General features: G+C 49.6%; 1 protein-coding gene across 1 annotated transcript; it reads left to right on the top strand.

Annotated features, from left to right (window-relative positions):
• The first annotated feature begins 271 nt into the window (after positions 1 to 271).
• Positions 272 to 43,738, top strand: SLC7A5 (solute carrier family 7 member 5). Its single transcript, XM_063334795.1, has 10 exons — positions 272 to 988; positions 14,732 to 14,857; positions 28,320 to 28,425; positions 29,180 to 29,224; positions 30,605 to 30,728; positions 31,809 to 31,912; positions 32,698 to 32,794; positions 33,151 to 33,300; positions 35,366 to 35,543; positions 37,329 to 43,738. Exons 1-10 carry the CDS (start codon positions 385 to 387, stop codon positions 37,382 to 37,384), a joined length of 1,590 nt encoding a protein of 529 aa, XP_063190865.1. The 5' UTR covers positions 272 to 384; the 3' UTR covers positions 37,385 to 43,738.
• Positions 43,739 to 54,013: the final 10,275 nt, after the last annotated feature.

Below are 54,013 nucleotides of genomic sequence, written 5' to 3'. Positions count from 1 at the left end.
CCGGGAGCCCCCCGGGAGCCGTTGGGGGCCGCTTCGGTGCCTTTGCGCCCCCTCTCCCTTGGGGCGCGGGGGGGTGTGTGTGTGTTTGTGTGTCGTGCGAGCCGCCCGCGCCCCGAAAGAGACCGGCCTGTTCCCGGGGGGCTGCCGGCTCAAACCGGGAGCATTGCAACACCCCCCAACCTTCCTCCTCCTCCTCCTCCTCCTCCTCCTCCTCCTCCTCCCGGAAAGGCGGCCGGGCCCGCGCTCCCCGCCTAAGCGGGAGGCGCTCAGCGCACGCCGCCCACCGCCGCCGTAACAAAAGGGGCGGCTGCATGGTGGTGGCGGCGGAGCGCCCGGCCGCCCCCGCCCCGCTCCGCTCCGCGACCCGCTCCGCTCCGCGCCACCATGTCGGGCAGCGGCGGCGGCAGCAGCAGCAGCACGGCGGTGAAGAAGAGGAGCCCGGCGGGCTCGGCCTCCTCGCTGGCGCAGGAGGAGGAGAAGCAGGCGATGGAGAAGATGCTGGAGGCGGCGGGCGGCGGGGCGCAGGAGAACGGCTGTGCCCGCTCGCCCTCACCCTGCGCCTCCGCCGAGGGCGAGGGGGTGACCCTGCAGCGCTCCATCACGCTGCTCAACGGCGTGGCCATCATCGTGGGCACCATCATCGGCTCCGGCATCTTCGTCACCCCCACCGGCGTGCTGCGGGAGGCCGGCTCGCCGGGGCTGTCGCTGGTGGTGTGGGCCGTCTGCGGGGCCTTCTCCATCGTGGGTGCCCTCTGCTACGCTGAGCTGGGCACCACCATCACCAAGTCTGGCGGGGACTACGCCTACATGCTGGAGGTCTACGGTTCCCTGCCCGCCTTCCTCAAGCTCTGGATAGAGCTGCTCATCATCCGGCCCTCCTCGCAGTACATCGTGGCTCTGGTCTTTGCCACCTACCTTCTCAAGCCCATCTTCCCCACCTGCCCGGTGCCTGATGAGGCTGCCAAGCTGGTGGCCTGTCTCTGTGTCCGTAAGTACCCGCACACCCTCTTCCAGCTGCCCACGTGGCTCCCCGCTCGCCATTGCCTTCCCCTAAAAGTCAGCCCAAACAGCCAGCTGCCCATTGCTTTGTAAGAGGTGCACCATCCTGTGCTAACCTGGCTGCACATTGGGGTTTCCAGGGGCTGTTTTGAATAGCGTGAGTAGCAAATGTGGCCCCATCCCAAATAAATTGAGCACAAAATTTCCAAACTGCCGGTTACGGGCTGGCGAGTCGCTCTTGTTTTCTGGCCATGCGGGGAGCAGCGTGCGATAAACACAGCATGCATTTTGCCTGTGCGCTGGAATGGGATTTCTCGTGCCCTGCGGCAGGAGCGTGTTCAGGCAGGGTAAAATCCCCCCGGAGCCCTGCAGTGCTGGGGGGCCGCGGTGGCTGGGACGGGGGTTTGTGTGCAGACACAGGGGAGGATAACGGGGTAACGTGCGGCTGGGAAATTACCTGTCATGAGCAACTGGTGCTGAACGTGGCCTGTGCCGCAGTCAGCGCCTGGCTGTTTTCAGCACCAGTTCTGAGATGAGACGTTTCTCGTGTGTATGTGCACCGATGATATGCTGGAAACCTGTTTGGGGGTTTTTTTGCTAGCAAACATCGTATCTCGTGAGATGTGCGTCGCCTTGCAGAGCAGTTCAGTCATGCTGTGATGAATTTAGGGCCACTGATGCCTGCCACGGCACACGCATGCAACTCTCCTGATGCAGTTTTTATCGTCTCTCTGGTATTTTGAAGTCTGCGGTTCTGCTAGTGAAGCCCCATTTTCCATTCCTCCGGTGATAGTAAAGTAACCCCATCCAAATTCCTCATTCTTTAAATATAGGACCATTTTCTGCCTTTCTCCCCTAATTTCATAGTCCGTCTGTGTTCCACTCCGATAGTAGTCCTGTCATTATGAAGGTGTATATTGTGAGAGGATCCAATTTTTTTGTCAGGACTTTGTAAAGCATTTGTTTGCTATACAAAGTTGCAGTCAGATGATCTGGTTTTATTTTTTTCCGTTTTGAGGTTGTGAAGAGAAGTCTGCTTGTTCGTGCTCTCCAAAGGGAGATAGTGTTAGATTCCTTCACCCTCTGAGGATCGCAGGCATTCAAAAGTTGCGGCACACGGTCGTTATGGGAAGATAGATTGGCTGTAAATGTCTTCATACACAAACTGACCCAGTACATCACATGGCTAGCTAGCAGATATAAGATAAACGACAGGGCAGCAAAGCGTACTTTCTTTGGGCAAGATCTAAACTTACTCCCCAGATAAATTTTTAGGAACCTCGGGGCATGTATACTGGTGTGTGGACTTCCCATCCAAGTTTTTAACAAAGTGGAGTGCATATATTAAGGAAATACAGTTGCCCAACTAAGAATGCTGTAGCGGGGTTACAGGTAGTTCTGCTGATGGGTTTCTTGCATCAAGTGGGGCCTTGTGAAAAATCTAGTTTTAGTGCTTTCCTGCCAGTCTGCAATATGGTTTCTCTTCTTTCAGAGAAAAGGGGCATGTATGCATGTGGTGTTCGTGTTATTTGCTGAGAAGCTAACAGAGAGTTGATTAGATGGACTTTCTTACTAGTTTATGTGAAAATTTTGCTGTGCAAGAACATGCTGTAGTTGCCAAAACCTTCGAGAATGTGTTTCTGATAATAAGTAACTTTTCACCTGCAGGAACTTTCCCAAAATACGTGAGACGAGGTGTCTCTCTTCCCATTTTACTGATCAGAAAACAAATAGAGGGGTAAAGTAGACTTGCCCATGGCGAGATCTGTTCCGTTGCAGAGTGGATTGCAGCATGAAATTTCTTGATGCCAGGTCTCATTCCCACCTAGGCTTCTCCAATAAGTAATGTAAGCGTCTCCAACTTTCTTTTGCTAGCAATTAGCAGTTTTCCTGAAGCAGAATTTGTTCTTGAACCTTTATCTGGAAATGCCAAGGAAAAAGTTGCTGGTTCTACAAATCTGCGTCATTTCCATGTGTTTCTTCTTTAAACTTTACTCCCGCTGGCTACTATTTTGTTTATGCTTTGAGTTAAATTTTTGTTTGTCTCCTTTGGTACAAAAGGTTAGTTCATCATGCATTGCCTTCAGCAAGTTAGTTTTCTGTAACTTTGATTTTTGGAGTTAGCTTTTCTACTGTTTGGTGCCAAAACCACATCACGAACGAGGAACAATAAATGAAGTAAATCTGGTCCAAGGACTTAGCGAGTCACAGAAAGCTTCTATGGACCAACAGGCGGCTTTGTTACAGGGTTCTTCCAGACATACTCCTACCCAGTGAGATACTAATTTTTTCCAAGAGCCCTAGGGTAGGAAAAATGGCCTGTTTAATTGTGCATACGCTCGAGAGCATACCTTAACGAGTTATCTCAAAGAGGGGAAGAACAGTTCAGGAAGGAATAGGGAAATCTGGGGCCCCGAGCTGGAATACAGTTGACTTATTATGTAGTCAAAATCCAGCCGTCTGGAACAGTACCGGCTGTATTCTTTGCAAAGTTTGTATCTCAACATAAAATTCAATTGACTGCATGGTTTCTAGTAAGAGGAGAAAGAAGAAAAGTTATTTGTTTCCACTTTGAGTGTTACTGTTGTTGAACAGTTGAATGAATAATGTGTTGTTCCATGTTTGCTGCCGTGAAGTATAGAAATTGAATTCTTAGGCATTAAGATAAACTAAATAAATCACAGCCTTGAAAGAAAAAGTAGTTGGAAGAGGGGGATTTTGTTCCCCTGAAGGTGCTGAAGAAAACAAGGTGGGTGGTAAGTAGAATTTAACCACAAATAGGTATTTTCTGCTATCAAGATTGTAATCTACAGGTAGTTGGTATGCAAGACTACCTCTTCCATAAGACAACATGAATGCTTAGCATGGTTGCCAAGTGTAAAAATGTGGGAATTCAATACGGGGAAGTCTTCCTGTAGCAAGATGGGTGAAGCTTTTCATCATTAGTGTGGTTTATTTGATGTTCGCTGCGAAACAGCCAGTGCTCCCTAGTTGTAAGAATTGGCAGGTAGTTTGGCTCCATGCTTTTCAGGCTGCAGGTTACTTAGGTAACTCATAAACGGCATGTTGTTTTATCTGTAAGACTGGGTGGCTGATGCTTTTAGGACTGATGACTCGTAAAAGCAAATGCTAAGGGGTAAAAAACATAAGGTCCATCTGGTATCCGAGCATTTTTTGAACAGAAAAAGTTAATGAAGCTGAGAATTTGTGCATGTGCATGAAAACCCGACGGTTATTTGAATTCCCCCAAATAGGATCTCATCTAAACCCATTTTACCTGTTCTATAGAGGCTGGAGGGACAGTTACTAGGTCCTGACTTTTCATATTTGGTGACATCTGCATTACAGTATCAGTATTGTATGTGGCAAAGAATTAAACTACTAAGGATTCTGTACTCTTATGTTTCAGGTGCACATTTGAGGCTATGTAGACAAATCTGTTACATTTGTTGTTGTTTTCTCTTTTTTTTTCTCTTGAGAAAGCATGAGAGTGGAACACACATTTGCACTGCACTTCTAACATACTTGTATCTTTTTCTGCAGTTTTCTCCATTTTTTTTTTTCATTTTGAATTAAAAAAACCCAACACTTTAACAGAATATTTAGGTAGCAAGTGCAGTTTTGAGATAACTTGTTGTTCATATATGCTGCAGGACCATCTTCATGTAGCAGAAGCAGGATCATGTAAAACTGTTTAATCCTGTCTCTTTTTTTTTTTTTTCTTCCCCCCTCCCCCATTGAAGAGGTGGCATCCAGGTAACGGCCTGAACAGTGACGTGGAACAAAAGTCCGGTTGAAAGTGGATCTTTGACGTGCTAGCGGGTCAGATTCTCTTTTACAGCTGGCTGCCACTTGTGCTGCACCTCTTTAAGTCTGAACGGATAAATCTCAACAAAGATCGGTTAAAATTCACAGAGCACAATATAATACACAGTATGTGTTCTAGAAATAGCTCACAGATGGAAAATGTCAAGTTATCCAGTTAAAGATAACAGGCATATTCCTTACGTTTCCACCTGCGAATTTGCAGATTTTCTACATGTGAGAGCTCTTTGAATTGTGGTACAGTAAATTTCCTGGTGGATAAAGGGGACAAGGGACGATGCTGCTTCCAGACCTGAGCTGGTTCTTGCTTGGTGTGTCACAAGTGCCTGGACTGTTCTTTGTACACACACTCTTAGCTGCAGCCTGCCACACACCCCATGTGCTACATAGCAGGTTATTCTATAGTTTACTTATTTCTTGACAACATCATCTGCTCCACAGAAGCTTGAGGAGCTCTGCTAGTTGCGTATAATTTTGCTCTTGATCTTCAGTGTCAAATCGGTGATTTGATTGTTAGCTTCTGAAGCCTTTTATCGCGTGTTAATTATATAGGCTAATCTGGCACTAATAACCCCAATATTGCTGCATCAGTATCGGCTACCTCCAAAGATACAGTATTTTAATCTTCTTTAAGATTCCTTTAGACTTCCTTTGCTGCCCCTGAAGTATTATTTTGGGCACTCCTCCTGCAAGCGTGGAATTCCATTAAAATGATCACATATTTCTCATTCCTCTCTTTTGTTATGAACAGCCTAATAGTGGAAGAATTAGTAGCAGTCAGTACGGAGTTGAGCCATATCTAATAGCACATGTCATACGGAAGCCGAAGTGCCTGACACCCCCCTGAGTGAGTTACAGGAGGAGAAAGGTATCGAGTCCGGGATTTGGCAAGTGCATAAACACATGTCTTGAATGCTTGCCAAGTTACAGCCGTAGTCCATAAGTGAATATTCGGTGTCAGCATTTCAGCTAGAAATCGCGTATGTTGAAAGCAGGAACGTATTAAGGTTTTACTTTAAATCTTGACAGTTCGGCTGTTTGACCAGCTGTTTAAAGTGAAGTTGTGGGCAGATCTTGAGCTCATCAGGTATTAGATGGTGAGCAAGGCAAGCACAAAATACATCTTAACGCTTGTCTAAGATGGGTTTATTCTGCAGCATTGCTACTTGGAATTAATCTGCCAGGACAAGCAGGGTGTGAAGCTTTGAAGACTTTTTTTTTTTTTTTCTCCACCTCTAGAAAGGTGGATTAAATTACTAAGGTGTATCAGTAAATATGCATTTGTTTGATCAGAGTGGAAGGAAGGGGTCTTTGTAGAATCCCTGCTGTATGGCTAATGTTGCAAGACTGAAGTTGCTTTTTTAAATCCGCGCTTAATTAGAGAGGGTAGCATTAATGAAAATAGCCTCTGACACTAGCAGGACTCTCTTGAAACGGATGAAGGTTTGGAGAACTCTTGTAACACAGAAAGCAACTATTGCATTTCTTGGCACCTCTCTCTTGGCTTTCATAACAAACGTCCCATTAAACGTTATTGTGTTTGAATGATTTACGCTACCACTGAGATCCTTCAGAGTCTTTCTTTTCTGACATGGACAAATGGGGAAAACTTTTTCAGAGAAACTCAGCATGGTCAGTCTAATTCAAAGCAACATCCCTGGGTATTTCAAGTATTCCAATAGTCTCATAGTCCTGGTGTCGGCTGAGGCCAATAGATCAAACGCAATGGATGAGAAAGCAGTTTCTTGCCAGCCAGCGTGCAGAGCTGAATTCTGACCCTCTGCGTGGCATAGGTGGCATGATTCAGGCTAAAACCTGCCTGGAGTTTTTCCTGAAGCTCATGACCCAGGATTTAGCACTCGATGTTGAAGTTCCGCCACCTTCCTGTGGATTTGTGGAACCTAATTCAGTACAACTACGGGAAGGTGCTTCTGTATAAGTGAATGTCATTGAGGGCCAGGTAAGATGCCGCGTTTTGCAAGTCCATCAGCTGACCAGCTGGCAAGGACAGTGATACGTCTGTGGGGCTTAATCTGTACAAAAAATATTAGTTAGTATTGTTTGCTGTTAGTTCATATGAGGTGGGCATGGTGGAAAAGTTGTTTAGCTCACGATAGCTATGGGGTGGTCATTTTAATTTGCTGGGAATGGAATATACCTCTTTCTCCCATTTCAAAGTCTATATTTTGTTTGTCTTCCTGTGCTGAAATGACCTGGTTTGTGGAATTGCTGTATCATGTCATCTAGAAACTTCGACAGTAAAGACACAAGCTTCTTTCTAAGGAGATAAAATAACTTCTACCACTGTCTAGGAGTTACCTCCCTTAGCATTGATAAATTCTTTGTAATTTTTCATGTACCACACAATTTGAATAGTGTAAATTCCATCACTGTTATTATGGTACCTTGGTACCAAAGCGATAGGTGCATTTGTATAGGCTTGAGATCCAGCCTCTGCAGTATCTGCAAACCGTGACGTTCTTCACTGAGCTCTTCTCCGGGCCATCCTGGTGCTGCCTTCTGGCCCTGACTCTGCTGCGCTGCTTGGCAGAGCTCTTGAGAGAGAGGTGGCAAGCAAGTGCTTGTTAATTTATTCTTGCAGAATTCTGGAAATTTGAGGGTGTGGATGGCTTCTGGGAGCTGTGCTACATCACGAACTGCTGGCATCTTCCCGCTTTGCGCTAACTTCTCTGGCTCCCAGCCCGTTTCAGCACCAGGGGCTTGCTGGAATTGAAAGCCAGCGGAGAGGTGGAGCTGTGATACGTTCCGGGTGTCTGCGGCCGCTTCTTGGAGACATCCAGAGTTCATGGTCTCAGTTAGGCGGTGGGTCTGGAGATGGTCCCTCCTCTTAAACTCTGGTGGTACGGCAGCCTGTGCCTTCTCCTTTCACCTTTTGTTTGTGGCTGCGCCCATTCCCTGACTCCTCAGCATTGATGTTTTGGGAAGAAAAATAAAAAGGAAGCTGTAAATTGTTGCCAGGTATGTTTATTATTATAAGTTGATTTTAATATAGACATTTATAACACTTGCTCTGGGGGCAAGCGCTCCTTTCCAACAGCCTCATGTGCCACCAAGTGTTTCCCTTCTACAGACCCATTGCCCTGGCTCTTAAGTTTCTCCAGGGACTCGTCCTTGAAGAAATACCTGCTTTCCTTCTGCTTTTTCTCTTTACCATCTTGCAGGGCACAAGCCTTCACTCATTATCTATGGAGCTGAAATTTCCCTAACCATTTTCTGTGTACGTACTTGTATGTATTTCTCACATTAGATTGTGCTATTGGAAATAGACACCTGAGACTGTTGGAAGGCCCTGTGGCATCACAGCTACCTGAATGTAGCTCTGGGTGTACTTTGACCTTAGTGAATAGCTAAGGCATTAATGTCCCCAGGGTTTAAACCACTGTAGTCAGTATAGCATAATTCCTTGTTTGTACTGTGTGGAGGAACTCTCTATTTTCGTTGTGTCTAACCTCTTGCGTGCTTAGGCAGCAGTGCTCTTTAAAGCATGTGGACCACTTTGTGCCCGTGCCACGTGCTGCTGTCATCTCTGCGGTTTGTTTCTTTGTGGCCACGGGCTCAACTTGTCTTGACTCTGTTTGAAACCTGGTTGCACTGTCTTTAGTAGAAGAGAAAACTGCTCGTCCGTCATGTGCACTTTATGAAGAGTGAAAAGACCAGCCTTTCCTGTGGGATGGGGCAACGGAAAGGAGACGAAAACTGTTCTGTAATTAATTGTGAGGAGAAAATCAACATCATCCAGTGGCAGGTGGTAAATGGAAGCATCGTCTTACAATTGTAAGGGCTAAGCGCTTTGGGAACGTGAGAGTTACAAACAAGAATCATCGGATGATTCATCCTCTGTTTATGGACAGCATTACAGTCCCTGTTTTCCTGGTGGGGAAACTGAGGTGGAGGATTTCCCTTCATTCTTCCCCTTCCTTTCCACAAGCTCCCTACCCTGCTAAGCATTTTCGTTCTGGTCCCGTAATACCACAAATAGGAATCCGTAGATAACTTGCAGCAAGCTGAGTTTATTTCTTTGAAGCAAGATACTTACACACATTTGTCCTTGTTATAGAGCTGTATACTGAATTCTGTAGGAAGCACTACAGGTCAAGCCCAGGGAAACCTATAGGAGATGAAACAAAGGACAAAAGTGACATTGTGCAAGGCTGTCAAGGTATGTAACCTCACCTGAAGCATGAATGCAGCTGTGCCAGTACCTGAAGAATTCCTACATCCATTTTAGAAACGTTTCACCTGAAAAGCTGCTAAAGATCTTGGGCTGAGCAAACTCCCTTCACCCCATCAGCAGGTTACATCTGCTGCTAGAATTGGATCCCTTTTTCCCCTGTGAGTGAGGACAAGTGCGTAGAGCTGTGGATCAGCTTCTTTGCCTTTTTTCCCAAATGGAGCCTCCCTGAGCGCTGTCTTTACTCCGTCTCTGATCCATGGCCACGTTCCATTACCTGGGAAAACTGCAGCCCTTTTGCTGTAGGATGGTTGCCAAGACTGTTGCATCATAAATGCCAAGCCCCAGTTTACCTGTACTAGGGCTCCATTCACATACTGTTTGCTTTAGGCAGAACCACGTGCCCACAGGGCAGCTTTACTACATCCTGCCTTTCCTTTGTAGACACAGGAGCTGTTGTTGTTACATATAGTGTGTTCGTCATGGCCTGGTTCTATGCGGGGATTGGCGTGATCCCTTTCTATGTCTGCTTTGTAAGGATTTATTCCTACCGTCATCTAGAAGTCATGTTTGGGAGGGATCTCGGAACTTGGGACCGGGAGATCAAAGGAATATGTCCACAAAATGTGAAGGGGGGGGATGGGACGGACAAGGTTCTAGGTCCTATGTTGTTTTAGTCGGTTTATCCTTGGTTCCTATCAGTAATGGGGAAATTGCCTGACGGTGCAGGTGAGTGCCAGCGGAGCAGGTTCAGTGACATGCCTGAAGCCCGTTGGGACTACTAGGACAGAGCAAATAACTGAAGCTGGACCCGCTGTTGCCTTTACAAAGCAAAACTTCTCTTTGAAAGCCTCTGGCTTCCCTCTGTGGCTTGAGTCTTTTGAGATGAAGCTCACCTTCTCACCAGAAGAGATGAAGGGGTGAACAGCACCTTGTGTGAGCGTGCTCTCTCTACAGCAGTCAAAACCCGGTATCTTTCCTACTTCTGCCAGAAGTAATAAGTAAATAAATAAAAGTACTCCCTCTTATATCTGCAATCACTGCAGCTTTCTAGCTCCTATTATCCCAATTATGTAAAGCCTTTGGAGAGGGGCTGCTGGATCAGACAGGCTGTGTCGCGTCAGGTCGTGCTGAAGTCCATATTCCTAGAATGACTTCTGAGAACAGCCCCGATGGGTTGCGCTAAAGGTCTGCCTCGCTGTATAGCTGGCCGCTGAAAATGGCCAGCGGCTGTAGCCTTAGGAAAGATGCTGGAGAAATCAGGGCAGCGCTGTCCGATCTTTCCCTGCACTGTATCATTTCCCTGGTTTATAGTAAAGCTGTGGCTGTGCAGCTTTCCCCCGTTGTTCGTGTGGAGCGGTTCATCCGAGGTGAACAGAGCGGTGCCAGGAGTCATCCCTCAGCCCCTGCTTTGCAGGGTAGCGTCTCGGATCAAAGGAATAAAACTTTCTGCTTTAAGAAACCCTGGCCCTCTGGTCTCCTGAGACACTGAGCGGCCACTGGAATTTGTCCTGGAGTTTTACTGAAAAAGTACTTGGTCTGTTTTTTCATCTCGGTGTCTGTAGGATTCTTTCTGGTGGGTGAGACTGGGTGGGGTTTTTTAGCTATGTTGAAAGCATTTACGCGTAGTAACTCCACCACCCTCCTTTGGGAAAGACAAATAGTATTACACAGTGGGAAAGGCGAAGCAGAGAGATTGTGACTTGAAGGGCCCTGAATGACGACTGGCGTGGAAGAAGCTCTCGGCCCTTTTCAGAGTCTCTGGCCCTAAGTGTTTTCTTATTTTTCTGGAGCCTGTTTATCTGGCACCGATATGTTTTTAAGGGCTGAATACAGAAGCTTCCATTGCTTTTCAGCTTTGGACTGTGTACAAAGCTTTTGCCTTTTATGTACACCACTGCCGTCCCACGGTCCGTCCAGCAAACTGTGCAGAACCAGAACGTGAAAAACGGCCGTGAGTAACTCAGTATTTAATGTGGAGGCTGAAGCAGCTATTGTCAAAGAAACAGAATGCCTAAATGGGGAAGGGAATGTCACTGTCACACCTCTAAGGGCTGTCTTCACTACCGGGAAAAGTGTGCTTTTAGATGCGTTAGCTCATCCTTTAAATATCCCTCTGTAAACAAGGAGAGTTTTATTTTTAGCGTAATCACTGGTCGAAGTGAATCCTGGATCCTCTATTCCCTCCCCATCCACCCCGTTAGGATTCACTAGAGGTGCTTTTAGTAGATGGAATTGTGATCTGTGCTTAGTGATATTTCCCTGCGTTTTCTTCTCTCCCCCTCACCACCCCCTGTGCCACAGACATACTGTAAGTTGACCTTGCCAACCTTTATTTTCTCCTCCCCTGTATATGTGGACAATGCCCCTTTTAGCATACTGGTTGGAGCAGATATATCGCAATCTTGCTTGCAAGATGACAGAGCCGTGACCCTGCAAATCGCTGATAGTGCTGGCCCGCTGCTTGATGCTGAAAAGCCTCCAAGCCCGGGGACGCTGGGTCTTTTGAATTAGATGTACCGTATCTGCCCCGAACAGCACGGAGCGGGGGGACCCTGGGACACAGGGGGTTACGCTTGGGGGAGGTGGTGCGGCAGGTTTGTCAGCACGGTTCCTCACCACTTGCTTTTGGCTGCGTGCTGGAGCAGGTCGGCCAAAGCTCAGCAGCTCACGCTGTCCTGTGACCTGCGCCAGAGCCCGCAGGGGTGTCCTTCCCAGTGAAGGACAGCTCTGGGTCATTTCGGTCTCACCCATCCCAAGTGCCCAGACACCCCCGAAGCGCCAAAGGGGCTTGAAAGGCATGATACAAAAAAAAAAGTGAATCTGAAATTCCTTATTTACTTCTGGCTTTCATTCTTGTAGGATGATACGGGCTTTTGTTTGCGAAGGTGTCCAGCTCTTTCATTTCTCCGACTTTAAATGCTCTTGTATTGCGATGACACTCGTTCCTAGGGGGTCGGGGCCGTGGGGAGCCAATGATGCTGAAAGGAGGCATCGTATTCTGGGATGCTGCGCTGGGACTGGCTTTGCTCTTGCCTGCCTAAAGATCCCCTACAAGCAGCCTTTAGCTGAGCGATATGTGGGCACTTAAATCCTCTCAGCCTGTTGCTGTTGTGCTGTGGCCGTAGCGGGCTCTCCGACCCCTGTGAATGAATGATGCAACTCGTGTCCCTTTTTGCCTGCGTGTGCTCTGACTCACCGGGAAGTCCAGTCGCTCTCGGGGCTCGCTTGAGCGGGAAGGCGAAGTCTAATCGTTACTGTCAGACCCAGATACAGCGGTCCCTGAAGACCGAGCTCTCTGAAGCCAGCCCGTGGGTATGTCTGAGCCTGTCCGTACCCACATGTTCCAGGAAGGCTGTTCCCAGCTCCGGCGTGGGCTCTGTGCATTTCCCTGATCTCTTACAATACAGTTCCTTCTCACAAGCAGGGCAAGATGCAGGGTGGCAGTGAGCCAATTAAGACCCTTTAAGTGCCCAAATAAATACTCCTTCCTCCTCCCATGGGTTTATTTCTCAGTTTGCAGTTTATTGTGCTCTCGCTGGCAGGCTGCGGGAACCTGCCTTTGCTCCGAGCTGATGAGATGTGAGCAGCTCTGCTGCGTGGTCCTGCCACAAGCCGGGGAGCAAAGGCAGGCGCTGCTGATCCCGTGTGACCGTCTCGTGTTGGAGGTGGGCTGGTGAGTCCACGGTGTGCTGGAGCTTGCGTCCTTTGCGTGCACGTGTGCGCTGGGTACTGGTCTGGAGCTGGGAGGTGACCTTGCTTCAGAGTAGGGGTGTGTTGTTGTTTTCCCTGTGATGCTCAGCACGTGTTGACGGTCTTAAAGTACTGGGTGCTCTTGGTGGGCAGTAGCCAAGCCATCCAGGTACTGCTATTTCTGCCTCCCACCTTTATCCATCGCCTTCCTCCCTGTTCTGAATCACCCTGTGTGTCTCAGCCCCATGGACAGGCTCGTGGCCAGAGTCTCCCCTGGCAGTCTCCTGGAGAGACTGGTGACCTGATGAAGGTGCTGCTGATCCCCACTCGTATCTCGGGGGGTTGGATTAAGGCTGAAATACCTGCATCAAATTCTCTGGGCTTTAAACTGCATAGGTCTAGCCCGTAACCTCAGGAGAGGATGATCTGCATCCGAGCTGAATGTTTTGAGGAGCAGCTGTTTGGCTGTGGTTGAGGCAGTGGGGTCCTGTGAAAATGAGCTGCAGGATGTAGGAAAGAGCCTTTCCACAAGGGCAGAGGCCAGCCCGGAAAGGAAATGGGCAGACGGAGGAACGCAGTGGGCAGGTTTTATTCTAGCACGTCCCCTAACAGCAGCAGTGGTTACCTAACGCTGCCCTGTGCCGGCTTTAGAAAAACTTGCCTGGCTCCTGCAGAGTAAAAATACAAGCTGCAACCTGAGTGGGAAAGGATCCCGCAGGGGAAAAGCCTCCAGCTCGCGAGGAGAGGTTGAGATCCGCTCCCCCCCGAGCCGCTCGGTGACTGGTCGGCTCTGGGGGCTGGTGACAAGCTGGCACAGGGGCACAAGCGGTGGCTCAGTGCAAGGGAGATGAGGAGGAGGGGAGGGCATCCAGCACACGGGACACTGTCATTCTCTGCGTGACATTTGCCTGTCTCTGTAACAAACAACAGGCTCTGGGGAGCAGGCAGTGAGCAGGGCATGAAAATAGTAAGCGATTTGGAAGAGCAGTAAAGGTTTTAGCCATTATTTTCTCTGAAGCAGGTGACACTTGGCCGGACAGTCGGCAGCTTCGTGGCTTTAGACAAGCCCTAGTTGATGCTGTCCCTCGCCTGGTGGGAGTGCCACGGTGAATTAGTGGCGGGAGCGGGCGATACAGAGGAGGTGATGGGGAAACAGGGCAAAAAAAGTAGGAAGTTAGGCCTCATTAGTTGCATCAACCACAGAGCAACTTGCAGGTGGTGGGAACTTCTGGGCAAGCAAAATGCTGCGTGAGGAGGCAGGGTCATCGAGTACAAGGGCAGCCACGGCAGATCTGAGCCGTTGTGCTGGACCGTTCTTGCTTCCATCGCCGCTGTGCAGCCCTGGTGAGCATCTCTGGCGGTCTGCAGGACCGTCCCTGGCACCACTGGTCGAGAAGGTCAAGCAGAGGATGAGGGTTTCCTTCCATCTGGCTTCTCTTCCCGTCTGTGCCGCTGACCTGCAGGCGTTATTTATCTCATAGCTTGCCAAATGGGTCAGGACAGGGACATTTCTTCCTTTACGTTTACACGGTGGACAGTATGGTATGACCTCGACAGCCTTTTAGGTGCTGCTGTTATACAAATAACTATATATCAGCTCTGGAAATTTGTCCTGACATTTCTATGGTGTTTTCACACAACTGCAGCATTACATTGGATCGACTTAACAGGGATTGCAGCTGATGCTAGTGGTTGCGGTAACCACTTTTGTTTATGTGCCCTCAGAAGTGTCCTTTCCAATACAGCGGGGCAGTTCCTTGTCCCAAGGAGAGTGTGCACTATTCAAACCACCTGTTGCCAGAACGAAAGACGGAACAGGGAAGTGTCTGGCTGCAGAGCCTTGCTTTTCAAACGTTTCTATTTTAGGAAGAGACTCTTTGTGTTTGCTTAAGTTTTAGCAAAAAAAAAAAAAAAAAAAAAAAAAAAGCAAATAAGCAAATGCCGATTTGTCATCATTTTGTTTTGCGTTTTAAGTGTCTCAGTGAAAAACTGATGTGGTCTCCTCTTGTCCCTTTCCCTTAGTGCTCCTCACGGCAGTGAACTGTTACAGCGTGAAAGCTGCTACCCGTGTCCAGGATGCCTTTGCTGCGGCAAAACTGCTGGCACTGGCCCTCATCATCATTCTTGGCTTCGTGCAGCTTGCGAAGGGTGAGTATGTTTCCTTTTTCTTTTGAAGGTGGTGTGCAGTTAAAGCAGAAGCTGGGAATTAGGGATAAAGCCCAAGAGTCCTAACCCAGGCATTTCGGAGCTTGCAGAAATGCTTCACAAGCATATTTTCTTCTCGTGCGTGCTTGGGTGATGTTTCCAGCTCGTGCTTTGCAAAGGGCTGAGTGCTTTGAGATTGCAGAGCTGACAAGTCTACAGGGAGTGGGAGTGAAAATTCTGGTGCTATGGCTCTCAGAAGCCTTTTCTGTAACTGGTGGCTGGTCCCGGCCATTTGCTAGTAGAGAATTACCTGTATGTGCAAACCAGCCCCCAGTAATTTTCATTCTTTCACAAACTTCCCCTGCACGTTTCCCGTCTTCCTGACGCAGGTATGGAATAGCTTGGTCGAGTCCACGGGGTCAGAGAGGGATGCCTGGGTCAGGCGAGGCTGCAGAAACCGCGTGATGGGCAGTGATATTAGGGTTCTCAGCTGACGCTAGCGTGCATGTCTGTCAACTTGTATCTAAAAAAGAAGATAACAATGGGAAGATAAGGCAAATTTTCTGATGGTTCTGCTTGTTTTCTTCGCGCACGCTTTAAATCCTCTCAAACTTGGGGAGATACTTTGTTCCAAACCCATCTGATTAACTAATCCACACAGCTAAGATTTACTGTGTGCTTTTTTTATGCAAGTTCTGTGAAAATAAACTTTGCTTAGGAAACAATACGGGCCCTATTTGTTAAATGTGGATAAAAGTCTATAGATAGTCCCTCCTATCTCTGTACGGGCAAGTGTGTGTGTATGTTTGTGTGTGCACGTGGGTCTTTTTAATTCCTGTCTCAGCGATGGGAGCCAGTGCTGTCTTTGCAGAATTTCTTGCTTTATCGGGAGTTTTATTTTATTCCAGCTCGGTGCCTACGCTCAACAGGAACATTGTGTGAGGCTTATCACAAAATACACCTCCTTCCTCTTTATGTCTCCCCAGGCTGCTTTGCTGAACATTTTTTCCTCTCTAAGAAGAAAAAGGATAAGTAAACATAAATCTCTGTTAGTTCTTTAACATTTTACTGGTAAAAGGTCATTACAATTGTTTTTCGCTTGCAGGTAATAATCTTAATTTACTTCTTCAGAGTCACCTTCCCTCCCTCTGTACTGATCTTTTGTCCTTCTGTGGAGGGTGAATCACTTTCTGCCCAGGTTCCTCAGGTATAAATACGTGATATTTCCGTCGACTTATATCTGTAACCAATAAGAGATTTCAGTTTTGTGTACCAAAACCCCATGCTGTACTCTTCTGTCTCAGAAGCTTTTTACCTCCTTTGAAGCACGGTTTCGAGTTTTTGTAGGTCTGGAGAGGTACGACTATGACCCGTGTGCATCTTGCGGTATAGCTCATTCCATGTGGCGTTCAGTTCCCTGCTAAACCACCTGGCCACTGCAGACAGAGTGAAAGGTAACGAGGTGAAAAGCAGTAGTTAGTTAACATCCGAAGGCAAAGACCTTTTCTCCCTGCCGGCGCTCAGAACACTCAGCGTAAAGCAAGCTGGTTCCGAGTGGGAACCCTGGGTTCTACAGAGGATGCTCCTCACAAAGCCCATGTTTACGCCTTGTCCTAAGTGTCACACTACTGCTTGTCTGAGTTCCTCTTTTACAACGTACCGCCTGGGATTCTGCCTGTGGTCTAACATGGATTTTCTTAATCTCCTTATGGAAGTTGCAAGCTTTCTGGTAAGTCCTTAAGAATGTGCAAGCTCCTTTCGTATGCCCTTGCTTAGCTTCCACATACATGTTGCAAATTTCTCAGCTTTTCCTTAAATCATGCCAGGTAACTTGGTGCTTTTATGTAGCAGGGATACATCAAGAAACTGTCTTTTTTTTCTTCTTTTTTTCTTCAAGGAAAGCATAATAGTATCCCTCAAAGCACACTGAAAGTGGGGAAGCACTGCACTCTTCTCTGTCTTCATTGGGACAAGAAATGATGGGTGCAGGCTGTGAGACAAGGGAAGTTTAAATTAGCCATCAGAAAAACACTTTTAACTGTAAGGCAGAGCCCAAGTAGGTTGTCTAGGAAGGCTGTCTCACTGGAGATTCACAAGAACAGTTTAATAAATGCCTCTCTGGAAGGGGTTGAGTGAGTCAAACCTGCCATGGAGCAGGGGAATAAACCTGGTACACGTGGAAGCCGCCGTGTCGGTGCTCTCTGGGGCTGCGCCGTGTGTTAGTAGGACAGTACAGCATTGCTGGATCTTATCCAGGCGAAATACTACAGACCCAGTCTTTTAAAGTGCTGACTGACGCTTTTGAATGGGTAACTTTTTTCCAAAAGCCTGTTTAACCTCTGAGTAGGCGGGTGATCCCGCATCCCATACGTAACCACAGTCCCGTGCCTTTAGGGCTCCTCTCTGCGCCCTTGTTTTCTTTTATACCAGTTCCAGTGCTCTCTGGACAAAGAGGACTCGTACCACCACCAGCTCAGTACATTGAGTCTTTATTGGGGTGAAATACACGCCAAGTTGATTTGTCTGGGGCTGCAGTTTCAGCGGTGAAGGGATTGTGTGTTCCACGGCGCTCGGGATAGTGCCTGAGCAGTGCTGATTAACTTGCTTTAACGGTTACTGTCCCGTCGCTGGTTTATGTTTACAGTATCCATAAACAGAGAAGAGGAGCAATACCACAGTTTCTTGCTCAAATGGGGGAACTTCTGAGACTTCACAGAAATATGGCTTTCTCTATTGACCTCCTGCCTTCAGCATTTGGCTTTTTTTCTTTTTATCCTTTCATTGGGCGTTTCCATTATTTTCAGAAAAGCAGTAACGTCTCGAGACAAAGAAATATGTGGCAATATTACCGCACAGAAAGTAGCGTTTCCTTGTGATCTTTCTGCGGACAGCTGCTTTACATCACTTCTTTCATGAAACTTCAAAGGGAGGGTAGAAGCTGGTTTCCTACTTAGACAGCCCTTCAGCTGCTTGAAAGTTGTCTGAGTCTAGCTGACCCGCTTGGGGTGCAATTATTTCACTCGTACAAAAGTTACACTTTCAAAAGCCTTTGTGTGGGGCTAGAGTTGTGTTGCTTTAAAAGCTCAGTGCCCTGGACTTAGTATATTACCGTGTAAAACCTTATATATGGACCCTCAACAGCACAGCCCACCAGTCTGTAGGACTTAAGTAGTGTAAATAACTTACAGCGTAGACAGGATCAGGATTTTTTCACTCCACTCTTATAAAATCTAGGTTTAACTTTGGTTCTGCTGTTTTACCAGCTCTCACAAAACGCCCTCTGTCCAGCCGAAAATGGGTATTTTTTGGCCGTGTTCTTGACCTGGTGAGCGGGATGCCTGGGGCTAGAGCGTGCGGGTTTGGACAGTGGCTGGGTGGGTTTGAGGGGTGTTTTCTGCACGGGGTGTGACACGGAGGTCTGTAGCTGTGCCCTTCGTACCCGGCCACCCGGCACCTCACACTGCCTTTAAAAATAACCTGGGCGTGAAGTGGTGAAAAAAAAAACAAAACGTGCAGATCTTTAAGGACTCACTCTTGCTTTTTACATGCGAGGAAATTCAGGAAGGGTTTTGATGTCAAAAAACTAATAAAAAAAATAATATATTACAGACATGTTTCAGATATATTCTTTTCTGTTGCTGATGTCCTAGGGTTGCTCTAAACGTTTATCTGCCCGTGGGCGGCTCGAGCAGCGAGGTGCCGTTCCTGGCTGCTGGGCGTTCGGGGGGTGCTGCCGCGCCGGGCTCCAGCCCTCCCTGCCGCTCCGCGCCAGCGCTTCTGCTTAAAAAAATAACATTAAATTGGGCACTTGGGACTTAGGGAAATAGAATTTAACGCTCGTTTTATTGAATTATTTTTATTGAACTTATTGTCCCTTTCCCCCCTCTTAATGCCTGATTTCTAATCTTTAATTTCTCATCTGCGGTGCCTCGAGTGCGTGTTTGATGGCAGCAGCATTATTCTAAATCCCTTCGTTGGGCTTGTCAGAGACCAGCAGAGTTACATCTGCTGAACAAGCACGGGGTGAATTAAGGACAAAATAAGCAGGTTTAACTCCAGACATTTGCCACGGAGAACTTAGATTAGGCAGAGAGTTTTGGTTTTAATCTTGTTTGGGTTTTTTTTTTTCTTTAAATAGATGCCTACAGTATCAGCCAGTGCTGGCACCCCCCACCCCAATATCATTTGCTCTTTGTAAAAAGGTATTTAGAGGTGGTGTTGTGGCTGGCAAATTCTGAACCCCACACGGGAGGGTTTCTGAAAGTGAAGATTGAAACCTTCGGTTGTAAACGTGTGCTTAGCATGTCTGTGAAGCCTCCTAAAAATACTACCTAAATACTCCAGGTGCGAGGCAACCCCTTGGCGGCGTGGGTGTGTGTGCACATCTGGGTACTACTTTCAGTTATCGAATCCCTTCGTCTTTTGCTACAAAACTACCGTTTGGTCTCTGGGAGGGTTATTTCGCGAGTTCCCTGACAGAACTTTTTTCTTTGCCTTGTTTTCTGAAAAATCTTGTGATTAAGAAAGACCTGAGGGCGGGAAAGTTTACTCGCTCTTCCTTTCCTCCCAGACTTTCTCCTCTGCTGCCAGTGGCAGCATGAGTTGAGTGTCCCAAAAAGCCCCTTGAGCCAGATGTGGAGTGAGAGCCGGGATGAGCTGCGCAGGCAGCAGAGGAGCGGATGCAGTTGTTAGCCTGGGGAGGGCAGGGCTGCTCCGGAGGGGTGGTCCTGACAGGGCAGGAAAAATTAATTTTCCGGCTGGTGATTACAGTCTCAGGCTCCCTCAGGTCTCAGAGCACAATGGCACATGGATACTAAGAGAAAACAAGAGTGGCCGTTGTCTGAATTACCTTGGGGTTGTACCTACACTTGATCACGCTTGGCCATCCAGAGGTGGATAAGCGCTTGCCATAGCTAAAGAAATCTGCCACCAATTTTCCTTTGACCTGGTCTCGTAACCTCTTGTGTCCATAGGGTGAACCTGAGAGTGGACTTGATTAGCAGCTCGATGTTTAGGAGTTTGTTTTCAATTGATTTCTTTTTTATGTATTTATTTATTTTTATTTCCTGCCACATCAGCTGTGAGCTGCTGACCGAGGGTGGCTGCAGCAATGTCTTTGTGCACACCATGGGTCGTCATACGCAGCAGGGTGGCCATTGCACTGGGGCTCACCCAAGGGACTGGCTGAAGGACACGACCTGGGACACGAGAATCTACTGATGGTGGAGCTGTTGGTGCCTGAGATGAGTTTGGAGCCCAAAGCCAAACCAGATGGGCGTTCACCCTCCCAGCCCATGACTAACTTGCACGGTAGATCCCTCTTTGGCAGGCAGGAGGCAAAGCCTATGGATAATAAACGTCCTTCAAGCTTTTCAGTGTGTCCCTGCAAGTTGGGGCTGAGGCTTGTGCACAAAAGATTGCAAGAAAAGCATGCCCTGCAGCTGCCCGTGCTGTTTCTTGTTACACTGGCATTCAGAAATGCCACTATAACATGATTTTCCAGCCGTAAGCTTTGAAGGAAAGCTATTGTGCTTCCCTTACTCACCCTCTTGCTGGCGGAGCACATGGAGAGTGGAAGACTGTACCGACGGAGAGCACGAACAAGGAAGCTGGGAAAGCTGCCAGCATCCTGCACCTCTAAATCATATCAACCACATGTTGGAGATTAATCAGGCATCTTAACGCTGGAGAGTTGATACAACACAATTATGTTTTATGGGCCTCTCACCCTCTAATCTTTGATTTCTTCTCCTGCCAAAGGTGAATGCAAATGGTGGAGCCTGGTGGGCACGGCAGGTTAGCGTGCTGCGCAGCTTGCCTGCTCTGGTTTGGAGTCAGCAGTGGTTCATTTCTGCTCAGACAATTTTTTTTTTCCTGCCCTCTCTGCCCAGAAGACTTTTGGCAATTACAGATTCAAGGATAGAGTTCAGCGTGGTAGGACTTCTGCATTTTACAAGTGCAAAGTTGCCTGTCCAAAAGTAAATAAAATGCATTTAATTACAGCAACAACCACCACCAAAAAAAACCCACACAAAAAACCAAAACCGAAATAGAGAAGCAGGCAGTCAGTGACCTGTGCCTCTTGTTATGATGACTGTGAGTTTTTGGGCAGCTCTGTATGCACAGGCTGGAAGTTTGGCCTGTAATGATGATGTGAGCTGTTGTTTGTTTAACGTTGCGTATGGAGGCTCGTAGCTGCATTAACTGTTCAGGGTGGAAATGTGCCTTGACATCTTGAAAACCTGCTTTATCCAAGGATTTGCGGATTGTAGCGTGTAGCTACCAAAATGTAGCTCATTTTTGGTATCCTGAATTAAACCTCCAAATGCCAGGCTGGCTCAAGGCAGGCGCCTGGCGTTGGAGGCTGAGGAGCACATCTCGGACTTGCCACAGGGGACCCTGCTCACACTGCTGTGGGCTGAGTGGGTTTTAAGGCAGCTGACATGAAAGCCTCTGTTGGCATCTCATTTTTCCAAGTGCAGCTATGCCAGCGATGCAGACGTATTTAACTAGAGAGCAGCTAATACTTTGGTATTTGCTTCTTTGCATTTCTGTCTGGGTCGCCTCTGTCTGTCTCTCTAAAGTCTTTGGTTGCAGCAGCAGCAGTTGCTCGTGCCTAAGGTGTATCAGAGCAGTCGATAGCTCTCTGTGTGTGTCCACACGCGTGCCATTGCTTGCATCTTATATCGATCCTTTCCCACGGCCTTCAGCTGGTGGGCTGAAATGAATGGCCTTGCCTGTGGTGCTAGAGGCGATGGTGACGGGCAGGAGGATCTGCCCTCCCCAAATGTTCTTTCTTGGCTCTCCTGCACGTACGTCAAGCTGGTTGGCTCTGGTTAGCCCCTCCAGAGCCTGGTCAGGTGGCACATTCTTGTTTGTCATTCTCGATCACACGTTTCTATGGATGCGGACTGAACCTGTTGTGCAGATATGAAAAGGGAAAAAACCAAGCTTATGGAAGTGGCTGGAAACCCACTGGGTGGTTTGTTTACGGTTTGCACCTTGCTGTTAATCTGCCCTGACATGGGCGCATTTAGGAGACGGTTTTCCACGCTGTCCGAAGGATCAAAGGGACCCTGTTCATCCAGGGTCTCTGTGCTGCCTCGGTGCTTTCCAGCTCCCGGAGGAGGCACGGCGTTTTGTGTGCCGTGCATCACTCCAGGGCTCGTGCCGCTGCTGCTGGGTCGGCTTCTTTATTTCTCATCAGCTAACACCATGCCGGCAGACATGAAGGTTGCAAAAATCGGGAGGTGTTTGCTTAAGAGGAGGGTGAAAAGTTTTTTTGTTGTTTTTTTTTTGGCGATATCTGCAGGATGCAGAGGAGGTGGGAAAGGTAACGAAACGCACTCTGGCCCGAGTAGCGTCCTGGTGGACCATTGCAAAAGGAGGAGTTGGGAAGCTTGAGTAGTGTGTGGGGTGGAGTGAATCCAGGAGCCCAGACCCCTCGGCTTCACCCTGGGGGGAGAAATAATATTGCCAAAGGTTCCCAGCACTGGGGGGAGAGAGGAACTTTTCCATAAAACAGAGGAAAGTTGTTGAAATGAGGGGAGGTGTCAGAGCCTGGCCACAGCTGGTGGTGAGAACCGAGGACGAACTCAGGAGCTCTGGCTCCTCCATGGATGCCCTCTCTGCTGGTCCAAGGTTTCTGGTGGTGTCTTTCAGACCCATAAACTCATCTGCTATGGGACCCAAGTTTGACAGCTACTGTTCAAAACTGCTTAACGCAAAGCTGTCTGCAGAGCGGCAGCGATCAGAGAGGAGCAAACACCTCATGTGGCTATCGAGCGTGCGTTTCGTGGGGATCCATAAGCTGCCAAAGAGATGCTCTCCTAGCCCTGGCCCCTGTGTGTTTCTTGCCGTCTTGTTTTTCTGACTCAGTCGATTGAATTATTGCTGCTTTTCTCAGGAAACGGCTCAACAGCCGAGTGGATCCTCTGGGGTTTTTCATATATACAACGTATTTCTCCCTGGCTTGGCTTCCTCCATGAGCGAGACGCACTGAGAGCACCCCCCTTCTCTCGCTGAGCTCTCTAGATGGCCGTGTTCCCTCTCCTCGCTGTTTAGGCAAGTTAAAAATATTTCATTATCATTAAATGCTTTCTGCAAGAGAAGATTTGCTGTGCTATTAAAACCGGAACGGACATGACTGGGGAGCAAATGAACATTTTCAAAGAAAGGGTCTGAACATGCAGCGCATGGACCCGAAATAGGTCCCTCCCGCAGAAAGGCCCCAGGTGACCCATCGCCGCGCAATTACCAGAGTCTTGGCAGCTGGCAAGATCAGCAAATGGGGTTTATGTCAGAGCTTGTTACCTTAATTTGGTTAATTGTAGAGCAGAGTGCAGTTGAACAGCCAGTTCAAACCAGGTTTCAGACCGCCGGGGTGCCGGGCACGGGCAGGGCATTGCCTAGAGAGCAGCCGGGGCTGCGTGGGCTGGGGAGGACGGGCAGCCGGGAGAGCGGGCAGAGCACGCTTTTGCCTGGGATGCTCTTGCTAACGGACCTCTCGCTCCGTGGGAGCAGCGGAGGCCACGCTTGGCAGCCTCACCTGCAGGTGTGTAACCCTTCATTTGATCCAAGGTCTGCGATTCAAAGCTCCGGCGTCCGGAGGCTTGAACTGCGCGCTTCAGGATTGAGAGATGGAGAGTGTCTGGAACTGAGGTTCATAGGTTCATACCTCCCTTTTGAACAGCAGGTCCTTGTGAGCCTTTGTATTAGAGGAAGGAGGCAAGAGTGAGGGTGCCGGGCCATCTACCCGGTGTCCCCAGTCTCCCGCTGGGGCCAATAGCAAGCACCAGTGGGTACGTGTAAGAACAAGGCAGGCACGTGGTGGTACTCGGATGCTTTCTCAGCCTCCGGGGCACCTCTGGGGCCTCTGCACCAGAGGAGGTATCTTTGTGCGATGGATTTCTGTTCCGAGGATTTGCGGGTACAGTCAGAGCTCACCCACTGTATTTTACAGCTTGGCCCATGTGGGAGGACATCTGGGATGCCTTTCCAGCATCGCTGCTGGAGCTTGGCTTTTTCGGCCGCAAGACATATAGTGTGGTGCCCGTTATGTCTGTAAAGGCATTGCTGGTGGACACAAATTATCTTTCTGGTGATCTGCTGGTCGGTGGGGTGGGACAGAGCCTTGTTGTGGTGACGGTGGGAGAGGACATTGCTCCGCTGGGGTACGGTCTTTGGGGCACGTTTGTTAAGGAGCCTGGGCTCCTCTCCTGCAACCAGGAAGCGATAAAGCGTGAAAGAAGCAAACATTGTGGCAAAGGTGCGTCAGGCAGACACCTGAGAATACGAGCTTGTCCCCTTGGAGTGGGGAAGAGCTGGATCTCAGCTCCTCTGGGTATTTAATTGCATTCTGACATGTTGCGAAATCCGTTTTACGATGGGAGCATAGAGACGTGCAGTTCAGAAACTCACCGCAAGCTTTTGGAGAGGTACAACTCTTGCTGGGTGAGGCAGGGAGAGTGCAGCGGGGTGTCAGCTCCTTCGAGTGTTGAGGAGGAGCAAAAAGCCCTATTCTCCCTACCTGGTCTCCTCTCCTGGCTGCCTCCACGCCGACTTGCCACTCCTTGGCCGGTAGCTGCGTTTTGGTGCTTCAAAGAGGTGGGTTATGTGCGTGCCGCGGCGGGTGCAAGGAAGAGGCTTGTGAGTAATTAGTCGTGTCCCACCCATCCATCACTCCGACCATCACCCCCGCCCACCCACAGAGTAAAGAAATGCCAGGCTTTGTCTTCCTTTCCTTGCTTCAGTGCCGCTCCCCTGCTGCCTTTCCCTCCTCTTGGCTGGTGTGTCCTGGAGGGCAGGCGGTCCTCCTGACACACAGCCAACGTGTCTCTACGGCCCGGCAGGCCACCGAGTTGGTGTTGGGTGAAAAGGGGCCATCAGCTGAATAGCAGATATGGGGACGAGACGGTACTACGGAACTGATAAGCGGCCTACACACTACCCGAGCCAACGTTTCGTCCAATGTTGGTGAAATGCTGTCCTTGGTGCGAACTTTGCTCACTACAATGTACCAAAACACACCTCCATCCCGGAGACCATCCGCCCCCGAGGTGCGAACACTCCTCCTTGAGTACATTAATCATGATAAAAGTACGTATGACTAAAGTCACTCAAACTCCACTTTGAAGATAAAAAGTAGTATAAAAAATAGCCCAAGAGAGAGGGGATGCCGGGGAAGAAGAATTCCATCGCTGATTTCCGGGATCAGTCGATGGGCTGAGCCTTTCTTCCCCCCCATAGGGACGCCTTTGGGTAAGACTGCGATTATACCGAGCGCTTTCTCAGGGACTTAGAAATTTCTCTAGAGAATCTCTACCCTACATTTATAGCCAGGCTGTATCAGTTATAATTTTGTTGCGTGTTTCTTATACTTAAAAATATCTTTATTTGCACGTGCTTTGCAGACAGTGTATTTATCACCGGCAATCCTAAGAACCTGTATATCCGTTGTTTAAATAAATTGCACTGTTTTAAGTAGATAGCCATTTCAGTTTCTCACTGAACGCAACCAAAGACTCAAGAGAGGCCGTGCTAGTTCAGGAGCACGACTAGACTGAAGGTGCAGCCCACTATTAGTGTATCCAAATCGTGATAGTTTAATACATATTAAAGGCGATTGGACTGATAGTGCTGAATTGGGCATCACTCAGAACTTAAATCCAGCTGCACCTGGCCTCCCACCTCGGCGAGGAGTGTTAGAATGCCAGGGGGTTTATCTTCTGCCAAAACCGCTTGGCCCCTTTTCACGCAACAATTGGGCTCGGACCCTGCCTTGCCCAGAGGCTGAAGATGCCCGCGGTTCCCAAGCGGGTGGTGCATCCTGAATCCAGGCATGTGGTTTCGGTCTGGGGACCACTGATGCTCTCCTCCCCTCCTGGCCAGCTGGGCAAGGGCAGCAGCTCAGCAATTCCTTGGCAGCACCAGCACGCGGTTTCTCTGTGAGGTTTGGGATGGCAGAGAGCGAAACCTGCAGACGCCTTCAGAAAAATGAACATTTGGCCTGAGGGCTTTTTCCCTGTGACAGACAGAAAGAGGCTTTCGGTGGAAGCTGGTGTCCAGTTGTGGATAAGAAGTGGAGGTGTGAGCCCACAGCGCGATACTGCTTGTGCCCCTGGGTCCTCCCAGATCTGAGCACCCTCCTGACCTGGTAAAGGTGGTGGTCCCTTGGGCTGGGTGGGAGCGGAGCTACTGGCAGAGCTTGAGCAGACCTTTGAGAAGAGATCTCCCAACGGATGTTTGAAACCCCTGGAGAGCTCTCCTGGTCTCCTAGCCCATCCGTGTGCTGTTCCAGTAGCTAATTACAGTCACTGTTAACAAAAAGTGTATCTTATTCCCATAACAAAAGGCCTGGAAAGAACTAGAATGGTAATTATTCGGGGGGGCAGAAAATAAACTCAGGAAAGCTGAGCCTGAGGGATCCAGCAGAATGTGATACTGTGCACACCCACCTCCTGCTCAGCCTTTTTATTCACAGCCAGGCCAGGGCATTAATGCTAAATTAAGACTATATGACTGAACCTATCAACCAGGAATTAAGGTTAAACTTCATATCAGTCTCTTTGCGTTCCCTTGCTTTCCTGTTACACTCTGATGTACATGTTCTAACCTCACTTTTTAAAAACGATTGCTGCATTTTGCTAAGGAGATTCACTGGCTGAAGGGGCATTAAACGCAACCAGCGTGTCCCAAGGTAGATTCAGAAGAGACCTTCCTGGTGCAAGCAGGTGCTGGGAGACAGGGACGAGGTGACACCCGTGGAGAACTGGAATCTGCAGTGGGATCAGGACAAGTAGAGCCTTGCAAACCTGCTGGACATAACTGCTCTGGGTTTCCCGGACCTGAGTGCCCGGTGCATGAGGTGCTGCTGCGGTCCTGGCTCTTCGGTAGCTCACACCCACAGCATCCCCTCGCAAATGGGATAGGAACCGGCTGGGAGGGCAGAGGGACGCTACTTTCCTTGGTAGCTTTGTGAGCAGAGAGCACTTTGCACGTTGTGCTAGGGAATGTCTTTTTTTCCCTGGTTAGGACTCAGCAGGAGCAGGGGGGAGAAAGGAGGCGGAGGGAGCAATGGGGATGGAAAGGTTGGGGATAGAGCTGGAGGGTCAGGTAGAGAGGGGGCAAGACAAGGCGTAGCTTTCCCACGTGCACAGAGCTCTGTGTCACTGTCACAGATTCGGAGCAGTCCCTTGCAGAGCCCGATAAATGAAAGGCGCACCGTCAGACCAATAGTGCCGCTGGGAAAAGTCCCCATTTCCCACCTCGAGAAAGAGGGAGCGAGGCACTGAAAGGTCCTTTCATCCGTATTTGTTACCCAGCCTCTGCAAAAGTGGCTTTTGGTGGCATAGGGGAGTGAAAGTTTCCAGCGTGCGATGGGAAGAGAGGCCACCCAGAGGAAAAATGCCTGGAATGTTAGCATCCCTCTGCTTTCCCTGCATGCACGACCTGGGTACCTTGTGCTAAGAGATGAAGGGTTAAGCTCCAGGCCCTGCTGACTGCCATGTGATGCCGTCTCCTGGGCGATTAGTAAAGATCTATGCCCTAAGAGGAATCACATGGGCTTCGACGGGGCGCCCGGGATGCAAATGTGCCCTGCCGAATCCTCCCTCGCTCCCCGCTTCTGTCCTCACCAAGGGGAGCGCTGGGGAGGGGAGCGTGGCTTCGCCGTCCCAGGCCTGCACCCGGGCTCCACATCAAAAGGCAGGGAACAAAACAACTGCAGAGCATTTTAAAGCAAAATAAATAAACCCTTGACTGCTCCAGGAGAGTTCTTACCAAAGGTACAATCGAGTTGTCTATTTATGGCTTATTATTTCAAAAGCAGATACATAACAGGAACTTTTGATATTCATGTCCTAAAGAAGCTCACTTCTGATATTCAAGCCCAAAGAACCTGACTTCCCACAATCAAAGGGATTGCCATGACCCTCTGCTTTATCAGGTGGCTGGTGGGACGAGAGGAAATCCTGGGTTTCTGCTTTATTGGGTGGCTGGTGGAAGCGGAGGAAATCCTGGGGTTTTTATCGAATGAAAGCAGCTCTCAGTTGAGAGGACAATGTGACAATATCTGTTTGCATAGCATCTTCCAGCAGGAAGGTCCCCAGAATGTTTTCTTCGCGGGGAGAAGATATCTGAGAGATTACCTCGCCGATAGCACGTTGCAGTGTGAGAAAGTTTTGAGGACTCGGTAATAATGGCCGGTTGATTGAGACAAGTATATTTGGGGCTGATCGTTTGGTGTGTTACTCCCTGTGAATTGAGCGCTGTAAAACCGGAGGAATCAGCCCAATAGAAATAAGTGCACGTGTTCTCTAGCATAACCTGAAATGCATCATCAGCGTGGTAATTAAGTATCCCAAGAGCCGCTTTTGCCTCCAGGTTTCTGTTTCAACACCCACCAAAGGCGCTTGGGGTTCACAGTCCCTCTGCATCGATCCTTTTTTGTTTTTGTTTTCTGCAGGTGACGTGACAAACCTGACGCCTGAGCACTCCTTCGAAGGCACAAAAGTAGGCGTGGGGAACATCGTGTTAGCTTTGTACAGCGGTCTCTTTGCCTATGGAGGATGGTAAGACGCAGCCCCCCTCTCCTTTTTTTCAGTGCTAAATACTGTAGTGCATTCCTTTTGTCCCCAGGTTGTGTTTGCAGGAAGAGCGTGGTCCAGGGCTTCCCATCTTTCTTGCGACCAGGGCGAGGAGGCGGATGCTTTGGGTTTGCCTAGTAATGTTAATAGCCATACTTCACACCCCACTTCCAGCCAGGACTTAAGCACAAAGAAGCGGAGGGGATCGTGGGATTTAGAAGAGGCAGCAGATGACGGGTGATGATGCGCCGTGATGCTCGGTGCAGCTCCTAGGGGGTGTTAAGAGAAAGGGGCACGGTGGATTTGGGTAGCGGAAGAGAGGTGTGCCACGTGCCAACAGATTACTTCGAGCACCAGACTGGGGCTCCTGGAGGGCTTCTTTATCACTCCCCTTGAGCACTTGCAAGCACAAGGAGCCTGCTCAATTTGCTGTGAAAACAGGCCAGATGCAGCCATCCTTATCGCTTGGAGGGTGGCCCTGTGCCTCGTGGGTCCAGCTCTTCACCCTGCGATCACCCCTCCTCCGGCAAGGAAGCCGGCAGTATGGTGTGCTAGATCCACTGGCATCAGCCGGGGCTTGCACTTGGAAGGTTTTGGACTAGGCAACAGCCTTCATAAGTTTTATCGTGGCGTCAGGCTCTCTGCCCCTCCTGAAATTCCCTTGCAGATGAGTAAGATGAAGGGCTTCATTTCTTCCATGGACTAACCAGAATTAACCACCGTTCTTTTTAAATTACAGGAATTACTTGAATTTTGTTACAGAAGAGATGATAAATCCCTACAGGTAGGTGGGTGTCCTGTGATGACTTCCCCAGGAGGAAAAGCTAATGTTCTTGGGAAGCCCCTTCCTCGTGTGTGTGAAAGGGGCTGTTAATCAGCCCAGAAGCCAAGGAATTTTTCTTGGGAAATAGAAAACAAGCTAAATTAATAGCATTGTTCCTCCCTGGAATAGAGGAAGGGGAATAATAACCTCTGTATGAGAAGGGCTGTTGCTTACACTGCTTTCCTGTACTATGTTATCGGTGTTGTCGCAAAGTCTGGCTTCCTTGGCAGGACACCTCTCTGAATTATGGGCGAGGAAGAAGCACTCATGGCTTATTGCTGTCCTGTATGAACTTCCACGGGAGTGTTTGTTCGTACATATGTTTGTCACGTGGTCTTCCTGTTCTCTTGAGCAATAGCTGCTTTCTGTGCTGCCGGTGCCTTTCGGGGTTATGCAGGGGACCTGGTGAGATCGGGGGGGCCACACCAAAGCAGGACATCACCGAGAAGTCATTTTTCTCATAGGGAAGGTGCCTGTGAGGCACCATCAATATGAGCTTCAGGGTCACTTGTGCAAGAACTCATTCCTGGCTGACCCTGGCAGTGATTAGCGCCTGCTGGGAAGCATCAGATTTGGTACGCCCCTTCCTTGACAAACAGAGTTATAAGAAGGTTTCTGCAGTTTGCAATTATTTTCTTGTCCTCTGAATGCAGTCATGGTATTTGACTCTCTCCTCCTGTGGCTTTGAGCTCCACCAGACCAATTATACGTGGCATCAAGCAGGGTTTCCTTTTTCAGTTTCCGTTCGCAAATGAAGTTAGACTATTTGGAAAGGCAAATTCGTACCAACGCAGCCTCATCTTTACAGACCCACTCAGACTGTGTCTGAACTTGTTTTCTTTGAGTGTCAGCAGTCCAGCCAGCTGCACAGAGTTAGAGCCTAAAACCTGCCCACTAAATCCCCGATCTTTCCGTCTCCCACAAGAAACCCACCGGCACAAACGCTTCTCCTTTGCCCCGAAGAGAACGCATGCGGTAGTGCTGCTGGCTAGCAAGAGACACGGGGGGTTATTTTTAATTAATTGCCTTTGCGGTGATCTTAAATTACTGCTTGCCCAGACAGACAGAGTCTCTCCATGCAAAAAGTCCCTTCAGCCATAATCCTTCCTTCTACATCTGTCAGCCTCCAGGCTGGTCCTGTGCGGGCATCCTCTCCTCTCCTAGGGGGGCAGCCCGTGGCTGGGAAACTGGACGCGCGGAAGAGCCAAAAAAGAGCAGAACGGCTTGAGCCAACTTTAAGCGAGCGCAGGAGGGGCTGCAGCACGAGCCACCGATCCCTGGCATCAACAGCTCTCTTCTCTGAACTGCAGCGCTCCATTGCAATCTATGCTTTCTTCCTAGAAACCTGCCTCTGGCTATCATCATCTCGCTACCTGTAGTCACTTTGGTTTATGTGCTGACAAACTTGGCTTACTTCACGACGCTGTCGACGGAGCAGATGCTGACGTCCGAAGCCGTGGCTGTGGTAAGATAGGTGCATTTTTGATGTGACTCATCTGTTGTCCAGGGCTGGTTAAATCAGACTTAACGATCTCCGCATACAGTCTCCTAGTTTGTTCCATGCTGATCGTGGCTGCTTACAAAAAAAGTGGTGTTTGACAGGAGATAAAGAGCAACTGTGACGGGAGCAGGGAAGAACAGTGTGATACCAAGTGGGATTAATCACGGACAATAGTAAGGGTGGGCAGACAGTTAACGCTGCTCTTAATTCGTAAATATGCAAGGTTGCTGCTGGCCTCATGACTTATCATCAGTTACCAGAGCGTGGTATTTATGGGAAAAGGTCATTCAGTCAATACTGAACTAGATTGTTCTCTCTCTGTATCTTCCTTGTTTTAATTAAGACAGAAAAAATAATACTTCTATTAATTAAAATGCCATTGGGGTCAGAATCCTGATTGCTTCCGAAGTGAGCAGCGTGGTATGATCTCACAAACTGAGCGTGACCAGGATTGTTCGGTGCCTGAAGGGGCATCTCCCGGTCCAGGATGAGCTGGTCTGGGCCATTCGGGTGGCAGCTCTCCGTCCTTTGGGTTAGTCCCCAGCCCCGCTCCAGGCTGCACATACCCGGTGCTGAGCTACTGGAGATGCCAGGCTTGGTTGGGTTGCCCTAGTTGTGTGCCTTCGCAGTGAAGCAGCGCGGGGTCAGTTTGTGATATAAAACTACAGCTCCAGGTCACTGCATCCCCCGGGGCTGTGTCCCAGGTCCTTACCCAGCAGCTGGCAACAGCTGCCTCTCTGAATCTCCTCGCGGTTTCCGTTTGGTCTTGAACTTCTGGGTAGCTTTTCTGATAAATGCTGTGTCCTGACTCTTGAGGGAAGGGCTTTCTGCTGATTTTTTTTTGTTTGTTTGTTTGTCATTCCACAATATGATTTTTCAGGACGGAGGAGCAGCACGTGGCAATATGGAAAACTCCGCAACACCTTCAGCACTAAGCCACGTCATTTATTCAGATTGCTACAAATACTAAATCTTTGTAGGCAGCTGGGAGTCCTTTTGGGCATTCTGGGTGTGAACTGTCTTGTCTTGTTGCCCCCTGTTTAGGATTTTGGGAACTATCACCTTGGCGTCATGTCCTGGATCATACCCGTCTTTGTTGGCTTGTCGTGCTTTGGATCCGTTAATGGATCTCTCTTCACTTCTTCCCGGTAGGCTTCTTGCTCAATTTTGTGGTTTTTGTTTATAAGCCATGCTTAATGTGTCTTCGTTGGGAATTGTCCTTCAAAGAGCAGCTGTGGTTAGACACGAAGTCTAAAGGGCCTGGAGACCACGTGGGGAAGGCCCAAAAAAAAAAATTTGAGACTTTAAAACCATATCCAGTTTAAAGGAAAAACCCTTTCAGTGGTCTTAGTCTTCTATTCCTCAGGCAAAGTCCTGTTGAAGTTATTAGAACATAAACAAACACAGGCTTGGGGCTCAGTGATGTTGCCTGAGAAAGTGGCTTTAATGAAAAGCAGAAACCTATGAAACTTCAGGGCTGAGAATCGCTCCAGAAAGGGGAGAGAGGACAAGGCAGGATGGGGACGGTGGAGGTTCCAGCTCTGACACACACCGCCCGATTTGTCTTAGGAAAGTTGCGTAATTGCTCTCGCTGGAAAGGAGGGCAAAATACATCTTTTCTTGCGTTCTTTGTCCATCTCCAGCCTTCCTTCTAAGACAGGGACTTTTAACGGTGTATGTGCAGAACACCCTGTGCTGGGGTCTGATCCTGGAGGGCCCCACTCCTGAACCAGTGACTAGCAAGAGGGCACTGCTGGCGTTCTGCGGGGCGCCACGAAGGTGGAAAACCTGCGTGGAGCCTGGACGTTTCAGTCTTGCTGCCTCAGCACTGTCTAGGCTGGGCTTGGGCTGTCCCCGCTTGTTTTCTGCTGAAGACAAACCCCAGCTGAAGGTGGGGCTGAAGGTGGTAACTGCTCTGTCTCCCCCACCTCAGGCTGTTCTTCGTGGGATCCCGAGAAGGACACTTGCCTTCAATCCTGTCTATGATTCACCCCAGGCTTCTCACTCCCGTGCCCTCCCTTGTCTTTACGGTAAGCACCTGGCTCTGTGGTGATGATCTGGTATTGAGAAATGGGTTGGGGGTAGGATCCCATCGGTGTGGTTGGAGAGGGGCTACTTGGGCACCACCTCCAGACACAGCCATTCCTGCACACGCCTACAGGAGAGGATAGACCCATCTCCTTCTCATCATATCCTCATATTCCACTCCTTCTGTTTTGAAATTGTTCCGGGCACCGATTGAAAATAGCTTAACTATGTAAAAAATAATCAACGCGATTCTTGTCCTGGCAGATAGTTCTTCTAAAATACCTGTATTTAGTGTTGTAACATACGTGGGTTTGCCTACTGTCTTTGCGAATGGCTTTTTTTTTTTTTCCGGATGCAGTGCGTCATGACCCTGCTCTATGCCTTCTCCAACAACATTTTCTCAGTCATCAACTTCTTCAGCTTCTTCAACTGGCTGTGTGTGGCTCTGGCCATCATCGGCATGATGTGGCTGCGTTACAAGAAGCCAGAGCTAGAAAGGCCCATCAAGGTGAGAACAGTGCGGCGATCGCGTGGTGGGTCCTCCCTGAGTCCCTTCTCAGCACCAGGGAAGGTTCAGCAAGTAGGGCTGCTTGTCCTGCGTGAAGAGGGACTGGGATCGCAAGCCTGCGGGGGGAAACGGTGTGTTGTAGCTAACGCGGGTGTCCCTGCTGCAGGGAAATCTGCCGAATGCGGGAGGACAAAGAGCTGCCATGGCCGTGGGGACATCAGAGTGAAGGAGGCTCTGGGTGACGGAGATGCGGGGTGTTCTGGTGGGGTAGCCCAGTGGGAAGCTCTCGGTGACTAACATGTTCCCCAGGACAAATCCCAGGCTGTGGCTCTCAGTGAAACACTCTGTACCATCGTGGAATTCACTTAAAATAGTTTTTTAATAAAGCAGACAAACCCACGCCTGCAGAGAGGAGAACTTTGTTCTCTTTGTCCTTGGCCAGCTTGGCAGTACCGTGTCCCATCTGGGAGGAGGCCAAGATCATGTCAGCCACAAGCATGTCTGCCTGCCTTAAAGGCATGTTTCTCACTCTCCCCCTGCACACTCAGGTCTCTGCCAGGCAACAGGCAGCCAGACAGAAACAAACTCGCAGACCTGTACCGGTGCCCTCCCAAAGTAACTCTTTGCGGGGCATTTCCTCTGGTTTTTGGTTTTTCTTGTAAAGGCTGGGCTGCTCTCAGCGGGTGCGCTGCTCAGAGCAGTGTGGCCGAGTCCCCCAAGAAACGGCAGCGAGATGCTCCGTCATGTGCCCTGGTTGCTGCTGAATTCACGGAATTTTTTTTACGGAATTTTTTTTTTTTCCGGAGTTGTAAGGGACCTCTAGAGATCATCTAGTCCCACTCCCCTGCTAAAGCAGGATTGCCCAGAGCACATCACTCAGGGCTGCATCCAGGCGGGTCTTGAAAGTCTCCAGAGAAGGGGACTCCACACCCTCCCTGGGCAGCCTGTTCCAGGGCTCTGTCACCCTCGCTGTAAAGAAGTTTTTTCTCATATTTGTTCGGAACTTCCTATGTTCCAGCTTGTGCCCATTACCCCTTGTCCTGTTACTGGGAACCACTGAAAGGAGTCTGGCTCCATCCTCCTTAAACCCACCCTTTAGATACTTGTCAATATTAATAAGGTCTCCCCTCGGCCTTCTCTTCTCCAGGCTAAAGAGTCCCAGCTCTCTCAGCCTTTCCTCATAAGGGACATGCTCCAATCCCTCCATCACCTTTGTTGCCCTATGCTGGACTCTCTCCAGCAGTTCCCTGTCTTTCTTGAACTGGGGAGCCCAGAGCTGGACACAGTATTCCAGTTGTGGCCTCACCAGTGCAGAGTAGAAGAACAGGAGAATGACCTCCCTTGACCTGCTGACCACACTCTTCCCTGTGCAGCCCAGAATTCCATTGGGCACCTTGGCGACAAGGGCACATTGCTGGCTCACGGATAATTTACTGTCTACCAAGACCCCCAGATCCTTTTCTTCACAGCTGCTTTCCAGCAGGTCCACCCCTAACCTATACTGGTGCCTGACATTCTTCCTCCCCAGGTGCAGGACCCTACACTTGTCCTTGTTGAACCTCATGAGGTTCTTCTCCGCCCAGCTCCCCAGCCTGTCTAGGTCACACTGGATGGCAGCACGGCCCTCTGGGGTGTCGGCCGCCCCACCCAGTTTGGTATCATCAGCGAACTTGCTGAGCATACACTCTGTCCCCTCGTCCCGGTCGTCCATTTGATGCTGTCGGTACAGGTGTTTTTTATAAGGAATCATTCAAGTGTGGAATTGGGGTAAAGAAATGGGTGCTGAGAAAGGTTTACGCTGTCTTGGCCAGCCACGTCTCCCTGCTTTGTTTTGCTGGTATTAAATGTGCATGTTAGGGGTTGCTCGATACCTTCCCTGTGGCAGTTCAAGGTCACGGTCCCCTTGTTCAGAGCTCTGGGACAAACAGGAGCACTATCCACATAGGGTCCACGGTGGAATATGAATTCCTTCCCTCCCAGGGCTGTATGGCTAGACAAAATTCACTGGAAGGTGTTCCCTGTTGCCTGATACAACTTCTGACCTGTTCTTTGGGTCCTTGTTTAGGTGAACATCTGCCTGCCCATTTTCTTCATCCTGGCCTGCTTGTTTCTCATTGCTGTTTCCTTCTGGATGACGCCAAAGGAATGTGCGATTGGCTTTGCCATCATCTTCAGCGGGATCCCTGTTTACTTCTTCGGGGTCTGGTGGCAAAACAAGCCCAAGTGGGTTCTCCAAGGCATCTGTAAGTATAACCAGCTCTAAAAACAGCAGCTTCCCGGGGAGCGTGCTACGGCTGGTCGCACTGGCTCTCCTTCCTCCAGTGGAACCTTCCAATGTCTTGGCTCTGATCAGTTCTTCCTTAACGGTAACAAGTTTTAACCTGGTGATTACCTTATCTGCCGAGCACCCAAAACACACTCTGACTTGCAATAATTGCAAAGTTTGGGCCAAATACAATTTGTTTTTTTTTTTTATCTTGGCAAACGGGTTGTTGTTACGCAGTGGAGCATAATTCGCTGAGCACGTTGCTGCCTGTCTTCTGCCTCCTGTAAAAGCACAGGGTCAAGCCTTTTGTCAGCAGAGAATCCCTTTTTAGTGGTGTAGGAGGGGAAAAGAAGTCACAGCATTACAGTCTGAGCACAGTTGGCCTCAATTTGGCTGCTGAAAATTCGGAATTAGTCCCAATCCATCGCTTAGCCAGCGCTAACATTTCTGATCCAGTCAAAGCTCTCCTTGGCATCAAAATGCGGCAGCAGAGAAGAGGGAAGGGAAAATCCCCTGGATATTGTCTCTTACGAGGTTTATTTCTAAGGTACCCTCACATAAGGTTTTCGGACGGCTGACACGACGGCACGGTGTGTTCTGGAGGGACGGAGAGGCTGTGCTTGGCACAGGTAACCTCTGCCCGAACAACTGAATCAAGAAAGTCAATCCGTGTTGTCCAAGTAACCAAACTCTACCATCTGCCTCCCAGCTCTCGTACAACAGGCTGACCTAGAAAAGCAGACAAGAAGAAATGCCCAGCCTTAGCTGGATGCTTTTTATGAAGAAGAAAAAGGCTTTCAACAGTGCTCAGCTCTTGTTATTCTTTTTTTTTTTTTTCCTCTCTCTCTCTCACACTCACTTTTTTTTCCGAGTATTAGGCTCAGTTCCTGGAAAAGCCATTTTTGAAGCGCCTGGGTGGCAAATTACCATATTAATTGTTTTCCGCCACCAAAGGCTTCTAAGGAGAATATAGAAAATATTCTGGGAACACAGAATGATAATCCTGCAAATGCCCAGTTAGAAACATATGAACTTTAAACACAGGTGCATATTCATATATTGCAGATAATTTGATCACCTCCAACTGATCTTAGTTTGACTTTGTGCGTAGTTAGAATTACTGTTAGCTTTACCTGGCCACACCATCTTGTGATCTCCAAACACACAGCGAAGCAACGGAAAGCTGCTACCACCAAAACCAACGGGTGGAAAAATAAACTTACTTCAGTTTAGCACCTTTCCTGTACCAACCTGCGTCTGAAATGCTTCCTTTGCTCTTCACCTGCTCCGTGCAAGGCAGTGGACTCTGCCTGGTGTCCAGTATGCTGAGTTGGTTTTGTCCTGGGCCAAAATTGGAAGTAAAAGCGTAGGCTTATATTTTCTATGCCCATTCTTGCTATTGTGCCTGACTCGGTTTTGGCTGCTTGCAGTTCTGGCATCCAAACGTAGTTACCGTATCACCATGCAATTAGAAACTGGCGTCACGAAGTACCGGAGCCTCTCTCGGGGCAGTACAGCATCCCCGCTGCAGCGGCAAAGCTGCCAGCGTTACGTGTTTAAGTTCTGGGCGTGAGCAGAGAGCAGCTCGCGGCTCATTTGCTTTCAAGTCTTAAGTTGTATTTGGACTAATCGTGGTCAGAACCATGGTGGGGAGGCAAATGGGTCAGCCCTTTTGGGGCAGAATATCATGAACTGAGATCAAGGTACGGGTTGGGCTGTCTGTGTGCAATCTCTGACCTGTACTTCGCTTTCTTCCCCGTAGTCTCCGCAACAGTCCTGTGCCAGAAACTGATGGAAGTGGTTCCGCAAGAATCTTAAGCAGGAAAAAGCAGAGACATTCAGCTTGAGGAAACGCACAATATTATTTTAAGACGACACAAGGAGAAAACGCTTCTGATCCCTCGTAAATGAAACCCAAGCACTGGAACGCCCCGTCGGAGCTGCTTCGTGTCTGACACCATGCCCCGCCGCTCTGCCTTGCCTCCTCCAGCTCCTCCAGCACCACCCTTTAGCCTGGCAGATGAGAAACCCTGTGATGAGAACTTCTTGGTACGAACGTGGGCCAGGAGGAGGAATTCCTGCCGGCAGCTCCAAAGGGGTCCTGCCTGTCCGGCAGCAGCGAGTCCGCTCAGCCTTGCGTGCGTGTGTGTGTGTGTGTGTGTGTGATACTGAGGGCTGCACTTCAGCTCTGTGCAGGCTCACTTGGTTGGGGTCTGGGATCCCCCAGATGGTGGGGGATCTGCTCATGAGCCCAGTTTGAGTGTTGCCAGCCGTACAAACGTGCCTGTGTCTGGGGCTGGGACTGTCGCAGAGCCGCAGGGCGGTCCTGAGCCTGGCCCACCCGCCTTACCTGGTCAAGGGAGGGTGGTTGGGAAGCAGAGGTTGGCTGATGTTGGCTCACACGCTCACACACACACAAACTCATGCCGAAATACGTGCTGCTGGACGCGTTGGACTCTGTCCACGGGCAGTGACTTAGGTGAGACAAGGCAGAGCACAATTAGTGTCAGAGAAATGATGTGGGGAGGCCTCGTCTGACTTTCATTGCGTTCCTGACAAGAGCACTCGGGGTCCCCTGCCACTGCCTGGCTTTTAACTGTCAGATCCAAGCCATCTCCCTGCTATTGAGCCAGTCCTCCGGGATGCCCTTCACCGGGATGCTCTTCACCAGAATGCCCATCCCGCGGCCCTGTGAATTAGCACTGGGGCAGGGGCAGGCCTGAGGGGGGAGTTCCTCCTGATAAACCCAGGGAACTGCAATTAGCAGAAGGCCAAGTCCGTGGCTTGCTCACTCCATGTGTTTCTGTAGATAGGCTGTCCAGCATAGGACGAGCAACATCGTGCTCTCCAAATGGCCCTGTTTGTTGCCCTCGGTGGGATTCATGTTTGCCCCTAAACCACTTGCAAAGATAAAGTAAGGGTGGCTCGTTCCCTGGGGTCTGTGCGTCGCCTGTCACCGTGCCCTTCGTTATGCCGTGTCTCCTCTAGAACGTGCAGTGGAGATGGGACCAACTGGGTCTGGGGGTGTGGAAGGGGGCAGGTGTCCCCAGATGGCTGGAGCCTGGCTCTAATCTCGGTCTGCTGTAGATGGTCTGTTTTGCTCTGAGAAGCAGAGACTGGGGGCCTGTTCCTCCTTCGTGCAAAACTGCAGCATCAGGTTTGGCTTGGTCAGCAAGCCAACGTCCCTCACCAACATCCTCCCGCCCAGGGAGTGGTCTTTGAGCATAAACCACGATCCACACGTGAAAGCTTGTTTTGCTGTCGTGGGTGTTGCAGTCCCATCCCCTGAGCCCACCCAAACTCCCCCTACTTCCCGAGTAATCAAAGCTCTCCTCTTAGGAACACGTTGCTTCATTTGGTCAAAAGCATCACCTTGTCACACGACTGCAGTTCTTGAACAATTTGCTCATAATGCCTCTGCGCTCAAGGTGATAGTCAGTTGGAAATCAAAAGCATCTTTTTGCCACAAGTGAGCTGCTTCAGTCTCCGTTACAGATCTTTGTGCTTGTGCTTTGTGCAAATGGGTTGTTGAACTACTTTTTCTCAATATTTTCGTAAACTAAGCTGTTTGGAAGCCAGGATCCTCCAAGAGCTAATGCTTTCTGCTGGATTCTCCTCTTAGCGTAGAGTTACTCTGGATGAAGAGGCATTAAGGACACCAATGGTACTAGCTCGTGCTTTGTCTTTCTAAGAAGTTCTCTAGCAAAAAAAAGTGTGTCTGTCATAGCAGGTGGCAGCTTCTGTTCAAGTGTGTGTGACAGTGACCGTGGCTATGTCAACGAGCGTCTGCGTGCAGCTCTTTGCTATTGCTTCGCCAACCACGCGTCTTTGCTTTGAGGCCGTGCAGGAGGAATAGGTGAGACAATCATCACGCTGAAAACCTTTGCTGTCAGGTTGCTTCTTCCGTGGCAGCGCGGTGTAGAGATACCCAAGCCAGCGCAGGTGCCACTTCACACGCGTTAGTGTTGAGCTCTCCTGGAGCTAAGTTAACCTGTGGGGAGTTGCAGCTGGTTTGGGTATATCTACAGTGCAGAAGAACCCAAAGTTATGGCCAGTGCCTGGCTGTTCAGGGACCTACGTGCAATGAATTGGAGCATCTCAGATCCAGTGCCGGTGGAGACACATTTGCATAAATAAGGTCGTGAACCATAAAATCTGAACTCGATGTTTGTGAATCCTCTTCCAGCTGAAGGCTGAGATGTTTTGGCAGGGGAGTGATGGGAAATTGCTGCTTATGCTGGACCTGTACCATCAAGAGAGAACCTCGGTCCGTTACCTTCCACTTGGCCTGCAGTTTTTTGGCTGTAATGGTCTCGGGGCCAGTTTCCTGCAGGGCCTGGGTTCAACGTAGGGGCTCTTAGTGCTAATATGTACCAGCAGAATTACTTGTGATGCAAAGGAAAGGGATTTTAACTCTCAGCCAGCTCAATCCAACGTAAATTAGCACTCAAGTCCAAGCCACGGAGAGCTCAGAAATAGGTCCGCGTCTCCCAAAGGCGTGGGGGGTTGCTTGGTTTGGACACATCTTTAAATGACTTTCATCAGTGATGAAGACGATCGCTACATGATATCCTCTTGGTGAACCTTTCACACTGGTTTTAAAGAGGAGATGTCACACTGAGAAATATTTTTTTTTATTATTATTAATTAACTGATCTTAATTAAATCCTTAACTCGCTTGCTTGCCCTTGATGATTTTTCGTGATTCTTCACTTGCTGCTAAAGATCTTTCTCTTGTACTAACCTGCCGGCTCTGGCATTGATACCGTATGTTTGGTGGTGATCTCGCCAGCGTCTCCACGGCGCTGGAGGTATATGAAGAAACTGAACCAGGTACCAGCACAGAATGACAAAAATGTTGAATTTGGTCAGCCACAGCTCACATCTCAAAGTTTACCTTTCAAAAAATCTCATTTCTTTTATCCCCGATTCATTGAGCCCGATAGTTGCCCTCCACCAGAGCTTGGTGACATGGCTGTAAAAGGTTGGGTTATTTTTTTTTCCTGGAGGTTAGGGAGAGAATGAGTGAGGGGGGTAAAACTGAATTTTGTTTTATAAAGAAAACACAACTAAAGTAATTTTCACTGCAGTGGGTGAAACTGCTGCTAGCGGCATCGGCACTAAAGCTTGTAGCTCAGATCAGCAGCCAGCAGCGTCTGCCGCCCTCGGGGGCTTGTCGTGTTCAGCTGGAATTTGGTATGGAAAAAGAGAGAATACTTCCCCGTGAAAGACCTCCTTGCTGCTTCTTTTCCTCAAATGTGGAATGAGATGTGTCACGGAGGGCGTGGGGAGCAACGGAGACTCCACAGAAATTTTCTCATCGTTCCCAGCACTGGATGTGGGATTTTTCTGTTGTTTCTCTGTCTGTTTGTGCTCTTCTGAGCCCGCGCTCAGTCATGCCTGTTGTGAACCACCAAGGGACAGAAACCCTTCCCGCAAAGGACACGTACGGCCGCAGCGACTGCGAGTTTGCTTTCCTAAACAGTAGCTACAGTTAAACGAGGTACCGCGTGAATCTATTTCATATGACAGTATTTTGCAGATACAGCCAGAGCAGTTGTGTCAGTGCAATCATCGAATCATTTAGGTTGGAAAAGACCTTTAAGATCCTCGAGTCCAACCGTGGAGCCGTGGCTGCGTATTTCTGCAAGTGACGGCTGTGCCGCAGTACTCCCTCCGTCCTTGTACTGAACCCCCCTTTCAATTATCGCTCCTCTTAGCTTGTTTTAAAGTATTTAGCCTCCCAGGCAGTGAGTTGTTAGGGGTGTTCACGGAATAGCATCCCACGGGGACTGCTAAACCGTAGGGCAGGGGCGGGCAGGAGCCGGCGGGCAGGCGCTTCCTTGCCCCTTGGGTTCCTCTCTCTAAACGAGAAACCTTCTTCCCGACCGCGAGGGGAACCAGCCCTGCTCAGCCCTGCAAAATGCTCCCCGCCAAAAACAGGGGGTATTTAAGTCATCTTAGGTGGATTTTTCTTTTTTTTTTTTCCTTTTTTTTTTTTTTTAAAAATATTATTAACTTCCTGCAGTATTTGCAGTGTTTTCTATCTTGGCTGCCGTGTTCTGGTAAACACGCTTTTGTTTTTAACGGCACCCCCTGTGAAAACTGAGTTCAAAGGGACTCTGCCGCTGTTGAACAAACTTTAAAGACCCTTCGACTGGATTGAAACTCCTAAGAAGCGGCTTTGTTCTCCGAGCCCTCTCCCTGTGGGTGGCTCAGGGGAATAAACTGGGCTTCTCCGTGGGCTCGTCTGCTTGTGGGTCTGCCCCGAATGCAGAGCCCTGGAGGGGCGGCGGCGTTGCTCTTCCCCCCTGCCGCCACTTCCCAACCACGGAGAGATGGTTTGCGGTGGCAGAGTCCCGGTCCGGCTCTGGGGAATCACAGGGAAGGCTTCCTCGCAGTCTGGGAAGGAACCCGTGCCTTCAGCCGAGGCTACAGTGTTCTCGGGCTTCAATAAAAAATAAATAAAATAAAATTTAAAAAAAAACAACAACAAAACAAAAAAAAAAACAAAAGGAGGAAACAGCCAAATGTTGTCATTACGCAACACTGGCTGTTTGGGGCTGCGGGACACCAGCTTTTCCATCAACCGGTTGCACAACTCTGTTTCTAATGCCATCAAAGGGGAAGGCGATGTTGGCCATTGAGAAAGGGCTGGAACAAAGCTTCCTACTGGAGCTTGGGAAAGGGCAGCCCAGGGGCCAGACGGCTCCGGTTCCCCCCGGGGGCTCACGCTGAAGTCTGCTGGCCGGCGCCGCCACCTCGGCAGAGCCCCACGGAATGAATCGCAGCCTTGTGCCGGCACTGGGAACCCCATGAGCGTCTCCAGCCGCGGGACAGGATGGCACAGCTGGGCCCAGAGCACTTGGCTGGCGACCAGGGAGCGCGGCAGCCGGCTCCCTGCGGCGATGGGGATCTGCTCCCATGCCTCCGCCAGGGATCCTGCCCGTGCCAGGGCATCCTGCGAGACCTCGGCCTTGAGGGATGCTCAAGGGGCTCTCCATTTCTGGTGGCTTCCTGAGGAGTGACGGCCGGCCAGCCTTACGCTGGTTTTGCCTGTTCTTGAGAAGTTTCTTCCCAGTTTACACGGTCTGAACTGGAACTGGCAGCTGGGGTGGGGGTGTGCGGGATGCTGCTGGGAGTCAAAGCCAAGTGCCGTTCAGCTGCACGTAGGAAACGTGGCTTGGCTTAGGTCACCCATAAGGAACCGATGTCCAGAGGATTATTTCTTTGCTTTTAGCCCCCTGTTCCTTGCGTGAGAAGGGGTGTTGCTTCCTCCAGCTGTTGAAGTGTTAATGAGGAAAAAGAATAATATTTTTTTAGATAACTGAATTAATTTTTAAATGGCCTAAAAGAGACTTTATATCTACGCCTAAATTATTCCCACTGGGTGACGTTCATCTCGGCGCAGGGGCTCTGCGAGCGGCTCGGATGCTCTCCCAGCCAGCGGGATGTGGTGCCGCGGGGTCGGGCTGCGTATCCCGCGCTGGGATGAATTTCACACCCAGGGAAAAAAATCCTGACTTGTTCAGAGGACAGGGTGAGGTCCGCGTCCCACCTAAATCCTTGCAACGGCAGAATTCTAAGTGGTACCCGGACCTTGCGCTGGCCCGCAGAACAAAAGGAAGGTGAAATTCACTCCTAGTGAATAATCTGACTTTTCAGAGATAACTTTCGTCTAAAGTTCATATTTTTGTTGGTTTTTTTTTTAAAAAAAACACAGAAAAAATGGATCTTAACGTACAGAAGAAAATCTAGATCTGATTTACAATTTTGTTATATTTGGTTGCTTTAAAAATATTTTACTAATTTAAATGTTGCTGTAGATGACATTCTATTTATTTTAAGGGGTAAATATCTTTTAGTCTTAATACTTCTACAGTAAGCGCTGTCTATTTACAACGTTTGTGTTCCTCTCAACACAGCTACTCCACGACTGATCGAGTGCTGGTCAGCCAGTAGTAACTTAATCAAATTGCCTTGTAAAAGAAGATGTCTCCTGCAATGTATTTTTTCTAGTATTTCTTGATTCTTTTATGTCTGTGGTTAACAAATCTGTTAAATGTTTGGGTTGTTCTATGTTTTGGGTTGTTGTTTTTGTTTTGTTGGTTTTTTTTTAACAAAGAAAGCTGAATTACAACTCTCTTGTTGCTGGTCTTTGCCTCTGAAAGTTTTATTTTGCAAAAGGTTGTTGCCGTGTTTATGCCACGTCCACCAGCACCCGAGCCCTGGGGTTCCAAGTGTTCCTCTTACAGACGGATCTAGGAGCGTAGCGAAGCAACGACGGCATCCCTTCCTCTATCACCATCCTCCTTTTTAAAATTCTAGTTACCGTTTCTGGTTTTGCCTGTGTTAAAACCACGGGTGTGGGAAAGTGGGTGAGCTGTGGGCAAGAGATGGGAGCAGAAGGCGGACGTCCCAGTTCCCAGGGTGTATCTGCGTGGTGATACGGCAGAGATGCTGCTCATGCTGCTGGGAAAAGCTTGCAGCCAAAAAAAAAAATGTCTTAACAGCAGGAAGGTATCAAACTTTATATGGGGAAAGTGGATCCTCTGCTGCAATCCCTCTTCCCTGTGTCCTTCCACGCGGGAGAGATGCAGGAGCCCTGGGTAGCGGGAGGGGGATGCTCAGGCACACGGAAAGGTGGAGGTGTGAGGGTTGCTTGGGGATGTGCACTTTTGGGCGTGCAGAGGGCAGAGCTCAAGAGTTTTCCTTCCCAAAGGAGAAGATGGTGCCGAGGCTCTTCTGTTAACACAACCCCCCCGGCTCCCAAGAGGAAGAAATGGCCATGAAATGCTAATGGAGTTTAGGAAGGCTGTGAAGAAAACCCGGTAGTAAAGGGAGACTTCAGTGATGCCTGCATAGGCTGAATAGATGTCATACACAAGTTTCATACCGAATTTTAGGTGCTACAGTCAACCGACACTTGAACGATGAGAGAATTCACAAGGAAGAGGCAATTCTTGATTTACTCTTCCGGAATAAATCTTCCAGAAAGTAACACTGGAAGAGAGAAGGTGCAGTGTTACATGCTCAAGCCCAACATCCTTCCAAGACCAAACCCAACCCAGCTACCACCGTAACATTTAACTTTAAATATAAGGATGGAATAAAGGAATAATAGAATAAAAGAAACAGGGAATAAAAAAAAAAAAAAGGGAAGAAGTTAAAGGTGCAGAAATGAGAATGCAGTTAAAAGGATAATGTGTGCGATGAGACACGGAGGCTCCCCGGTACGGCATTAGAGACACTTAGTGGAGGAATTAGAGTAATCTAAAAAAAAACATCTCCAAAAGCCAGCATGGCTAAACAGCAGAATAGCCTGTGCCATTAGCGATTTAAAAGAGATCATTCAAAAAGTGACAGCTGTGGCCAAAGAAGGAAAACAGAGGAGAGAATAAGCTCTGGCAAATTAAATATAAAATCTCAATAAGACAAGTCAACAGTACATTCACAAGTGGGAGAAGGGCTGTGATGCCCGCAGGAAGCCGGCCAGAGAGGCAGAGGGCCCCACGCTGTGCTGCAAAGCGCTTTAGCAGACAGATAAGGCAGTAGCACAGAGACGAAATGAGTTATTTGCATCCATGTTTGCTACAGGCTTGCTTGGAGAAGTTCCCATGCTGGAGCCTTTCTTCACAGGGAGACGGCCCAAGGAATTGCTGCCAGATGAAGCATCGTGTTTCGGAGCAAAGCTCCAGCGGTGGGATTCAGAGGCCTTCAAGAGCTGCAAAGGGTCCCTGATCAGATTAAGTGGTACCAGCAGGTGTGTGCAACCTGCCGCACAGCGATGCCCGCGGTATGGGAGGTGGCAAACGGGATGCTGGTACAGGTACTGGCTTCAGGAGTAGCCCAGACCGGTTGCAAGAAGCTGTTGCAGAGGATAAAGGGAGCAGAGAGATGGAGAAGAGCATCCCGGGGAGAAACACGCAGCTTTCGTACAGGGAGGTCAGCCCTCCCCAGACCGCCAAGCTTCCAGTGCCCCGTAGCCTTGGTCTTCAGCAGGCTCATCTCTCACTGACCTTCCCACGGGGTTTGAAAGAAGGAATTTCAGTTTGGGAGAGACAAAACACTGGCAGAAGTAGTTAATAGTGGAGGGAGGTGGTCTGCAGAGCTTGCATGTGGATCTTTTCTTGGTTCAGGCCAGTCCAGCACACACGATCTGGAAAAAGAGATGGACGGGGGTGGCAAAATCTCCTGGAGAATGACCATTTTCAGGCTCATCAAATATAAAGTTGACTATGGCGAGGGATCTCCCGGCAGGGCAATAAAACTGCAGATGAGACAAGTGTTAGGAAGTGAGAATGAAAAAGAAAAAATCCAATGACGCTATGTAGTGTCACCCCATGTGCCTGTCCTGAGGGCTGGGCTGGTCGGGCCACCCCAGCGGGGCTGGGGGCTGCAGGGCTGTAGGAGCGGGGCCGGGAGAGCGCTCGGACTCCGTCCCACCAGCGCCGGGGGAGCGCTCAGGCGGACGGCCCGAAACAAAGGCAGGAAGTGTTTTTTCACACACGGCAGAGTTAATCACGCGCTCAGTGTCAGGGGATGTCGTTGAGACAACTTTTATGTGTGCGTTAAAGTTCAGGAGAAGCTCAGATAAAAGGGTTTGTTGTTAACTGCAGGAGCCCGGGTGCAGCCCCAGCCTCACGGAGCACTACCCTTGTGAGGCCGTGGCTGGAAGGGCAAACCTGGGAAGGGATCAGACCTCATGTTTCATAGTTTTCCCTTAAAGATCATTACTGATGTCTGCTGGAGAGGTGGTCCTTTGGCCATGTGTTGGCTCTTGGCTCGCTCCAAGTTGTCCTTTCCTTTGGTGCCGCCATGGCAGCCGTCCCTTCATCTCCAGATGAACGTCCATTCATCCATGGTGGCAGAGGAAGCCCCACGGTGGTAGAGGAAGCTTCATGCTGGGCTTTGCCCGGGAAGGACTCACTGCGTGGGAGCCACCTGTGGAGCCAGCGCGGTCCCCAGGCAGCACCAAGCTGTCTAGACCCATCTCCCCAGCTTCGGTCTTGTGGCTGCTGGTCTTTTGTCCCGACGGCTGGAGGTGGCAGTGGTGACGGGGGGGCCAGGCATGGGAACGCAGCCCTTCTGGAGGACCCACAGGCAGCGAGACTGATGTTTTTCCTCCCTTGAACCAAAACCATGACTTTTTTCTCCCCAAACGCAGGAGCGCCTCTGTGTTTGAGTGGCACGGAGACAGGCGCGGGGGTCTGCCACCAAGGAAGGGTGAGCCCTTGGAGCAGCAGATAGAAATGCCTCTGCACACTGGAGGCAAGCCCAGCAAAAAGCAATAGACCAGTTGTTTATTTGAAGATTTGTGCAAAAGATGAAAGGCACTAAATATGTTTGGGTTGGGAAGAAGCCACTAAGGGTGGGGTGTGACACGGGCTGGGAACTGCTTCAAGGCTGCAAACGTAAACGAAAGCAAGGAGCTGACGAGGAATTGTGGATAGAACCAATAAAGGGATCCTCTGAGGCAGGTAAATTAATACACCAAGAATGAGATACGGGTATGAGGAAATTTAATAAAAGGAGAATTGATGTTGACAACCTTCCTTGCAGCAAAATACACCCGACAACGAAATTGTCCCCTTAATATTGAAGCAATGGAAGTTCTGCTTGGGAGTCTTTTTTCTTTAAAAAAAAAAAGAAGTTGCTAATATTTCACTGGTTGTACAAAAGCCACGAAACAAAGGAATCTCTTGAGAACACGGCAGTCTGTCCTGATTTTGCTGGAGACCTATTTAAGGTGTCAGAGCTCAGCGACACTGGATTGAGAGAAGAGCGGGTGTTGTAGATCTTTAACAAAAGTATGCCTCCACCCCCCTGATTACCAGACCTTGAAATATAACAGAGGGATTTTTTTACAGACAACTATAAGGTGTTTTTTTTTTCCCGCATATTTACTGAATACGCGATTTTTCTGCCTATTCAGACCATCATCCCCCCCACTGGGCACGGATGGCACAGGAGATAGTGGTGTGGTTGGGGGGGGACACCTGGAGATCTGGGGTCTCCTCCAGCCAACCTCCATTGTGCCTGGCTGTGCCTCAGTTTCCCCAGCAGCGAACGATCTTGCCCACCTGCTAAGAACGGATAAAAAGCGCTGCCTGAATCAGATGGGGCAGTAAGTGCTGGAAATTCCCCTGGTCTTCATCCAAGCTGCACGACGAGAAAGAGAAACCCACATTTGGATCCCTACATCGAATTGGAGATCAGGGAAGATCAGAGAACCGGCTCCCCGGTTCAAGAGGGACGGGGAACTGCTGGAAAGGGTGCAGCGGAGGGCTACAAAGATGATTAGGGGACTGGAACACCTCTCTTATGAGGAAAGGCTGAGGGATTTGGGTCTCTTCAGTCTGGAAAAGAGACGTCTGAGGGGTGACCTTATCAACGCTTATAAATACTTAAAGGGTGGGTGTCAGGACGATGGGGCCAGGCTCTTTTCAGTGGTGCCCGGGGACAGGACAAGAGGCAATGGGCACAAACTTGAGCATAGGAAATTCCACCTAAACATGAGGAGGAACTTCTTTACCCTGAGGGTGGCAGAGCACTGGAACAGGCTGCCCAGAGAGGTGGTGGAGTCTCCAACTCTGGAGACATTCAAAACCCACCTGGACGTGTTCCTGTGTAACCTGCTCTAGGTGACCCTGCTCTGGCAGGGGGGTTGGACTAGATGATCTCCAGAGGTCCCTTCCAACCCTATGATTCTATGATTCTATGATTCTATGAAGTAAGAAATAACAGCTCCTCTTGCCTGAGCCTCTCTTTCCTCATTTAACTAACTTGTCCTTCAGACACTCTCCTTCAGGGGCCACCGTGCAGGGCAGCTTGTGCTCACGTGAAAAGCTCTGCCACCACCCTGTCCCCAAAAAGTCAGCTTGCAGGCAAGGTTTGCCGGAGCAGAGAATGTACCTGTTGCCTCGGTCTTGTTAAATACCTGCCTTGGGGAGCTCGTCCCCGGATTTGGGTTAGCTGAAAGCCCTTTCAGCACAATCCAATTACCCACCACGAGCACCGGGAGCCGTGGCAGCGATGTTGGCCGGCACAGAGCCGAGCGGCAGCCCGGTTTGGATGGAGCTGGCAAGGCGCTGAGCAAGGCAAGGATGCCGGGGAGAGGGACAGGGACTGAGACAACGGAAACAGGCAGGATGACAGATTGTGTAAGAAGAACAATTCTCTTTTTTTGCATTAAGAGCTCTTTTCAACACCTCCTTTTGGAACGGATTCCCCGCCGTCCCTTTGCAGCCAGGGCAATAAGCACTGAACTGATCCAGCTCGAGGATCCCATCCTCCTCCCCACGCTCCTCGGCACGGCTTGTCATCACTTGTCACCGTGTCCTTCAGAGCTAGACCACATCGCCGGCAGCGGCAGGGACACGCACAGGTTGCAAAGCAGCTTCGGTGGGTAGGGACGCATTTGTCCACGGCAGAGCAGACCAGCAGAAGGTCTTTATGTGTGCTCCGCACCATGTTTTCTGTCTACACGTTGTGCCAGGCTCTTTGCACAGTCCAAAGCAAGCTTTGAGCAGGGTATCATTAAAGACCTCTCCAGACTTCTGAAAATGAGGTACTGTCTGTAACGGCATCAAGTTATGAATCTCGTAGCCTTCGGAGCAGTCAACAGTATTATCACAAAAATGAGTAATAAAAATAAAAGGCACAGAGCTCTGTGCACGCTAAGTGCCATAAGCAAATTCTAAGGATGTGGCAATACGCCTGTACAAACCCAAAAAGCATAACTGCACGGTGGGAACATGAGCGTGTTCTCCACTTTGGACCAGTTTTCTGCTTTGGTCGGTGTCTGCAGGAGCCTGGCTCTGGGTGTCCGTGAGGCGATTTCTGCTCTAACTTGCCCTGGAAAATCACGGGCTCCCCCCTCTCCCCATGCAGCTCCTCACCTTGTGTAAGCGCTGCGTGCTGCAAGGGCGGGAGAGCTCATCCCTCCGAGCCTTTGGCTTTGCAGAGCTCATAAATCAGGTCTGGGCATCTCAGGTATTCGGGAGGTTTTGTGGTGTAACGAGCCGCATGGAGGTGCCGGTGCATGTTTTACCTGAGAGCAGCGTTGCTGCAAGGATTACAGATTAGTTAAAGGAAAAAAAAAAACCCAAACCACTGTCTGGAGGGAACGCGTTACCTCTGCCAGGAGAAGTGCGGGCGGCGAAGCTCCTGCTCAGTCGATAGGGACTGAAGCCCTGCAAGGATAAAGGATATGCAAAACACATTTGGGCCTGCAAGGACTTGAAATGAGGTTGCTGCTGGCCCTGGCTTACATTAAACAAAAGTCAGCGGACCAATCGCACGTAGATAATAAAAACAAGAGTACATATAATCTTTCCACATCTTGAGAAAATCAAGCTGAATGTTTTGGGGTTGTATCAACAGCAGCTGGGGGGGGGGTGGCAGTTGTAGGGCCGCGGGGGAGATCTGGTCAGCCAAAGACGTGCGAGGAGGAGCTCAGTTTGCAGACATTACTCCAAGGACTGAAAAGGATGCCCAGACTTGGCAGTCCCCCCTGTCCTGCGCCGCTGCCAGGCACTGGCAGCCGTGGAAGCTGCCTGCAAGTCGCTGGGACGTGGGCACTGCTGGGGAGAGCTGGCTGGATCAAGGGAAGAGCCACCGTATGCCTCAGGGACCCAAAGGGAACACACTTCGGTGACCGCAAGCTGCCCGACACGCTGAGCATTGCAACCTTTTCACTGTTTCACTATTTCTTGCGCGCGTGAAGTCAGCTGGTTGTTGGGATCTTGAGAGGATTTTCCAGATGTGCCGATGAACTTGCAGGGCTGGGAACGCTCGTGCCAGGCTGAGCTCCCTGCTGGGAACTGCAGTCTCCTGACGATGCCGTTGCCGCCTGCCCGCCCGTCCGCAGCGCTGCTCCTGCTAAATGGTTATTTAGCCATTTGCCAACGTTGCGTTTGCATTAGGGGAAAAAAAAAGTATAAAATACCCAGATTGACAAAGCTGCTTGAAATAGTCTTTTCAAAGAGGCCCCGGCTTTCCACAATGTAAAGAGTTTAAGCTCTCACGTGACGCGTTGGGTTGTGCAATTACTGCAGAAATCGGCGCTGGCTGCAGCCAGCCTGGGCACTGGGAGAGAGCAGGAACCTGAGAAAGCAGCCCCAAGGAAAGGTCTGGGCTGAGGAGCTGCTAATTGGACCGGCCTTCCTCAGGTAGAGAAAATAATTGCTTCAAAATAAAAATAGCAGGTCCTAGAAGAAAGCCATTTAAAGCCACAATAATCCCAGTCTCGATCAGACCCTCTGAGTAACCAAGAATGACTATTGCTGGTCACCTTTTTTCTTTAGAAGGAACATTTGGGGATGGAAAAATCCTTTTGTCACTTGTTCATATTTGTTTTCTTCATATACCACTAATATTTTCTAGAAAAAAACAGAAGTCTGGCATTACCTAGATAGAAAGCCTCAAAGCTCTCCAGCTTTTTTTTTAAATTATTATTATTATTTTCCATGTTTAATTAAAATTAATACTTTAAATTAAAACATAGAAAACTTAAGCAAAAATAGTCTGTCTTTTTTTCTAGAACCCCGTGGAGTTTCTGAGCAGGTGCTATCACTGCTGAGCAAAGGTCAAACACATTTGTCCGTTTTACTCATTAAGCCAAATTTGAGAGAACCTCCTGCACCCAAGTCAAACGAGATAAAGTCAAAAATGTTGCAAAATATTCTCTACGGGATTTTCTTCTTGCTATGTGGGTCAAATACCACCTGGATTTCTTCCCTGCCCTCAGCACAGAAAAGTAAGCCTGCAAAATGACTTTTACACCCGCCTAGTTCTGGCCATGGGCTCGCAGCCCCTTCCATGTCTGATGCAAGACCCTACCAAGGGTTGTTGCATCAGAAGAAAACGGCAGGAGCCATTTCACAGCCATTTCAAGCCATTTCGCAGTCATTTCGAGCCATTTTGCAGGGTGGGAAGGAGCCCACAGGGACAGAGCTCTGCTCAGTCTTCCCCCGAAACTGAGCAACCTGGTCTGGGGGGAGGCGTCCCTGCCTGTGGCAGGGGGCTTGGAACGAGATGATCTTTAAAGTCCCTTCCAACCCAACCCATTCTATGCTTCTGTGATTTGAAACTGGGGGCTCTGCTTCCTTCCTCGCAGGAGGCTCTTTTTTGCAGGAAAGGAGCCTTACGCTCAACCCAGCAGCCATGAGGGGGCTCAGCGTAGAGCTGTAACAGCGTCTCAGAAATGGGCCGTTTTGCTGCAGAACAAGATCCCCGGCAGAAACACAATTTACAGCAACTGTCGGTGATTTAACCACCTGCTTGTTGTGGCCTGTTCTCCGCCTGAGCGCTAGGAAAAAGGCTTCAGCCTGAGCGCTTTTGGATGCTGAAGCCAGCTCTGTTGGTTCACGCAGGGGGTTAGGCAGGGAAGGATGCTTTCATTTGATCTTCCTTGCCCTTATTAAAGGAATTCCAGCCTTTCTGTGGAGCTGCACACCTTGCTTTGTGTGCCACGCTCTCCCAGAGCACCAGTCCTGGTCCTGCTGCAAATCCTGGTGGGGCGAGTGCTGTGTTGGTGTTTCGGGGCGGTTTGCTCCAAGCATCGATGTGAGTGCTGCGAGGGTTGACCTGCTGCATCCTCACCCCCAAAACCCTGCCGGGATGGGGAGCTGCAACCAGCAACCCGCAGCGGCCACATGTTCAAACCCTCTTGGGGCTTGTGTTGGAAAGAAACCACAGACATGGGGGAAACTCCTCATCCACCTCCGAGAAAATTGCATGGAGATGAAAGGACAAGATTAATCTCAAGGCTGGTTAACTCCAGCCAGGTGTGATGGAACCAGGGCTTGGGAAGAGATGGGGAATTGGAGACAAAGAGGAAAATTGACCTGGAATGAAAAAGGGATTTTGATCCTGCATTAGATCAAAGAGCAAAAGGCACGTCGGGAAGAGCTTCCCTGCCAGCTGCATGGTTTGGTGGCGGGGCAGGCGGAGGAGCTGGCAATCCTCCCCTGTACCAATAACCCCGGAGGGGTGGCAGGAGGAATTGGGCCACAACCTTTCGGTTTGGGTTGCAGCACCTTGGGAAGTGAAGGGCTCTGAATACTGCTGTTCAAAGGCCAACCAATCCCAGCTCCCTGCACTGTGGGGGTGAAATTCCTCATGCGTTTAGACCGATGGAGTTACCACCCGGAGCTAAAGGATTTTCCCCGACTGGGTTTGGTGAGGTTCCCCTCGTGGCCTCGGGCGCAGGCAGTGCTTGGCTTGCTGCCTCTCCCCAACAAATAACCACCGGCTTGTTCAAACCCTGCTGCCCTCCAGGTGCAGTGGATAAAGGTGAGGGATTTGGTAGGAATGAGGAACACCAGCACCGGCCCATGCCTGCCTCCAACTGAGCCCTTCGCCAGGCAAGTCTGTGCCTGGGGAGAGCCGCCAGCCTCTCCTGGTAGCTGCTCTGCAGTTCAGAGCATCGCCCGTTTGCTTTGTTACCTATTTGTCCGATATGTACTGATTCCCACTGATAAAAAGCTGTAATACGGCTCACGTGAGCTAACAGCTCTGTGCAGAAGAAATGACCTTCCTGGCAGACCTCTCTGCTGGATGTCCCACGCCAGCGGTGTGGTACAGAAGGACTCACTGCCCTGTGTGGGCTGCGCAGCATCTTTATTTCATGGTGTCTTGAAATACCTGTACCCTTTTACTGGACCAGCACCCCCCAGTGCCACAAGTGAGCAGGAGGAGCCCGTCCATGAAGGCAGCAGAAGGGAATGGGCAGCTTCTGCAGCTGGCATTGCACAAATACATCCCCAGTGTCCCGCTCTCCCTCCTGGTGCCTGTCCTGGTCTGTCACTTTGTACCTGGAGAGCAGGAAAGGGCGATTGTATTACAGAATCATAGAATCGCAGAATGGTTTGGGTTGGAAGGGACCTTAAAGATCATCTGGTTCCATCCCCCTGCCCTGGGCAGGGACACCTCCCACCAGACCAGGCTGCTCAAAGCCCCATCCAGCCTGGCCTTGAACACCTCCAGGGATGGGGCATCTACAACTTCTCTGGGCAACCTGTTCCAGTGCCTCACCACTCTCACAGTAAAGAATTTCTTCCTAATATTTAATCTAAATCTTTCAGTTTAAAACCATTACTCCTTGTCCTGTCATTACCCTCCCTGATTACCCTCCCTCCTTGTGCCCAGGTGGCCAAGAAGGCCACAGCATTCTGGCTTGTATCAGGAATAGCGTGGCCAGCAGGAGCAGGGAAGTGATGGTGCCTCTGTACTCAGCACTGGTGAGGCCTCACCTCGAGTGCTGTGTTCAGTTCTGGGCCCCTCTGTACAAGAGGGACATTGAGGCGCTGGAGCGTGTCCAGAGGAGAGCGACCAGGCTGGTGAGGGGTCTGGAGACCAGGTCGTATGAGGAGAGGCTGAGGGAGCTGGGCATGTTTAGCTTGGAGAAGAGGAGGCTGAGGGGAGACCTCATTGCCCTCTACA

This window comes from Chroicocephalus ridibundus, chromosome 4 (assembly GCF_963924245.1).
Source record: "Chroicocephalus ridibundus chromosome 4, bChrRid1.1, whole genome shotgun sequence".
NCBI lineage: Eukaryota > Metazoa > Chordata > Aves > Charadriiformes > Laridae > Chroicocephalus > Chroicocephalus ridibundus.
This window is presented reverse-complemented; position numbering and strand designations above follow the sequence as displayed.

Excerpts from the sequence above, each read along its gene's own strand:
- SLC7A5 (XM_063334795.1), top strand. The coding sequence starts at position 385 with ATGTCGGGCAGCGGCGGCGGCAGCAGCAGCAGCACGGCGGTGAAGAAG. Across the intron at positions 32,795-33,150 it reads TGCCCTCCCTTGTCTTTACG|TGCGTCATGACCCTGCTCTA; the intron begins GTAAGCACCTGG and ends TTCCGGATGCAG. Across the intron at positions 33,301-35,365 it reads AGCTAGAAAGGCCCATCAAG|GTGAACATCTGCCTGCCCAT; the intron begins GTGAGAACAGTG and ends GTCCTTGTTTAG.